Source organism: Herpailurus yagouaroundi, unplaced genomic scaffold (assembly GCF_014898765.1).
Source record: "Herpailurus yagouaroundi ecotype Mexico unplaced genomic scaffold, PumYag 28, whole genome shotgun sequence".
NCBI lineage: Eukaryota > Metazoa > Chordata > Mammalia > Carnivora > Felidae > Herpailurus > Herpailurus yagouaroundi.
Window position 1 is genome coordinate 32,504,646 of NW_024412376.1, and position 72,089 is coordinate 32,576,734.

The 72,089-nt window shown below is 35.6% G+C and overlaps 1 protein-coding gene and 2 long non-coding RNA genes across 5 annotated transcripts in view; 1 reads left to right on the forward strand and 2 right to left on the reverse strand.

Annotated features, from left to right (window-relative positions):
* Positions 1 to 27,882: 27,882 nt before the first annotated feature.
* On the reverse strand, positions 27,883 to 39,411 carry LOC121019257 (uncharacterized). The gene is made up of 2 exons (XR_005785589.1): positions 39,312 to 39,411; positions 27,883 to 28,158 (listed from the first exon to the last, which is right to left on the reverse strand). It is a non-coding gene; the product is annotated as an uncharacterized LOC121019257 (long non-coding RNA).
* Positions 39,412 to 39,715: 304 nt separating this feature from the next.
* LOC121019648 (uncharacterized) lies at positions 39,716 to 42,829 on the forward strand. The gene is made up of 2 exons (XR_005785802.1): positions 39,716 to 39,881; positions 42,688 to 42,829. It is a non-coding gene; the product is annotated as an uncharacterized LOC121019648 (long non-coding RNA).
* A 29,053-nt stretch (positions 42,830 to 71,882) lies between these two features.
* The window catches only part of GRIA2 (glutamate ionotropic receptor AMPA type subunit 2), a 160,988-nt gene continuing 160,781 nt past the window's right edge, over positions 71,883 to 72,089 (reverse strand). For all 3 annotated transcript variants that reach the window (XM_040471615.1, XM_040471613.1, XM_040471606.1), the window contains one exon: positions 71,883 to 72,089. This exon is cut by the window's right edge and continues 2,443 nt beyond it. The gene's annotated coding sequence lies outside the window, so the exon portion shown is untranslated.

Below are 72,089 nucleotides of genomic sequence, written 5' to 3' on the forward strand. Positions count from 1 at the left end.
ATAACATGAGACAGAATGCTAATTACCATTTCATATACCTATAATAAGCTTCATAAATTTTTCCAAAAAGTTTGACTTGAATAGGATAGAATATTACCAACAAGTATTGCAGAGTCCAAAAAAGCCATGCTTATTTTGTCCTCACTTGCCATTTGAAAATGGTATTAGTAACACTAACTTCCCTTTTTGTAATCTGAATCCATCCAAAATTATCAGCTCAATACCAACAACAGTTGTATACTTGCCATTACTTTATTATAGAAATATAAAATGTCATATGTGGAAAACACGCAAGAGACTATTATATTGAACTTCCTCAATTTATTCATGAAGAAGTAGAAAAATGGAGAGCGTAGGATAATATCTGTTTAGTTTGTTTAAAAACTAGCAGCATAAGGTCAAGAACTATGGTGCTATGATTTTTAATTCAATGTTCATATTAATCTTTTCCATTAGACAACCTCTTTGCCTCTAATGTAATTTATCTTTGTGAATATCCTATATTTCTTTATGAAATGTATTAGGGTTCTCCAGAAAAACAGATCCAATATGTGATACACTGTAAGAATTGGTTCATGTGGTTATGGAGTCTGAGAAGTCCTGCCATCTGCCACAAGCTGGTGAAACAGGAAAGCTAGTGGTGTCATTCAGTTTGAGTCCAATGGCCTAAGAACTAGCAGAGTCAATGGTGTATGTCTCAGTCCAAGCCCAAAGGTCTGAGAGTCAGAGAGCTAATGGTAGAAGTCCTGGTCTGAGTCTGAAGGCCCAAGGACTGGGAACATCAGTGTCCAAAGGAATGAAAAGATGAATGTCCCAGCCTAAGCAAAAGGAACAAATTTGCCCTTCTTCCACCTCTTTGTTCTACTCAGTCCTTAATGGATTGGGTGGTGCCCACCCACCCTGATGAGGGGGAGCTTCTTAACTCAGTCTGTGCATTTAATTTCCCTTCCAGAAACACCCGCACAAACACACTAAGAAACAATGTTTTACCAGCTATCTGGGCATCCCTTAGCTCACTCAAGTTGACACATAAAATTAAGCATCACAAGTCTACTTTCTTTCAATTTAGTACTCATACACATCTCTTTAAACAGTACTTAATCTCTAAATTTAAAAAATGACAAAATCATAATTCCATCTAACATGATACAATTATCCTGTGTACAGCACAAATGTACTAATTCTATCCCCAGAAGAGGAGGTAAAGTCTTTGAGTGATTTTACATTTTCCCTGATACTACATAACTTAAATAATATGATTTAAAATTAATAATACTTCAACACTGATATAAAGTCAGTACATCTTACGTTACACAATAAGGGAAGAAGAAAGGAAACAAAACAAAGATAACTACTTGATATATGTATATCATGCACACCAACATATTCATAACAAAATAAAGAGAAAATACTAGTGATAATTACAGTCCTTGATCTTGTAATTTGTCATATGGTCATGGCTGGTATTTATAAATACCTTCTTCTACTACTTATTCAGTATTCCCTCTGACTTCAGAAAACACCCCAGCTGGGCATGGTTCTATACCTGGTGGGATGACCCAAACTTTAATTCCTTAGGGGTCTGTGCCATTACTAATCCTACCTGCATTGAGTTGTAGTTTTCCATTGACCTTGATCACAAGACATGGTAACAATAAGAGATGTCCTAAGGGATGTTCTGTATTACAGACATATTCTTCCTTACCTATACTGTGAAGGAGTAGTTCAATTTACCTCCAATAGTCAGGGTCAGTCACCCCAGACAAAAGTATAATTCCTTTTTTAGGGTGTTTGTTGATTCCAAGGCATGAGGAACCCAAAATGGCTGAGTGGCAATCTTAACTTCCAATTCAATGAAATCATTGTTGTGAGTCCTGGTTAAAGCATTCCTCCCTTTGGAACTAATATCTCTAGGGACTCAGAACATAAAGTCGTGGGAACAGGAAGCAAGAGTTTTGCTAATGGGTCACTAGGGGAAATAGGTCCAGGATTTCTGGACCCATGAAACCTGACCATCAGAAAAAGAATACCATATACTGGATGCTGATTCAGAGAATATACATCATTCTGGAGAATCTTGCCCCAGCTCTGAAAGGTATTGCCATCTACCTGGTGCTATAACCAAGTCTTCAAAAGGCCATTCAATGGCTGTATCAAGCCAACACTGCTTCAGGATGGCAGACAGCATGGTAAGATCAGTGAATTCCATGAGCATGGACCCGTTGCTGTATTTCCTTTGCTGTGAAGAAAGTTCTTTGATCACAGCAATGTTGTGGGGAATATCATGGTGGTGGATAAGGTATTTTGTAAGTCTAGGTATTGTAATTTTGACAGAAGCATTGCATGCAGAAAATGTCAATTTGTATCTGAAGTGCCTATTCCAATAAGGACAAAACACTGCCTCTTCCATAATGGAAGTGGTCCAATGTATTCAACCTATCACCAGGTAGCTGGTTGATCACTCTGGGAAATAGTTGTCATATCAGGGGCACAGTGTTGGTTTCTGTTGGCAGACTAGGCACTTAGCAGCGGCTATAGCCTGGTGAGCTTTGATGTGTATAAGTCTATTTGCTGAACCCAGGAAGAACCTCCATCCCTGTGACTATAGTCACTTTTTCACGAGCCTATTGGGCAATAACAAGGATGGCTGGGGAATGAAGCTGACTGGTATCTACATAATGGGCCATCTTATCTATTTGATTATCAAAATCCTCTTCTGCTGAGATATTTGTGCTTTCTCTGGGGCACAAATATCTTCATGTCTTTTGCCCTCCAATTTCTTTGTTATCAATATTTCAATCATGTTCCTTACAATTCCTTGACCATCCAACCAAAACTTGGCTACAGCCCACAAATCAGTATATAACTGCATGTTTGGCTATTTCTTCTTCCAAGCAAAGTGATCAACCAGATCCAAATTTCCACCCATTGGGAGGATTTCCCTTCACCACTATCTTTCAGGGATGTTCCAGGAAAGGGCTGCCATGCTGTGATGTCCACTTTCAGATGGTGTCTACATAAGGTGTTTATACTTCTATTGCTGTGAAATGAGTTCTTTGATCAGAAGAGTTCTTTTGTTGATTGATTGCAGAAAACTCTATAAAGTAACAAATGCAGGTGAACAAACAGAAAGAAAGTAACAAGACAATGTAGCCCATGGGAACCATGGGCATTTGGTCCTCTTCTTCATGTAACTCATTTGTGCCTTGAGGGCATGCTTGGCCAAATCACATATATATACTACTTTCATCTGATGACACAGTATTCACTCAAATTTATGGCTCAATGGGTCAGATGACATCAATTCATAATGGGCAGCTCAAGTCACATGGTAACTTGGTGGCCCATGGTCAAGTGTTCAATCTCTCCTAAGGCTCAGTAGCAGGCCAAGAGTTGTTTCTCAAAAAGAGAGTATTTCTCTACAGATGATGGCGGGGTCTAGCTCCAAAATGCAAGAGGCTTGTACTGAAGTTTACCTATAGGGTCTTGCCAACATTCTAAACAGCATCCCTACCTGCCACTGAACCTTCAGTACCTTTGGATCTGCTAGATTGTGTAGCCAAAGTGGTAGAGTAGCTTGAACAGCAGCCTAGACCTGCTTCAGAGCCTTCTTGTGCTCTGGTCCCACTCAAAACTATCAGCTTTTAAGTTTGTTCAGCAAATGAGCGAGAGTAATACATCCAAATAAGGAATATCTTGCTTCCAAAATCTAAAGAGACCCACTAGGTTTTGTAACCCTGTTTTGGTTGTAGGAGGGATCAGGTGCAACAACTTATCCTTCACCTTACAAGGGATATACCTTGATATGTCTAACACCCCTGGAGCCCTAGAAATTTCACTGATGTAGAAATCCCCTGAATTGCAGTCAGATTTATGTACTACCCTCCGATATGCAAATATCTTTTAATAAGTTTAAGGTAGTTGTTATTTGAGCTTACTAGGTTTAATCATATATATGTATACACACACACACACACACACACACATACACACATATATATATATACACATATATATATATATATACACATAATATATGAAACCCATTATATTGAGGATACAGAGACTCCTGTGTTGGTAAAGTACTAATGAAGTGAATTCTGATTCTGAAATAAGAAGTGTATTAATGTCATTTGGAAAGGAAAGAAAGTAAAGAGGAGAAAATAAGCACAAAAGAAATTATCAAGTTTTGAACTAACTGTGGCTTTTGCAGAATATCTTAGGTCCTGTTTGTGCTATTCAAGCAAAGGAGAAAAGGAAACAAGAGTCAAGTTAATAGAGTAATAATGCCTTAGACATGAGGAAGTAATATGCATCTACTATTAGTAAAGCGCTTTGAATGTACACCAATTTGGATGTGAAACAGTGAATTTCACTGGGCTCTGAAGCTCATGTTGCCCCAAGCAGCAGTAATTTCACAGGGGGATTTGCACATGGCTGGAGTTTCTCCATCATCTGAACAGGGTGAAATAATGAATTTGTGAGAAGGATTAATATTTGATGTGATCTCATCTGTACACTGATAGGTAAGCCCTTATTCTACCTAATAAGTAGAGCATCACTAGGATTCAACTCAGCTATTGCTGGTGTCCGTATTATTAATACACAGAATATTTGTACTAGAAGGAATCTTACAGATCCTCTTTATGGAAAATCTTAGTACACACATTAGGAGGTGCACACAAGACAACTGGCCAGCACTTTTCCATGTGCAGCAAGCTGACCGATATCCCAGTGGGCCTTGCAAATAATAGAAACTCAACCATTAATGCTTTAGTAATTGATATAAGTTTAGCTAAAGGACCTTAATCATGGTCTAAATTTCTCAGACTCTGTTAATAATAACATATGGTATTTCTGTATTTAAGTATTTTTGCCTGTATAATTCCATACCTATATCCAGATATTTTCATATAATACTTTTATTTTGTAATCACAAATTTACCTAGAGATTATATTTTAACCATCATGGACTCCTAGTGCTTAGCATACTGCTCAAAAATACAACTCAATTAACACTTATAAATATCACAGTAAGCAGAGACATGAACTCTAAATTGTCCTATATGATCTTTTGGAGCTTGAGAAGCATCGCAGAGTTATAGATATTTTCATTAGGTAGCATAGAAGTACATTCTTCTCAAGCAATAGGTTTTCATCTGCATCCATCACCTCAAATTCACGAATATGTTGAAATGGAAAGACATTTTGTCAGTGGTGCTGGCGGAGTGTGTGTTTTAGAATATAAAAATGACACATTCTACTAAAATAACCTGTTGCGAATTCAGAACTTTGACTAGATTTCTCAAGAAGAATTTTTAGTTGGCCCCAAATCAACTTATTATTTCCATCTGGCTCTTAGCAACAATGTATCCTTGGCATAAAATTGGTCTAATCTAATACTAATTTCAAATTAAAAAAAAAAAAGGATGAATCAAATTTGAAGGAGAGTTCAAGTTCTATCATGTCATTACATTTCATTTAAATATTCTATATTATTTTTGACCAGAGATAATATAATGGCAGCCCTCATTTTATTGCCAAGTAAACAGAGGGAATGTTTTTGAAAGCATTGTTATCACAGTCAAGACTAAGTTCGAGCAATCAGTGATGTCAAGAGATAAAAAAATGCTGTCACTAATCCAGAGTGTTTCTTTGGAGTATCCTTTTTCCGTGTGTCTTCTCTATTGGTTGAGCTTGGGAAGTCTCCATTATTACTTCCAAAGAGCTAAATCTAGTATAATTTTATTATTTACAAATTTATAGAAGCCATTTAATTGGTTCCTAAATAAATGTTCTCCAAAGAAACAAAAAATAATAGTAATACATGTATTTAGAATTCTTTCATTTGAAAAACCTTATATTGAATTATACCCTGTAGACCCAAGTGTCTTTCTCTCAGTGCTTTCCCTTCTCATATTTTGTGCATAGTGGATTTGTATTGTTTAAAGCTCTCTATGAAACAACGTGCCATGTTAAGACTTAGCTGTCACTCTAAGGGCTTGTAGGCTCTCAAGATCCTCAGGAGCCTCCCAAGTAAAATCTGTAACCATCCCCCATACACAGAGAGGGCAGGGAGAGACTGAAGAAAGAGGGAGGCCCCTCCACATTGGTGGTGGCAGGTATAATAGGCAAGAAAAGTTACCTATGAGACTTTTCCTATACAACCTCGAGATGAGTAGATCTCTGCACTGGCTGGCCAAATCTTAAAAGTTTTATAGTACCTTAACTGGCTTCAGTCATATATATTATCCAGAGGATCTTAACACAAGATCACCATCTCAAGGCTATGGAAAGAGCAGCCTCTGGGAACGGGGAAGGGAAGCAGAATGCACCTTCCAAGGACAGGCAAGAGGGTGAGGAGCCTCCTAGTGCCCTGAGGTCAAGTACTAAAATGAACCAGAGGTCAGGTACCCTCAAAGTCATCCCCAAAGAGCTTTCTAATATACACTGCTTGTAGTGGTTACTCTTTCTTTCTTTCTTTTTAATTTTTTTTTTTTTATGTTTTATTTATTTTGAGAGAGAGAGCATGGGAGGGACAGAGAGAGAGGGAGACACAGAATCTGAAGACAGGCTCTGAGCTGTAAGCACAAAGCTTGACACCGGGCTCCAACCAGGAACCATGAGATCATGACCTGAGCTGAAGCCTGTTGCCCAACCAACGGTGCCACCCACGCACCCTGTGGTTATTCTTTAAGTGCTGACACAACAAAAGGGTCACTACCTTGCAACTTTAATTTTCTAATTTCCTAACTTTTGTATTGCCTAAGAGATCATAGATAAATGCTGATGGAGAATACAACCATTTGATTGTTAAGAGCTTTGTTGTAGGAAAAACATCATCAGTGTTCTGCAAGCTGCCCTGGATTTCTTTTTAGTGTTAGGTGTCTCTTTAGCTTTAATTATAACATCGTCCTGGGATTTACCACTATGGCTGGTGCTTCCTTGAAGGAAATAGTCAAGATATGCAAACACAATTTGCCAATTGTTCTCTTCAGATCAATTCAGAGGATAAAAAATAAAATTTTCTCGTAGCATTATAGTCAAATTTTGTTCTCGCTATGCCAGCTGCCCTGGATCAATTCATCTTCAAACATCCTACAAAAACAATATGCTTGTGTATTAGCATCTGATAAGAGAACATTTATAAGAGACTAAGGTCCCTTTTTGAGAGGTGCTTGTTAATAAAATTTAGTAACTTAAAATTGGGTTGCCAGAATGTGGAAAAATATATTGACGTAAAATGAATGCTTATGGCCAAACATAAAATCTGGTTATGTTAGCTTAAGGATACCTGTGGCCAAATCTGTCTGAATATTCTCCTCATCTTAATTAAACTTTAGACAGGTTGCTTCTTGGCTTTCCTTTAGAAAACATGCAATTGTAAATTCCTTCTCTGTTCCTTTGAAATATAAACCTTCTCCCAGCCTCTTGTCAATATTTCAAGCCAGTAATGTCATTCTCAAGGGCTGGAAACTATCCCTTGGTAATGTAATCATCAAGAAAGTACCCTTATCTCCTACTTTCTGTGGGAAAATAGGGGTTTAACTTTGATGAACACCAATTAGCAAATACAAATTGCCTAATCACTTTGGCCTACCTCTTCCCTAAAGTCACCCAATACTTTTCCAATAACTCATTCTAGCACTCAACACTCTCTTTTCTTTTTAATGTTTATTTATTTTTGAGACACAGAGAGAGAGAGAAAGAGAGAGAGCAAGCAGGAGAGGGACAAAGAGAGAGGGGAACAGAAGAACTGAAGCAGGCTCCACACTGACAGCAGAGAGACCAAGGTGGGGCTCAAACTCACAAACCATGAGATCTTGACCTGAGTAGAATTTGGTCTGAACCACAGGCGCCCCTCTTGTCTTTTGTTCTAGCAGAACTGAATTCAATCTCTCTCCTACTGTAGTAGTCTTGAATAAAATCCTCCTTGCCTTTTCAACTTACCCAGTGCATTTTTTCTTTGACACATGTATGCCATTATTACTTGAACAATTTCTCAATAATACATTAATTAGAAGATGAGAATTTTTTAGGCCCATAGAACATTGAGGCAAAATAAGTATCCTTGCTAAAGGGCAAAGAAGCACTTAAATTAGTCAACTATACCAATGATTTAAGATATTCTGGGGGCGCTTGGGTGGCGCAGTCGGTTGAGCGTCCGACTTCAGCCAGGTCACGATCTCGCGGTCCGTGAGTTCGAGCCCCGCGTCAGGCTCTGGGCTGATGGCTCAGAGCCTGGAACCTGTTTCCGATTCTGTGTCTCCCTCTCTCTCTGCCCCTCCCCCGTTCATGCTCTGTCTCTCTCTGTCCCAAAAATAAATAAACGTTGAAAAAAAAAATTTAAGATATTCTGTTTAACTTCCTCCTGTATTCATTTATAATGATCATAACAATGATATAAAAATCCATGTCAGGTGTGAATAAAGGGACAGAATCACTCTTATCTTTGCAGAACCATTCTAACTTCCCATATCTCAAAGAAAAGAAACCTGCAAGTATTTATAGGAAACCTCATATGGATAAGGCACAATGGAATAGGGATGGCTCTTCAGAGGGGAAAAGGAAGACAATCTGAAAAAGACCAATGTATGAATCAGACTTATTACAATAACCTGGGAGTGTCCCAGTGCTCTGGGGAGGATGTCTACGTACAAACTGATAAAAGAGAGGACTTCTCAACCTGGAGTACTTTGGGCCCCAGGCCACTAAGATTAAAGTCTTGTAATTTATTGTGATATTGGAAACTTTTCTTTCCCAGGGAAATGCTACTTAAAAGATTCCTCTAGAGTCTTTCTGGTTGCCACCAGGTAAGTTGATTAGCCTCTGAAATGAGGTTTGGGTTCCACTGTCAAAGGCAATATGACACCGCTCCTCTTTGAGGTGGTCAGATGTTTCAGATGAAGAGACTCTTATCACTCCCTGTAGGTCTGATTCCATCACTCCTCCCTATCTTTGAATCAAAAAGGAACTGAGAGAACTTTATCTAAAAGAACCTGGGAGTTCTGACTAAATCCCCTACACTAAATATATGCAACAGAGTGAGAAGGTGAATACCTGAAGATTTGCTTCTTTAGGTAATGTGTCTCCTATGCATCTGTGTCCACTGCAGAAATTAATATTTCTTCTAGATATAACATTTTCATCATTAAGGTCAACTTTTTCCTCTGTGGTTATAGTCAATATTTGATGGCAAAACCAACCAGAATCCACAGCTCTCTATGACTCTTAAGAGGATAGAACCCAGAATGGGAAAGCAGGCCTTAGGAGAGGGATAGTTTAAACGTCCATTACCAGAAGAGGACAACAATTCCTTACTCTGGGGATAGAATGGAACATATTATCTGTAGCTTAAGCTATGTAGGACAATCTGACTGATGTTATGTATGATTTTTACCTTTATTGATTTTTAATGACTTGAATTTTCTTAATTGATGCTCTCTCTTTCCTTAACTTTAGTTGCTATGTATAGATATAATATCCTTCATTGTTGTAGCCCTTGGAATGCTATTGAAAGGTAACATCTTTAAAGTCCATTTTGGTATGGTTTAGGTTTTTTTAATCCGTGCCAGACATTGTAATCTGGTTACCAAAGCTATGACTTTTGGGGGGGGCACCTGGGTGGCTTAGTCAGTGAAGCATCCAACTCTTGATCTCAGGGTTGTGACTTTGAGTTCCACTTTGGGTGTAGAGATTATCTAAAAAAAATAATAAAAGTGTAACTTCTTTTTACTTTCTTTAAGAAATCTATAGTATGATAAGATGCAAGTATTTTGGTGGTGATTCATGTTTTTATTTTTTGGGCTTTGTTTTTATTAATCACGTTTATTACTTTTATACAAACTATGTTTCAAAGAAATTATATCAATTTTCATTCATGATGATATAGTAATTTCATCCTTTTATAAGCCCCTCCATTCTATATGCATGAATGGATGGAATATAATTAGATAAAAACAAAATGACACAGCTGGGTTCAAATACAAGTTGAAAATTTCTTTGGACCAGAATCAGAACAAAGATGTAAAATATTAATATGTTCTGAATCTCTGAAATATTTCTGACTTTGGGGTCTAGAATTTGTCAGGAGAGTCCTAGAACTTACATAGGAAAGTGACTAATTCAAGACTCCCTGCTTAAAACTAGTTTTTGCAGTCTCCAGATTTGTTTGGGGGAGTTATTTTTTGACTATTATAATATTGATGATTTTCCATAGTAAGGAATGATTGTTTTCTCTCAAGTCAAGGAAAACAAAATTATTACAGAATTTTTGCATTTCCTTATCTTCAGAGGTTGCCATTTCCATATATTTTTTTGTTTGTCTTATTAGGGTCTTTTTCTTCCTTGAAAGACCAAATTCTAAGAACTTAACTGGGGTTCATTAAGTTGTACTTTTTCTTGCAGTATTGATTATCCTCTATTTGTAAAAGTTCTATTATTTCATTAGCCTTTTGATACATTTTTCTTTATTTTCTTCTATGATTATATATCTATAAATATCTATTACAGTTAAATGTTTTTACATAGGTTATTTACTCTCTTTGGTCTACTGAAATAACTCTTGGAGCTGTCTAATGAAAATATATTGGGCCCTTTCCATGTAATGTGAAATGTTTTTGGTGGTCTTCAACTATGAAATTGCAAAGAGCATGGACAAATAAATTGCTGACATGTATTTCCTCGTGGTAACAGAAATCTCACAAATTAATTGTCCTAAACCTCATCTAGATCCTGCCAATTTTGTTACCTTTTTTTTTTTACATTTTTAAAGTCCATGACAAATCTCCAATTCATAGAAGCTTTTTATTAGCAAGCTACAATTTTGAATTATATTATGAAATGGTGACTTTGATTATGTCTTTTTATAAAACATCGTATATTATTTTTACTATGTCCTTAAGTTTCTTTCTACTTTGTGTTGGAAGCTATTTGCATTTTGAGCTGGGTTGGAGAGATAGGTTCCCATCTGCTTATCCTACCTTCATAGACTTAGATTTTATTTATCTGTCATGTATTCTGAAAAGCAACCCAAATAATATTCATTGTTATCATGCATTCAGTTGTTGGAGTAATTATTGCTTTATATTGTCTTATAGGCCATCTCACAACCTGAATCCATTATTTTACATGTCATTTAATTATATTCCTATCATTTCCCAATATTTTAAACATATTGTTTGTGGACATTCCATCCTTGCTTCTTTGGGGATGCCTCTCCCTAAGTGTGCCTTCTAAGTAGTGTTTCTATGCAACTTATTGTAAATAATGCCTAGCTCAATATACTTACTCTGTTCATTTTGTCTTGTTTCTCAAGCTTAGCTCTGAAGCAGTTTTTATTCTATGGCATCATTCCCAGGCACACGTTAAGCCTTCAATGTCTTTAGCAGCTGTTATGCTATCTAGAATATTTTTCCCTTCTGTTACTCATGTGGATTTTATTAGTATTTTCTTAATTTATGCTTCCTCTCGTCCACATATAATAAAGGTTTTGCCTATCCATTTAGGCTTTGTTCATATATTCATTTAATCATTTTTAATTTAGTTACTAATCTGATTATTTCTGGTATATTTTTTCCAAGGTTTCCGTCCTGTTGGTTACATGAGAAACTGGCTACACTTCAAATAGCCTATTAAAAAGAATTTGGAACTTCCTCATTCACAGACATTGACTTTAATCCTTGATCAAATACTGAGGCTTTACTTCTCGTGCTGCTAGAGAAACTATGTCGATTGCTTTCTGATATAGATTTGGAACCATTGAGTCTGTGACAGTCCTGGCTCTTGACAGGGATATTTTTGGAAGTGTTCTAATTCTGTCCTATTATGTGTCCTAGTTTCTATGACTTCTTTGAGCCTCCTTCTGTTTTAGTATTGTTCTTTAAAATAATTGGTTCAGCTGAACCAGGACCTCATGGGACATCATCTGGCATACAGCTTATTTTTAATACGAAGAAGTAAAACTGAGATTGATAAGCAAAAACAAATGTTCTTTTAAGCCACTGTTAGAAAGTTCTGTTATACATTATACTTGTAGCAATAGCTGATGACACATTCCTATTCTATATCTATTTGCACATTTTAAACAAATACCATGCATATGAGATTTAAAATATTTAATATGGAATATGTTCACTTGCTTACTTTATAGTTACGAATTTGTTAATTTATCTGACTTAAGTTGGATTAACAGCTCTCTTTTGTGGAGACAATGTATACTTAACCTATTTCACTTTTTCAAAAATAAGATGAAAGATAGAGAAACTAAATTAAAGAAGATATTTAAATAAGTTTTACCACATTCATTTAAAAACTTTATTTCAAACTGAAGTAAGTCATTCCATATTTTTAAATTTATCTTTAATTTTTAATCAATGGCCACTTTTAATCATTTATTCTATAAAATTTTAAATAAATTTATGTGTTTATAAAATAAATGAATGACAGTTTCACAGATTTCTTATTATCTGAATCGTAACAGATTCTGTATCTAAAATTTGATACAAATTTTACGTATTTGTATCAAATTTGCAAAATCTTAAGTAATAACTTTTATTAGATGTGCAATATCACGAATTCTACCTACATATAACAAAAATTGTTATATGATGAAACATGACACAACAACCTATAGAAATCATTCTTCCAAGCCTCCTACTTTTATTGTTGCCTTATGATTCTAATTGCTAATGAAAAACACACTGAATTTTTTTCTCACATGGCAGTATAAATATTATTGAACATACCCAAGACAATAGACAACTAAGCAAGTCAGTGTGCAATTCACAGTTCTAAAAAAAAAAAAAAAAAAAAAAAAATAGAACCAAACTGATTTCTGGTTTTGTACACATACAAAAAGTAGATCTTCACAGAATGTTTCCTTCAACAACCATTGCACCTTGCTGTGCTGTGATGATTGCTTTTGATCACTTTCCATATCATTAAATGACATAGCGCATATTCTCTAAATGTATTGCATTAGCATTTACATCATTCAGAGTTTTTATTCTGTTGCTAAATTCAGTGTTTAGCTGGCTTTTGTTTTTTATAGCAATACTTTCCTGATGAAGGAAGTACAACTCCTTAATCTGGGTAACTACCCAGAATGTTTTCATACTATCGCAACAATACCATCCAAACAGACTCCAACATATAATTTAAATTCCAAACCACTTTTTTGGTCAGCATAATCCTTCATAGCTGCACATCCTTTAGTTGTGTTTTTAGGAAATGAAGCTGAAAAAAGAAATCCTTACTTTGAACCATCATGTTCAAACTGTACACATACAGAAAGACGTGCTATGTATTTCAAAGATAAGATTTTGGTTTTGTTCTTCCTATATATGGTGTCTACATTTCTTATCTTACCTACTGAAATCTAGACGATGGTCCTGGTGCTCTACATCAACCGGTCCTGAGCCACCACAAGATGAGTACATAAATCACAAGTAAGCATTTAGAAACTTTTATAGCCACATAGCATGTGATTAGCATACTCGTCTCACTCAATGAATTCTAGGTTATGGACCAGTTCAGGTATTATACAATTTGCAGGTGAGTCACACATGACAAGAGCTGTATAATCCTTGCTGGCAGTAAGTAGAAACATATTATAATGTGTGATATTTCAGAGTTACTAGTCAGCTGTAATCTGAAAGTATAAAGTAATATAAGAAAAGGTGAACAACACATAGTTATTTTGTGAATTCTGATCAGCAATTTTGATTCTTAATCCAGTGTGTTTTTTTATTAATTTACCACCGTTGCCTAAATTAAGAAAGTAAAATGTATGTTATTATTTTTAATCTGAATTTAATGATGGCAAAATAAGCTTCACTGGAATTTTGTGTCAAGAGAAGACATAATCGTTCTGAGTCTCCTATACGTATTTCTTCCTATGTGCAACTCCCTTTACTCCATTACCCTGCCCATTAACTTCAGTCACCTCAATAATATCAAACTCCAATTTCTATCTTCTCTCCTCAGGACTGCGTTCTTTGGGCTCACATCCATATAGTGCAGCCTCGAAGTTATTCTGAGATAAAAACCAAGGACATCACTTTTTTCCATATTTCCAGATATTAAGCCCTACCTCTTGTCTGAAATCTAAGAACAGTATTTATTATATTTACATATATATTAAAAGTATATTTCATGTATTTTATCCAGGTAAAACTTGGATATGAGAATTTAAAAGGTAGTAATGACATTCCTATAAGTGAAATTGACATCTCTATTTATATAATCATTATAATTGCTTTTTCCTGTTTGATTTAAACCATCTAATTATGATTGTTAGTAATTTTACAAGATTGGTTTTCTGCCATGAAGAACATTGTGTAGAATGTAAAAATGGAAATCCTTACAGATTAGTTTTCTGTTGACTCTAGATCTATACCATGCTGAATCTATCTGAACCAACTAACTCCTCTGCTCTTTAAACTGCATAAAGATCCAATTATATGAATTTATTTTTTATTTCAATTTTATCTGCATTTTATAAAATATATGTGTTATATATATCATTTCAGGATGTTTCCTAACATGAATATTAATTGATATGCATGAGGAATGAATGTACTAACAAATTGCCCCAAACTAAATATTATAGGAGTGGAAATTAACATAAAATGGGAAAAATATAGTAATATTTAAAGACAATCTTACATGAAAATTGCATCGATTCTGAATAAGAAAATGCTGCTCTATACTTGTATTTGCAAAAGGAAATACTAATTTGGTTTGTGTTTAATTTTTACCTGCTCACTTTGCAGTTATATTTAATGTTACTTAAAAAGTGTGGAATTGTTAAAACTTTAATTTGTATAACAAAAGAGAACAAAGGTAATGAGAATGATTTTGCCTCTATCATGGAAAAGAACCTATAATATATGGAGAAGAGTAACATTAGCAAATGTTAGAATTATTGTGTTATTTTAGGGGAGGGAGAAAATAAGGCAAAGTTGGAGTTGCATGGCTGACAATATGCATAGCAATTTATTAGACATGCAATTTCCTAATATGTGACACTGTGATTAGTCTGAATGATTTGATCCTAAGTAATTTATTTGAATCATTTAATTTGAATGCATGATGATTAATGACACTATAGAAATGTTTACCGAAGGTATGTATTACTTTAGGTCTTTCTAACACACTTAGTTTGATAAGATCTTTTAATGAACTTATAATTTATGTCTGCTAAATAAATTTTGAAAGTATTTTTAGGTCCAAATACATTGTAATCATGTGGACATCAATAGATAATCTGTGTCAGACAAGTGGTATATCAAGATATTCTTGAGTTATTGTGCATGTGTGTACAAAATGAAAAAAAAAACAAGGGATTTATTATCTTGGTTTTTGTTCATTAACAATAAATTTGACTGTGAACCTTTGATTGTTTTCCAGGTATTTCCAGGGCTCCAGATATTTTGAAGAAAATAAAATTTTTAACAGAAAGAAGGTAGTATAGAGCACTGTACAACACTGTGAAGGCTCAAAATTTTGTGGAATTCTGAAACTGAGTATAAAGTTTTGGTTAAAACAATATTTGTTGAAAGTCTCCTAAGAAGCAATTAGATATCTATATACTTTTGGACTCTTTGAGATGGAGTAAAGTGTCTCTTCTTATCCATCAGAAAACTAGAGAGAAAGGAAAGCACACTGTCTCTGTAATGCAAGACATCAGACATTTACAAAATATCGTACTAGATTTGGAGGAACTAAGTGAGAGTTTACATAAACCATGTTAACCCAGTCAGTTCCCGGAAGAGAGTCAATCACTTTTTAACCTTAGCTTTTAATCTTTCCCCTGGAGCTTCTGATAATAGTGAATCTTATGGTTGACCAGTGGTACTTATGTGCTCAGAATTCTGAGAGACTTCTTAACATCTTATTCATAAATATGAGCAGAACACCTATGATCACCATTTAGGAAAAACCTCTTTTATGAAAAAGAGTGAGATACACAAATATAAAAAGCAACTTGAGGAAATAGATTAAAAAAAACTATTGTCAATTAACAGAGAGAGGAAGAGAGAGAGAGGTGTTCCATATATGAAACAAGAATAGAATACAATAAAAAAGGCTATGTGTACAACAGAAAGTGCTCTTGGCAATTAAAAATATAAAAACAGAAATAACAAATTCAGATGAATGAGGAAGAAGGTCAATTTGAAAAATCTTCAGAAAATGAAGCAAAAAAATTAATTTTTGGTTGGAAAATAGGAAAAATGCAATTAGAAGATGAATTAGTGGAAGAACAAATTCTGAATAATTGTTTTGCAGAAACTAAAAATTATTAACACAACAAATTAAGGAAAAAATCAAATTTGGAAGACAAGAGTATCCATATTGAAAAAAATCCACTGATTGTCTAGCACAATAGATAAAAAACATACATTTATTGGGGCACCTGGGTGGCTCAGTTGGTTAAATCCCCAACTCTTGATTTTGTCTCAGGTCATGAACTCAGATCAAGCCCCACATTGGACTCTGTAATGGGCATTGAGCCTGCTTAGTATTTTCTCTCTCTCCCCCCCCTGCTCCTCCCCTGCATGTGCGTACATGCCTGCTCTCTCGCTAAAACAAAGACAAAAATAAAAACAAAAACAAAAAGCACATTTATTAAGGCATACTGTCATACAATAACAAAACACTAGACACAAAGAAACTACACTATACATCTTCAGAGAAGAGACAGAGGAGAGAGAAAGAGACAGAACATTTCACCATAGAATATGATTAAGAAGTAAGCTTTCAGTATTATTGCATGGTTGCTTTCTGTTACACAGAACAATCTTATTATTAAGATTTGAATTAAAATCCAATAGACCTTTGGGATGCCTGGGTGGCTCAGTCAGTTAAGCATCTGACTTTGGCTCAGGTCATGATCTCACAGTTTGTGGGTTCGAGCCCCACATCAGGCTCTGTGCTGACAGCTCAGAGACTGGAGCCTACTTCAGATTCTGTGTCTACCTCTGTCTCTGCCCGTCCCCTGCTAGCACTCTGTTTTTCTCTCTCAAAAATAAGTAAGTGTTAAAATTTTTTTTTAACAATCCAATAGAACTTTTCCATTTTTGTCTTCTACTAAGACTTGTTCCCATCTGTCACCTTGTTAGAATTTCACAATCTATTCTCATTCCTGTAGAATAAGGATACATGACACTAATTGATATTAATGAGCATATTAGTCTATAACAGAGCTAGTAGAAGAGATAAACAGAAGAATAAGAAGGAGAGAAGCAATTCAGATGCATAGTGATGTATTTCAGTTCAAGCTAGAGGGCATATGTTCTTCAACATTTACATTTGCTCCAATTCTTTTTTTTTTTAATATTTTTAATGTTTATTTATTTCTGAGACAGAGGGAGACAGAGTGCAAGTGGGTGAGGGGCAGAGAGAGAGGGAGACACAGAATCGGAAGCAGGCTCCAGGCTCTGAGCTGTCAGCACAGAGCCCGATGCGGGGCTCGAACCCATGAACCGTGAGATCATGACCTGAACCGAGGTCAGACACTCAACAGACTGAGCCACCCAGGCACCCTTACATTTGCTCCAATTCTTAGAAAGTATCCTCAATGATTTGGAATGAGTTCTAAAGCTACCTGTGTAGGACAAAAATTCTGAAATCTTCATGGAGAAATATGGCACATTATAGGTCACTATAAATATCTATATAAGAAAGGAATAAAGGAAAAAAATAAGAAATGAGTGAGTAGGAAGTGGTAAAGAAAGGAAAGAAGGAAGGAAGGAAGGAAGGAAGGAAGGAAGGAAATTTACTTTTCACAATGAAATTTATTTTCTTTCTTGTTGATTTTCTTTCTGGGCCCCTATCACAGAACAACCAAGTGAAAACAGTTTTTGCTCAAAGATGACATGACCGTCTGTGTAGAAAATCCTAGAGTTGACGAGAAGAAACACAGAAAACCTCCCTGAAGTAACAGCAAGTACAGTAGATATATTGAAGAGATATCTGTGCTACCATGTTTATTGTGGCATTATTCATGATAGCCAAGGTATGGAAACAGCCTAAGTGTCTGTCATTGGATGAATGGATCAAGAAAATACATACACATATATACAATGGAATATATTATGAATATATATTCAGCCTTAAAAAAAAAAAAAGGAAATCCTGTCATTAGCGACAACGTGGGTAAATCTGGAAGGCATTATGTGAACTGAAATAAGCCAAACAGAAAGACAAATACCTTATGGTAACACTTATATGCGGAATCTAAAATAAAGTTGAACTCAGAAACAGGAGAAAAATGGTTGCCAGGACCCGGAGAGCGCGGATATAGCAAAAGGATGGCGAAAGGGTACAAATTTTCAGTTATGAGTAAAATCTGAGGATCCAATGTAGAACATGATACTTTAGCTGATAACATTGTATTGTATGATTTAAATGTGCGAAGAGAGTAGAACTTAAATGTTCTCACAAAAGAGAGAGAGTTAAATGGGTGAATGTTAAGAACAATAAAACTATTCTTTATGATACTATAGTGGTGAATACAATACATTAAATATTTGTCAAACCCAATGAGCTTAAAGCACAAAGAGTAAATCTTAGTGTGCTAAGGGTTGTAAATATTTTGTCCCATTCCATAGGCTGCTTTTTCATCTGTTGATAATTTCCTTTGCTGTGCAGGTTTTTAGTTTGATGCGTATGTAAATTTTTAATAAAATAATTTAGGAGATTTGGGAATTTGGGATGGAATATAGAAAGTGGCCAAAAGAATCCGAATGTGTTACAAATATCTGAAATAACCTCACTGAAGCAAGTAGGAGAATAAAGTGCCGGCCTAACATCTGGAAGTGAGTGTAGTCTGTAACCATAAGGACAGAAACAAACAAGCAAAAACCTGTACACAGCACCATACTCTATTGATAAAGCTGTTTCCTGTGGGGTGGCAAATGAACAATCCCAAAACCAATACGCGTGCATACTGACATTGAATGCAAACTGATGACAGATGGTGAGAGCCAGGATTCTCACTGTTGGAGAAGAAGGTTACCCTTAAGGAAGGGGAGGAAGCTCGAATAATCTACGTGGTAATAGATTAGAGTTGGAGACATCAGTAGGAAATCATGTTTAACATATACATATATAAACATAAATAATAGCTAAAATATATATATTACATATATATAAACATATATAAACACATATACACAAACATATATGTAAATAGTTATACATATAATGTATATACAGCTTAGTATACACACATATACTTCCAACCTTTGTTAGTTAAATGAGACCATAAGAATAAACACCTCAGTAACAACAAGGACACCCAGAACTCTGATCTTGCTTTGTTGTTTTTTTTTTTTTTAAGTGTACTAATTTATTTTGAGAGGAGAAGAAGGGGCAGAGAGAGAGAGAGAGAGAGAGAGAAAGAGAGAATTGGAAGCCGGTTCCATGCTGTCAGCACAGAGTCCGATGTGGGGCTCGATCTCACAAACCATGAAATCACGACCTGAGCCGAGATCAAGAGTTGGTCACTTAACTGACTGAGCCACCCAGGCAACCCTTGGTTTTTAATATTACTCTCCAATTTAAGGAATCAGAGCTCTTCAGAGAAATGATTGATTCTAGGACTGGGGCACAAGTTAAGCCTGTAGCATAAGGTAGTTCCACAAAGTAATAAACTACTAAAAAAACACACACACTCCCATGCATGTGCACACACAAACACAATGATAGGAGCATATCAAAAGAACATGGGAGCCAACTGAAAACCCCCAATAGTCAAAGGTGGGCCAATTTGAGCAAAAAACAAAGTAGTATTTGATTAAAACCCAGAGTATAAAATAAATATCCATGAGTCCCTATTAATGTACTAAACGAATAAAATAAATGGAGAAGATTCCAGCAATAATAAACAAATGGGGGACAATTGTGTGTAAAAGATATTCAAATAACTTAAGTAAATATTCTGCCATTAAGAAGTACAATGTAACCCCCACTTCCTGAGTGGAGACTGCACATAGTAACTTTCTTCCAAAGAGTGCATTATGGGAAAGGAAGGAAAAAAGAGAGGAACTTCACAGAAGACAAGACTGACAATCAAGACCTCAAGCCAGATCAGAGTGAACATCAAGAGTAATATCCTATTGACAGTATTAACCCTTGACATGTTTTGATGAGAAGGCCCTTCACCTCTGTGTGGCCTTCTTCCCAAAAACACACTATCCCACTCTAATCATGAGGAAAAAAGGAGAAAAAATTGCATTTGAATGAAATTCTACAAAATATTTCATTGGTAATCTTTAAAACTGTCAAGGTCATCTCATCAAGGAACATGAGAAGTAGTCACAATCAAGACTAGCCTAAGGACACATGGCAAGTAAATGCATGTGGTGTCCTGAATGGGACCCTGGAATAGAAAAAGGACATTAGGGAAAACTAAGGAAATCTGAATAAAGTATGTACTTTAATTAATAATAATCATATTTCAGTATCCATTAATTAAGTATGACAAATGTGTGGTACTAACAGATGTAAATAAGAGGGAAAACTAGATGTGGGTATAAAAGAATTATATCTGAGTTCACTATACTATCTTCACAATAATTTTGTACATCTAAAACTAAACAGTTGATTTATAAATGAATGAAATAGAAACTACACATAAAATAGAGATCACATTTAAAAATGTAGCTTCAGGGGCGCCTGGGTGGCGCAGTCGGTTAAGCGTCCGACTTCAGCCAGGTCACGATCTCGCGGTCCGGGAGTTCGAGCCCCGCATCAGGCTCTGGGCTGATGGCTCAGAGCCTGGAGCCTGTTTCCGATTCTGTGTCTCCCTCTCTCTCTGCCCCTCCGCCGTTCATGCTCTGTCTCTCTCTGTCCCAAAAATAAATAAACGTTGAAAAAAAAAATTTTTTTTTTAAAAAATAAAAATGTAGCTTCAAGAAACAACACATAAACTGAAAAATTATCTGGCTAGAATGAATCATAAAAAGCATGAAATCACAAATATATCAAGAAGGTAAAAGAGGCCAGTGACACTGATATTTACAAACAATAAGAGAACCCTATAAATAACTTCATGTCACTACTATAGGTAAAATGGAAAAAAGTACAAAGACAAGCAAAGCAATGCCATTTAGAATGCAGATGCATATTGAAGATGTGTTCATATTGCTTAGAAATGAAGACATAAGGTTTGGAGCAATAAACATGCCCAGCAGGGACATTAATTACTATCGCAAAAGTTAGGATAACATGATCTTGAGAAGAGGAATTGAATCACGAGGAAGAAGTATCATACGTTACATGAAAAGACGTCAGTGATCTGTTTCTTGACATGGGTAATGATTTTGATGGTGTTTTCTTCATTATTAGTTATCATTCTATACATATGTGTTTTTGCAGTCTAATATATATATATGAAATATCTGATCAGAAAAAAAAGAAACATCATTCTATCTATACAGTGTAATATGGATGTGAGTGGTGCATCCAGGAAGGCCACACATAATTTGGGAGGGTTTTACCTGATCCAGAGAGACTATCAGGTTGTGAGCCAGGGCAAGGCTTATGCTTAACCCACATAGGCCACACATGCACACCTCCCCGCAAGAGGGAGGCCGCTATCTTGGAATTCGATGCGCTTGGCCGCCTTAGAACTGGGCAACACAATGACCCAATCCAGGAGATAGATATTGGTGTGTTCAGTGAGAACAGATAGCTAAATCTGTATTTGAAAAACATGATTAACATTATATCATGTTATGTAATGGGGTTTAATAAAGTAGTAGGGTAGTTTATTGATATACGGAAAAAATTAAAAAAAAAATTGCCTTACCCCAACCCTGGTTCTCTTTCTGAGTACTTTTACTTACCAACTTCTGCCACCCACCACATATTTTGCTGAAGTAACGTTATACTTTAACTTCAATACCATGTGTTCCTTTGTATTATATTCATTCCAAGTATCTGCATGGAACATTTTATTAAGCCCTTAAGTCACTTATCATGATCCATTTATATTTATTGTTCACCAATATTTACTCTATGCTTCATCTGTCCCATCTTAAACCGTCTTCCAACTTATTTATTATAATTCTTACCTGAGTATTTTCTTCTATAAATAATGAAGTTCCTGTAAACACAAATGCACACATAAAAAGCGAGTTTAGGTGGAAAAAATTTATGAAGTATAAATGATTACTCCCATGTTTCTGATTTGGACATCAGCATGAATATAGGAAATGCAGGGGGGGAGATCATGTTCAGAAAAAACAGTGGAATTAGTTTGGGACATTAATTCAGTGATTCTCAACTGAGGGTGATATTTTCCCCCTAGGGAAACACTTGACAATGTCTAGAAACATTTTTGGCTGTAACAACTGAGAGGCATTCTACTGGCATTTAGTATGTAGAGGACAGATACACCGCTGAACATCCTACAATGCGTAGGACAACCTCCTATCTTCAAAAAATTGTGAAAATACGAACAGTGCCAAGATTTAGAAATACTGGTTTATTTTAGGGTAACTGGAGAATTCCAGGATGAGATCTGGTCCCCCTACCTGAAGCTTAGGAGAGAGACTTGGTAAGAAACCTTATCTGTTCAATTGCTAGAAAAGGTCCTGCAGTAACTGAGCCCTTCCCTCCTTTCATGTAATACTTTGTACATGTTTATTGGCAATTCTGCACCCTAGTATAGAGTGTGGAATCACTCAATTGATGAATAGGTTTTGAAGAAATGGTCTGCTCTCCAAATATATTTCCCTTTAGGTTTGTTTTGAAATAGCAACAAATGACAGTTCTTCAAAGAGCTTTGAAAAGGACTACATAAATTCGTAAAAATTGATAGTGCAATACAAGGCATAATTATTGAGCCTTTATGTGAATGATTTTTGCAAGTGTATGATTATTTTGGTCCTGGCACCAAAAAAATCCATTCTTCCTGAGAGAAATCATTATCATTTTCACCATGTTCTATTTTCTATTCAATCAGAAATGGGGAAATACTTGTAAATGCTTTAAAGGAATATTCCTGTCAACGTGCAATCACAATTTTCTTTGTACATGATGTTCATTCATGGTAAAATAATTTGATTTGAGTCTTCAAGAGCTAGCCAAAAAGAGAATGCTTAGATGCAACACATTCACTTCACACAATGCTCCTGTTGGAAGTCAGGCTTTTTATGTAGATTTCTGCAGGTTCTCCCTAGTGAAAATCTACTTTGTTATTCCCATCAGGTCTTCTCTGCTCAGAGAGTTTCCGCATGTGGGTGATTGTTTTTCTCGCACGGACAACAATAAACAGCTCTTCCAAGACTTCGTTTTCCTCATTACTTTTCTCAGCCCACTGTGTGAAAATACACATGTTTGTTGCCTTTCAGAAGCGCAAACACTTCTGGAAAAAAATCCAGGAGACAGATGTGCACCATCTTGATGCTGCCTCATCCCAGGTCTCAAACTCCTCTATAGATAAGGGTCTTTATTAGGGGGAAAAAAAAAAAAAAAAAAACCACAAAACACAAGAAAAGATAGAAATCGGAGCCATTTCTTATGAAAGTTAGTTTCAGAAAATTCCCTTGGAGGGGCTCCCGGGTGGCTCAATCGGTTTAAGTGTCCAAATCTTGGTTTCGGCTCAGGTCATGATCTCCCAGTTCATGAGTTCGAGCCCTGTATCGGGCCCTGTGCTGACACCTTAGAGCTTGGAGCCTGCTTCAGATTCTGTGTCTCCCTCTCTCTTGCCACCCCCCCCCCCACTCTCTCTCTCTCTCTCTCAAAAATAAATAAACATTAAAATTTTTTTTAAAATATGTCAAATTCAGATTTATTTTTGGCATTATCCAAAATAATAACAGGTATGAGTTTACTCAGTAATCTGGCAATGGACCTTCCCATTCCTGACTCCCCCCTCCCCCCCAGATGCAGATAAAACTTCCCTATCAGCCTCAGGAATACGGAAGGTCAAATTCTCATCAGCCACTGTGAGCCCAGAGACCACAGATCCTCCCAGGAACACTGACACAGGCCATTTTCACCTGGGGTAGGGGAGGTCCATGAAAATCAGAATACCAAGCTCTCTACATACTCTATGCAAATCTCATTTTTGCTGCTGATCACCAAGCTCCCAAAAAGGGAGTAAGACCAGTCAGTGCCTTTTCCTCTGTCAGGACCCTGACCAGAGGCTCTTAAATCTCCCAGCCCTGGTTGGCTGCCCCAGAAACTACTCAACTAATTAGAGATGGGCGGACTGTGGTGGCAGGACTGGAATTAGATGAGAGAGCAACAAATTCACTTTCAAGCAAACACCTTTCAAAACTCTTTCTCAAAGTATTAAAATGATCATTTATACCTTCAGCATGAGAAAAAAAATAAAGGGTGATTTTATTATTGCTGTTGCAACACTGGTAATATTATAGGAAAAAGTTACGTTACGTGAGAAATATTCAGGATTTGGCTTAACATGGCTAATATTTCTTCTTTAGATTATTGTAAGTTAGAGAAAGATAAATATATGATTTCACTCATATGTGGAATCTAAGAAACAAAACAGATGAACATAAGGGAAGGGAAGGAAAAATAAGATAAAAACAGAAGGGGAGGCAAACCATAAAAGACTCTTAAATACAGGGAACAAACTGAGGGTTGTTGGAAGGGAGGTGGTGGGGGGAGATGGGCTACATGGCTGATGGGCATTAAGGAAGACACTTGCCGAGATGAGCACTCAGTGTTATATGTAAGTGATGAATCACTAAATTCTATTCCTGAAACCATTATTACACCATATGTTAACTAACTTGGATTTAAATAAAAATTGAAATTAATTAATTAATTAAATGAAAAATAAACACAAATTAAAAATTATTGTTATATAATTTATGAATTCAAATGAAATTTTTATGCGTCATAGGAAGATCGGTGTTATGCCTCATAAGCAGGATAGAATTAAAACTTGCTAATTGGGGGCGCCTGGGTGGCGCAGTCGGTTAAGCGTCCGACTTCAGCCAGGTCACGATCTCGCAGTCCGTGAGTTCGAGCCCCGCGTCAGGCTCTGGGCTGATGGCTCAGAGCCTGGAGCCTGTTTCCGATTCTGTGTCTCCCTCTCTCTCTGCCCCTCCCCCGTTCATGCTCTGTCTCTCTCTGTCCCAAAAATAAATAAACGTTGAAAAAAAAAAAAACTTGCTAATTGTCCAATGCCCTTACTAAAATAATAATCATTCATTTCACTATCAATAAAACAAAATAACGAAAAAAATCCTTTGAGTCAGTACATTTACCAGAGACAGTAACAGTCCTACAGCATTCCAAATCCAAAGAGATGGCCTTATAGCAGATATCAGCATTTGCCTCTTATTATTAGTTTTATGTATGCCATTATGTATGGCATAATGGTTTGGAAACAGAGATGACCCTCCAGTTGTTCAAACTGTACAAAAGAGTCAGTGATATCTTCATAAAACAGAAAACCTGAAAATGAATCTAGGACAAACCTAAAAATACCCAATTTTCAGTATTGAGGCAATATTACAATATTAACATTTGTTGAAGATCAAAGAAATAATAAGTAAAAGAAGTAAAAGAAATAATAACACATTCAAGACCCCACTGTGTTTATACTTCAATAATAAAAACTAATCTTTGATTTATAAAAAATGCTGTACTGGAGTTGAATGAACAAAGAAGTGATCATTTTTAACAAATTATTTTCTCAAAATATAGATGAGGGCCAGGATATTCTGATTCATATTTCTTATGCTTTGCTTGAAAAATCAAAATCTTTGTAAACATTTAAGACTTGAGGGGGCTCCTGAGTGGCCTCAGTCACTTGAGCATCGGACTGTGGCCGAGATTATGATCTCAAGTTCATGAACTGGAGCCCCGCATCTGGCTTGCTGCTGCCAGCACAAAGTAGGCTTTGGATCCTTTGTCCCCTTCTCTCTCTGCCCCTCCCCCACTTACATGAGCTAGCATGCAGTGTGCTCTCTCTCTCAAAAATAAACACTTACTTGGTATTTAACCCCTGTAAGTGTACTATAGGGCTTCAATGCTTCAGTTTACACATACATATGACATATCAGGGAATTTATAGAAAATCATAAATAAATAATACACTAAGTTATAATCCCCATCCAAAAATATTCTCAACACCCATGCCATTTTTCCTAATTCATATTTGTAAGTCAGTTATATAAAGCAATGTTTCTCAAACCCTAATGTGCGTATGATGACCGAGGACCTTGTTAAAACACAGATTCTTATCCGAACAAGCTCCCAGGAGTGTTTACGTTACTGGTTCATGAACCATTCTTTTCAAAATAGAGGACCTTTTGATCCCACTAAATGTGTCTGAATTCAATGTTCAAGAAGGTAAAACTGGTAGTTTAAAAATATGAAATATGTAACTAGCAGTCTTTATGTATAAGCACTGTATTTATTTGAGTTTGGAAAGAAATATTCTGGAGCAAATAATAGTCGATCTAAGTCATTTTAACCTCTTCTGCATTGCAGCTTATGAACAGAAAAGTAGGACATTAATTTTAAAAACGGAGTGGAGAATAATTAAAGGAAATGTCAACTGCTGAGTTGATTATTTTCCTAAAATTTTAAATAGAGTGCTTTTTGCCAAAAACACTCACAATAAAATGTAATGTCAACTGCAAATTAGGGGCAATTGCAGTACAGAAAACTCTTAGGCAGTACTTGTCAAATCCCTGATTTTCACGTTAGACTGGCATATGAAAAGGAGAACACTGCATGATTTTTCTTTTTCTTTATCCTTGGTATTGTGTCTTTTTCCTACTTGCGCTGTAGAATTGAAGTCCGCACAAATCCTTTCTCCAAATGTTGAGTAATAAACACCAGCCTCTTCATTTCCTAACAGCACTCTGTGCTTAAGGGGTATGACTCTTGTTTCTTCTAATGGAGTCACAGTTTTGATCCCACACAATTCTTTGAAAAGCATGTAAAGAGAAAGCTGCACTTTCCTTTTATCTGCCAGGTTGGGCCAGGATATTCTATTATGCACTGGCATTTGAGTGGGAAACCTAAATGATAAATACACCCTGGAGGTGTGGTATTTCAAATTCCTCTTGGTTTAGAAATGCCCTGGGGGAACTAAGGGTATTATTTACTGAGCATTTCTAAAATGGTTCCCTGGGATGCATTGTTGTTGGTACTTTGTCTTACCCACCTAGTGGAATTGTGATTTGTTTTATAGTAAAAATATATTAAAATGACCTTTCAATCCCTGTAGCTAAAAAGAAAGCCACTTTTGAGGCCAGGAACCACCATTTAATTACTTACATGATTTGTCACCTTCTGTTTATTTTTGTCTCCTCCCTGGGGGCAAAAGTCTTACAAGTATCTTATAAGTATTCTTGCTTTCTTGGCTATTTAAGTTCTTGGATTGTCTTTGATTTTTATTTTAATGTATATAAATATGTTAGAGACTTCCAATATCTTTCATTTTGTTCTTTCTCCACACCCTATATGTTTATTCTGTTATTTGTAGAATTTTTTCAGAGTTTTTCAACATACAAATAAATACACTAACTAAAATGAGAAGAAAAGGAAGGCAAGACATTTTTTGTGTGTGAGAGAATAGTTTAAGTCATTTAAAAGGCTGTATTGACAAGTCTATATCTTAATGTATAACTATCTTGATATAGATGATAGATAGATATTTGTAATCTGGGCAAAAAACAGCAGAAGCAACCTTTCCTATCCCATTGTGAAAGTGACAAAAAAAAACTAATGCAAAGAAATCTCTAACTAAAATAAGAGATACCAAATCTACCTGTAGCCGGGCGCAAAGACGCAAGGACACCTGGCCCCGGGGAGTCACAAATAGATCCGGTTTGGCCATTCGCTGCTGCTGCTGACAAAATCCAAAGGCAGAGAAATAAATGGTGGGAAACAAGGAAGGAATTTATTTCAGTGATGCCCACACTGGGAAGACAGCATGGGCCGTCAAAGACTCTCCAGAGTGCGGAAAGTACTTCCAGATTTACATAAGGAAAATGTGGGGCAAAGATGGGTGGGTAGTGCAGGTCGAATGGACCACTCTCTTGGAGTCAATCGTGGGTGATGTCTTGCCGGCTCAGGGCAGTCCTTATGCTTGAGGGGGTAGCTTCCGTTCCCATGGTTTGTCCTCAGGGTCTTCCACCTGAGCCAGGAGACAAGCTGGAAAGAAGAACCCAACTAGAAAGTTTGAGGTCAAAATGGAGACAACTGAAGCCCTCGTATACCTAACACGACAAAAAACTGTGTAGAGTCCCTATGATATGGCAAGCTGCCATAGACACTGCCAAGACAGAAATATGTGTAAGGTATCTAAAACTCTATGGTTTGTTTAGGTACCGAGTAATTTAGTAAATTTCCCACAGTAAATTGTCACTGAAGATATTTATTTCTCTCCCTGTGTGAAATAATTTCTTTATCCTGCTGTAAGAAATAATAACAGAAATGCTACAAAACCCATATAAGGAGTGTTAAAAAGAAAACCACAGGCTCAAAATGGTGTTACGGCCCCAAAGTAAATCAAGACTAAACACCTAACCTAACTGCAGTTTCTCCCCAAGGAATATAACCTTTCACCAGTCAACTTGGGAATTTCTTGATCAGCATCAGAAATGTACTGATACACCTCTTCTGTTCCCCTTAGGAGTGTGACCTTGCCCAAAACAGTGGACTCTTTACTAATAATTTCCTTTTTTCCATTCTTTCTCTATTTGTAAAGATCTTTCCTATTCTGTAGCCCTTTGGAGCTCCCCTATGCTTGTTAAATTGGATGCTGCCCAATTCATGAATCAATTAGTAAAACTAATTAGATCTTTAAAATTACTTGGTTGAATTTTTCTTATTTAACTGTAGGATTAACAGGATTGGTCCATCTGTATAAATGAGACCAAAATGTTCCAATCTGCTATAGAATATTTGTGCTCTACACTAAGCATGTGAATTTCTGGAGTTTTTTGAGCTTGCAAATTCTGAAAGATAACTAACTTAGTGGTTTTCAAAGGATGGTCCCTAAAACAGCAGCCAAATAGTATCATCTAGGAAACTTTTTTTTTTTTAATGTTTTTATTTATTTTTGAGACAGAGAGAGACAAAGCATGAGCAGGGAAGGGGCAGAGAGAGAGGGAGACACAGAATCTGAAGCAGGCTCCAGGCTCTGAGCTGTCAGCACAGAGCCTGATGCGGGGCTCGAACTCACAGACTGTGAGATCGTGACCTGAGCTGAAGTCGGACGCTCAACTGACTGAGCCACCCAGGCGCCCCTAGAAAACTGTCTTAAATGCACATCTTTAGGCTTCAACTCAGATACACTGAACCAAACTCTCTGGGGTTGGGGCCCAGAAACTACTATTTTAAGAAGCCTCCTAGTGATTCTTATAAACATTAAGTTTCCTCTGACCTAACTCCCTTTTTATCAAAGGAGAATATTAAAATCAAGGGGAGTCAACCAGGTCATAGAGCTAAAAAGTTGCAGAACATAAAGTGTAGCACATAGTAGGTACCCAGTTATACAATCTGACCCGTAGCATAATTAAAGCCATAATATAATTAAATGTAAAAAATAGAATCATTTTATGTCTGAATTATTTTTGCATTTTGTGTAATACTGCATTTTCCTAGTACCAACACCAAATCAAATATTGAACCTAATCCTTAAGATCACTTTGTATAATTACTTAAACTGCTGATCTGATGATGGCAAGATGTCGTAAACGCAAGATGAGGTTTCAGTCCCGAGAGGATGTGTCAGTTATTAGAGAAGTGTGTTTTTGCCTTGGTCTAATCCTAATTTGAGCCTGAATTAGGGAGACTTTTGGTTTGATTGTTGAGAAGGGATTATAGAAGATATTGAGCAGAGAAACAGAAATGGCAGAAGGATCATTCTTCAGAGAAGTAATGAAAGGAGTATCTCTTTTTTGTAATGTTCATTTATGTATTTTGAAAGAGGGGTGGGGATGGGCAAAGAGAGAGAGAGAGAGAGAGAGAGAGAGAGAGAGAGAATCCCACGCAGGCTCCACGTCGTCAGCACAGAGCCAGATGCAGGGTTGGATCTCACAAATCATGAGATCATGACCTTGACTGAAATCAAGAGTCAGTCACTTAATCGACTGAGCCACCCACATCCCCCAGGAGTATATTTTAATGTATCTTTGAGTGTATACATCAGAGAAAAGATCAGTGATCAGTAAAAAGATAAGATTCTGGTTGCCTTTAAACAAATGAAATATAAATATTCCTGTGTCTTCAACTTGTCATTCTCTATTAATTACTTTCTTTGTCTATAAAAAAACCCAGATGAACACTATTTTTAAAATAAATTTAAGGGGCGCCTGGGTGGCGCAGTCAGTTAAGCGTCCGACTTCAGCCAGGTCACGATCTCGCGGTCCGTGAGTTCGAGCCCTGCGTTGGGCTCTGGGCTGATGGCTCGGAGCCTGGAGCCTGTTTCCGATTCTGTGTCTCCCTCTCTCTCTGCCCCTCCCCCGTTCATGCTCTGTCTCTCTCTGTCCCAAAAATAAATAAACGTTGAAAAAAAAATTTTTAAATAAATTTAATTTCCATAAATCTTCATTAATCTACCATGCTAACTTCATTCTTTCCTTCACTCAAATTCTTTTATAACTACGAAATTAATTCAGGTTAAAAGTTGAAAACTAGAAACCAGAACAAATCAAAGATGAAGCATAAGTCTTTGAAATGTCTCTAGCTGATATGTTTTCATATTAGTGTTTTCATAGAGCATGTATTCATTTGTTAGCCAAAGTGGTATGATGTGACAGTTGCTCTGAAGCTATTTAAAAAATAAACTAATTTTGTAATTTTCCATTTTAGTAAATAGTCTTTTGAAGGCATAATTACAATGGATATTTAATATTGCATTATATAGACATGGCATAATTTGCCAGTCACGCGTATTTAGACATTTGGGTCATTCCCAGGTCTTCATCATTATGCTAGATTCTGTGATGACAAACATCCCTGTAGTATATAAATAACAAATTCAAGCAGTTTATCTCTGATAATATTCTCAGCATAAAATCTAAAAAGTAAAAATTAACTAAAATCATTTAGAATTTTGTTATCCATGGCAAATTGTCCTTCATAGCTCCCTAGAAGTATATGATATTTACATCCAACCTTTAGTGTATAGAACTGTTCCTTTTTTTATCTTTAAAATTTTTAGAGATCAAATAGTAATATTGTTGTTTCTGTTCCATTAATTATGTTATTACTGTCATATTTTAATATTTTAATAATTATTAGCCATTTTTATTTCCCATTCAAGCATTTTGCCCATTTTTAATGATGTGTTCACATAGTTTTTGTTGATAAGCAAAAAGCTCTTTAAGTGTTAAACTTTTTCATTTCTGTTGTAAATGCTTATGGTCAATATTTTGGAATGAACAACTTAAGAGTGATGGAAAATTTTATTTGTGTTATTTTCTTCTCAAATTTTAAAAATCTATTTTTCTCTCCCACTATTACAAAAACTGCTCTTGCTAAGGGCATCCTTATCAAAATACATGTCACTCCTACATTCACCACCAGCAGCAAATGGTGTTGCCCCTGGCTTACACCTTAAAACTTTTCTGTTTTTTTTTTTTTTAATTTTTATTATTTATTTATTTTTGTTTATTTATAATTTTTTAATATTTTACTTTATTTTTGAGAGAGAAGGGGGAGGGGCAAGGGAGAGTGAGACACAGAATGGGAAGCAGGCTTCAGGATCTGAGCTGACAGCTCAGAGCCTGATGTGGGGCTCGAACTCACGAACCCTAAGATCTTGACCTGGGTGGAAGTCAGATGCTTAACCGACTGAGCCACCCAGGTGCCCTTTTTTAAATTTATTTTTGAGAGAGAGAGACAGAGACAGGCAGACAGGGCACGAGTGGGTGAAGGGCAGAGAGAGGGAGACACAGAATCCTAAGCAGGCTCCAGGCTCTGAGCTGTCAGCACAGAGCCTGAACGCAGGGCTCAAACCCATAAACCACGTGATCATAACCTGTGCTGAAGTGGGACATTTAACCGACTGAGCCTCTCAGGCACCTTCAAACTTTTCTGTTTTGATTTCCCTGGTTCTACTTCAGTGTTTTGGACTAAGTCCTTCATTTCTTCTTGGGCTTCTCTTTCCTTGCACTCTCCTGAAAAGAAAGGTTCCTCTGAGTTCTTCCCTTGCTTCTGTTTTTGGTCATACTCACACAAAGAGAGAGATTCCCAAGAGGCAGGAGGGTATTGGACTCAGATTCAGATGAATTTAGTTTTGTCTTAAATCTCCAGCTCTAGCAGCATTTTATTTTGCAGATAATTCATTTTCCAAAATAATAATCATAATAACAATAACAACAACAATAATAATAACAATAATTGAAACCATCAGACTCTCAGCATTTAAGTACACAAATTGACCTATGTTCTTACAAATATTTTGCCTTCCTCTCCTGTTAGAAAAGTCCAACTGCTTGCCTTGGTTAAGATATCTCCTAGACTGCTGAAAACAAACAACAAACACAGCACAAAACAACACTATCAATAAAACTCCATCAAGAAACAAACAATAGCAACAAAAATTGAAACAGACTCATAAATACAGAGGACAGGGGCGCTTGGGTAGCTCAGTCGGTTGAGCATCTAACTTGGGCTCAGGTCATGATCCCACCTTTCATGGCTTGGAGCCCTGCGTTGGGCTCTGTGTGCTGACAGCTTAGAGCCTGGAGCTTGCTTCGGATTGGGTGTCTCTCTCTCTCTCTCTGCCCCTACCCTGCTTATGCTCTGTCTCTGTCTCTCTCTTTCAAAAATAAACATTAAATAAATTAAATAAATAAATAAACAAATAAATAAATACATACATAAGGAGAACCAACTGGTGGTTGCCAAAGGGGCTGCGTGGGGGGATAAGCAAAATGGGTCAAGGGGATTCAGAGGTACAAACTTCCGGTTATAGAATAAATAAGTCACCTGGGTGAAAAGTACAGCATAGGGGATATAGCCAATAATATTGTAATAGCCTTCCTTGTGTGGTTACAAACTGTAACCACACGTAGGGTGGTGAGCATTTTGTAATGTACGTCAAATCACTGTGCTGTACACCTGAAACGAATTTAATATTATGTGTCACTTATATTTCAATTAAATTATTTTAAAACAATAATAATTAATTAACATATGGTTGCTTCAACTCTCTCCTGAAAACACAGAAATTCTGACTTTTTCCACAGGAGCAAATTCTCTCTTCTATCTCCCTCTCTCTTCAAAATGACAGCCATAGGGGCGCCTGGGTGGCTCAGTCGGTTAAGCATCCGACTTCAGCTCAGGTCACGATCTCGCAGTCCTTGAGTTTGAGCCCCGTGTCGGGCTCTGGGCTTATGGCTCAGAGCCTGGAACCTGCTTCAGATTCTGTGTCTCCCTCTCTCTCTGCTCCTCCCCCGTTCATGCTCTGTCTCTCTCTGTCTCAAAAATAAATAAACATTAAAAAAAATTTAAAAAAAACAAAAACAAAAACAAAATGACAGCCACAAAACATATATGCTCAGGAGCCAGAGTACATGAATTCAAATTTTCATATACGCTGGGTCCAAGGCCAAAATTATGTGATATCAGGGCACAAGTCAGAGCAGTAGATCGATGAGGAGGTAGAAGGTTATTATTTATTTTTGAGATGATTATATGTAACATATTTCAAAGCTGATGGAAAGGGAAATATTTTTTTTAATATAAATTATATTCTAGGCTCCAGTGTCACTCTCTGAACAATGGTGAAAACTTTAAAAATACCTCTCAGAGTTATGGTAAAAATTATATATAAGGTTTATGTTAGTTGCCTGAAAATAATAAGGATTTAATTTTTAAGACATTATATATACATTCCTCCTCATCATTTAAAAAATTGCATCAACATTAATTTTATCAATGCAATTATTCCCCTGATTCCCATTCGCTCCTCAACCCTCCTGGAAATTGGAAACAGGCAGAAGAGATTACTGGGCATTTTCCAATACACCCCTGAGCTTGACTTTCTATTGACAAGACAATTAACATAATCTATTGGGACAGAAGTTAATTTGTAGATTTTTGTCTGTTCAAATTTCCAATTATTGCTGTCTGGTGAAACTAATAATTCCAGAAATTAGATTTACAGCTCTACCAGAGAGTAATCAGTTTTGTATCTAATCAAGGACCCCTAACATTTCTTTGATGTGCACATATATCTACTTCTCAAATGCTCTCTGGCCCATTCATAACATCTTTCTTATGATGAGTTGAATAACTTTTTGACAAGAATTCATTTTATTTTACTCATTTTAATGAGTCATGATTTTACCCTTTGAAAAGATACATACTTGAATTCACTGCAATCTAGTACTTAATTCCAATATTCACAATTATACTGCAAAATAAGACTATTTGTCTCTGTTCATCCGTTGAGAAATATGAAGCTCACACATGTTGAATAAATTGCCTGATGTTACACAGCTGCTGAGGGTTGGACCTCGAAATAGAAGACAACTTTTGCTCTATGTCATGCTTTCCATATTAAGCAAAATGGCTACATGCTTATGTTCTACCAAGTCTGAGATAAGTTAAAATAGTGAATCTTTCCAGCATTATTAAATTTATTGAAACATTTTTGGAAAAATATATAATTTAAATTGTATGCCACAAAACATTTTTGTAGTGCATCCAAAATTATACAATTTTTATGGTTGTTCATGAAATACACTTGTTTCAAGCCAAATTCCCTGACTTCAGGATATTCTCTGCCATTGGGATACATTAGTGAAACAAGATTTAGAAGCACTATTGATCTATGGCCTCTCCCAATGCATCGGACAAATAACATATCATTCCTATGCCCAATGAAACATAGTTTGGTGGCCCAGATTATTTAAATTCCAAACCATAAGTTAGGATTCATATCAGAATTGCAATACACAGACCTGGCAGACTGACTAGATTATTGCAAAATTTATGGTTCAATTGAGCCTTATCATGTAGTTAAGTAGCCTTTGCCAAATAACTAAAAACATATAAAACATATAAATATAGAGGAGCATGATAAAAGAGTGAACGGTATCTACACCGATGAACACAAAATGTTGATATTCATTAAGATTTTTAAAATACATAATATTACATGTATTTTTTTGTCTCCCTATGAAAATGTAAATGATAACCTGTTTACATATATTTGCACTTTTAGTATTAATCCAAGTATATATGCTTTGTGTCATATTTAAATATTGGAATGTCTTTCTTGGTGGAACTTTAATTAAATATTTGCTAAAAATCCAATGATTAAATAACTTTATTTGAATGACTATAATCTTCCAAGAAAGTTTAATGATTATTTTGTCTATGTGAAACACCAAGCAAATAAGCATGCAAACAAAAAATGTGTGAACATTATATTCTAAATAGACGTCCTTTTTATTATATCACTATTGATTTTCCTATAAAATTCACTCAAAGAATTTTTATCTTTTCATTCAGAACAATTATTCTATTCATGCTAAAATTTCTCATATGTGCAGCAAAATTAATGCATCCAAGGAAGATGAAATAAAGGGTACTAAATGTACTTTTCTATGTGAACCAAGTGGAGTACTTGACACAAAATAAATTAAAACAAAATAAATTAAACACAAAGTAAAAACCAAAGTTTTTAGGCATTGGACAGCAGGCAGCATGACACTGTGATGCCTGAGAGAACTGGAATTTACAAAGTGAGCTCTACAATTGCACCCGTTTAATACCTGCAGGTATTAATATGTGCGTAAATATAGATACATTTTTCTCATTTTTAACCTCTTTAAAAGATAAATGACTGTTTAGACAAAAAAAAATTAAATAGCGATGAATTTTGAGTTTCGTAACATACGTGGAAGTATAATGTATGACACCAGCAGCCAAGAGGATGAAGTAGAGGAAGGAACTATATCATTGTAAGGATTATGCAATATACATAAAGCAGAAAAATATTATTGAAAAATGGAGTGTGAATAGGGCGCCTGGGTGGCTATGTCCATTAAAGTCCGACTTCAGCTCAGGTCATGATCTCCCAGTCAGTGAGCTCGAGTCCCTCATTGGGCTCTGTGCTGACAGCTCAGAGCCTGGAGCCTGCTTCAGATTCTGTGTCTCCCTCTGTCTCTGTTCCTCCCCTGCTTGCACTCTGTCTCCGTCTCTCTCTCTCTCTCAAAAATAAAGAATAAAAGAAAAAGTTTTAAAAAAATTGGGGTGTGACTACCAAAAGGAGAGAAATATAGACAAAGACAGAGATGGAGGAGAGAAAAATCAAACAGTGGAGAACAGAATAAATAATTGAAACCTCAATTAATGCAAATGATGGCAGGGAAAGAAAAAAAATTGAGTAAAAAACAGATGGGACAAATAGAAAGTAAATAGCAAAATGATAGTTTTAAACTCAACCATATCAGTAATTATAATAAGTAAAGTTGGCTTAAACATTCAATAAAAACCTACCCGTGTCATAGGTAATTTTTTAAAAGACCTAACTATATGCTATCTACAAGAAAGTCATTCTAATTTTGCAGATGGGGTAAAAGTAAATGGATGGGGATAAAAAATCCATTATAGACTACTAGAATTTCCTAAAGTGGGACTTGTTCCTTGGGATTCCTACTGTGTGTCCAGCCACTATACAGCCTCGTGGCAACGGGGGCTGGAGCAAATGTTGATATTCTGGTGACTGCTACAGCAGTGAGGAAAACTGTCCTTTTTCTCTGACCCAAGAGTCTCCTGTCTTCTGCCAGCAACCATGAAACCGTGGTCGGCTAGACTGCCAGATTGCAAGAAGTGTACAGACAGGATAACAAGTAAGAAAACGTTTCAAACTCTTCACAGTCTGTGACAAAGTCCACTTCCAATTGTCACATGACTGGCAATTATGGACTGATTTTGATGTGAGACCTTGGTTTCTCCATCGGCAGGCCTTTTCACAGGCTGCTTGAGTGTTGTCACAACATGCAGCTGTCTTCCCTCAGAGAGGATAATCCAAGAGAGATGGAAAACCAAGTGGAAACTAACTTTTTTATTATCTAGTCTCAGCCATCAAATAGCATAATTCTACAGCATTCCTGTTCATTAAAAGCTAGTTAGTAAATTCAACCTGCACTGAAATAGAGCGGAATTAAGCATCCTTTTTTTGAAGGGAAGAGTGACAAAAAAAATTTCCGGACATATTTAAAAACCACTGGGTAGTATCATTCTATTTATAGGAAGTTATAGAAAAGGTAAATCTATAGTGACAGAAAACTGATCAGTTGTTGGCAGTGACCAGGGGTGGGACATAAAGACTGGCTGCTAAAACACACAAGGGAACTTTGTGAAGAGATGGAAATGTTCTACATTCTTATGCTCATTATGCAACGAATAAAACCGTGCACTTAAAACTGATGGGTTCTACTGTATGCAAGTTATACATTTATAAGTGTGATAAAAACTAGAAAAAAAACTGTTCATATTCATGAAATATTGGTTATTATTACACAGGGGTGTAGTGTTTTGACTTCTGAGAAAGATGACATCATTAGGGAGCATGGTTAGTATAGGTGGTTAATTCAATGACATGAGAGGAACTAGTAATTTGCAATAGAAAGTTGGGTCTCTCACGGTTTTCTAACCCAACTACTCTAAATTAGAAGACTAAAATAAGAGCCAGTAGTAATCACGTTTGTTTTTCTTCACCACCTCTTCTGTGAGATAATGAAGTACAATGAACCCAGCATCAATGGCAACATGTTTAGCAGTAATGGAAAACTTCGTATGAAAATGTCAGGCAGCGTTCTTGGAATTGGGTGATGAGAGTTATCGGCAAGCAATACCATCGCCACCTGGCACCAGTTAGAGTGCTGTTATCAACAGACAATGGGAGCAGGGGAAATATCCTCCTAGTAATTCAGAGCAAGAACATGAGGCATATCCTGAAGAGGCCAGGAGATCTGGTCCTCGGAGCACAAAAGAGACTTCCTTAGCCTCCCAGGACTATTCGGAGATTTTTTTTGGGGGGGGGTCTGGATTTTTCAGAAAAGTTTTCAAGGTAAATTCAGAGAAATGGAACATTATTTTAATCTGACCGATATGAATTTGGAAATATGAAATATAGTTAGACTAAAGCTTCAAGAGGGAGAGGGCACTGCAAAAAAGGTGAGCAGACACTCTTTGGAAGAAACATTCAGTATCTATTACAGTAAGGGATACCTGAGTTTCTTAAATGATCTCTTCTCACCATAAAATGGCCTGGGTTTCTGCTATCTTTTGTAACAGAATAATCCAATGCATCAAAGTTCAAAGTGAACACTATTGTCTAGCACTGACAAGGAACTAGAGTATATCTTTAAACAAACCCTTGATATGGTTATCACAAATCAAATAAAAATCATTTACTTTAAAGGAATTTGATTCAAATAACCCAAGAGGTTTCAAATTATTAAATTTATAAAAATCACCACAGTGCTCATTAAAGTGAAACTTCCTGGGCTTACAGATAGTCTATTCTATTTGGGGTGAGACCCAGGAGTATGAATTTTAAACAAACACCTTGAGCAATTCTAAAGCAAAGGGACCTCAAAACACACGTTTTGAGAAATACTGAAGAGACTAGTATTAATACTTAATAGACCATAATCTCAGCATTCTGAAACAATGCATGCATTTACATTACATTATAGAATAAAAAAGCTATGCGATCAAAAATTTAACCCTGCATGGGTTTTGATTTATTTTTCTTAGCACATTTGAAAAAGAATCTACTGGTACTAGGAATATTTCTATTAATATTTTTCAACCCCATGGACTCATTTTATACAAACATGTTCTTTTCATTATCTTCTTGGATCACTGCCATATAATTATTTATCTTTTCTGATACAAAGATTTTTCTCTTCTAAAAATTACTCTTGTTCTATAGCATTATCTAGAACATCTTGTTTAGAATTCTTTCTAGAAAGCAATTAACTGAAACTCTTTTGTCTGTATCTGATACAAAATTACAAGAAGTCTAACTTTCATACAGGTTTAATTACTACTAAATCAATATTATGTATTTAAATCTAATTATAGTATGAGAATTAGGATTCTGATGAAGAAACGATCTCATGGATAATTAGAAATTTAGTTAGCCTGTATTAAAACTAGCAGATTCTTAGTCTTGACTATCTTGATAAAGTACAGGATATTAAAAACTGACTTAAAGACAATAAATTGTCATAACAATAGTCATTATAATTATATGCTAGGTGTAGATAGACAAGGTATTTTTTCTTTTCTAACAGGTTTACAATTTGCAGTCATGACTTTCACCTTACCGCCAGCTAGGACTTAGCCCAGAGAGAAAACCGATCTCTTTTCTTGAAGTTTTCCTCAGAAGATTAAATCTTATGACTGCCGTTGTCATACAGCACCAATATTATATTATAAACCTAAATACAGAAGCCGTCCCCCGCCCCCCAAACTCCTATCTGTGGGGAATATGTTCCAAGACCAGTAGGGGATGCCTGGGTCCACGGCTAGTCCCGAACCCTATATATATACTATGTTTTCTCCTATACATACATACATACATATGGTAAAGTTTGATTTAAAAATTAGGCAGTTAGAAATTAATAACAACAATGAATAATAAAACAGAGCAGTTATAGCATACTGTGATGAAAGGTATATGAATGTGGTGATCTCTCTCTCACACATTCAAAATATATTGCACGTGGGATGATAAAACGCCTAGGTGATGAGAGGAAGTAGGCACTGTGACATAGTTAGGCTATCATTGACCTTCTGACAATACGTCAGAAGGAGAACCATCTGCTTTTCCACTGCAATGGACCGTGAGTAATGGAAACCGGGGAAAGTGAAACCTCAAAAAAGGGAGGACTACGGTATTTGCCATTACTTTTCACTTCCTTCTTTGCGAGCTTCTGGGGAAACAGAACAGATGTTTCACTCTATTTACATAATGAGTCTTCATGTATTTGAAACAGACTATTATTACCATTTTACTGTGTAATGTTAACAATTGTACCCATAATGCACAGGAAAACGCAATCTTACAGTGCTGAAATTTAACAACAAATAAGATGTGGTGGTGTGCTTTGAATGCAAATAATGTTTTCGAGTATCTCTTTTAAGTAGTCGATTACTGACAGTTGTGTAAGACTTGAATCTGAAAAATGCGACCGTGAAGGTACAAATTCTGTTTTCCTTCACACATCCAACTGTTTTTTTTTTTATATATATATGATTACTTACTGCTCCGTGCACCATCTCCTGAAAATTTTCAGTCCATTGTTTAGATTAGATCAAGACCTTTTTTCTTAAGCATTTTAAATGCGTCTATGGAGAATAATCTCACTCCACTGTTACATAGCTCTATGTTATACACACATTGTATGCTGTCCTTGCCGGCATCAGCTTTAATTTTAATTTTTTTCTTTTATATCTTTCTGCCTAGAAGTAAGTAAGCTCCTTGAGGAAAAGGATACTTGTCTTAGCCAGCAAATCACTGCCAGGATGTAGTAAGTTTTCAATTAATTGTTCTCAACCTAATTTTCAAGCCATTTCCCTTTTTGCCATCAATTCACATTCTTCTTGTTTTCTTGAATATTTTTTTAGCATAAGAATTTGTTTTCCTACTCTGCAAGAGTGCTGATTCTTAATTTGGTTTTTGCCTCTCACTTCTTGTTCTTTTGTAGTTTTAAAAACCCTCTTTTACACTGTTTTCATTTCTGTATTACCTTGAAAACCATTGTCGTTTGCATTCTTTCCTAACAGTCCATAAATAGAAACAATACCTCATCATTTTCAATATCATTGAATATTAAAGATACAATTGTTATTATTGAAATTACTATCATCCTTTCACTTCAGGCAAGTGAGAAAACTAAGTAATGAAGAGACTGAAACCAACCACATAAATTTCTTTTTTTTTTTTTTTTTTGTTTGAATTTTAGTTCAGTTCAATTTTGGTACATCTATCTGATTTTTATTAGTATTATGTATCTCTTTTTAAGAAGTTACAATGGCACTTTGGTTATTCAATGAAGTACTTACATACTGTGCAACAGCCTCTTGTTTCAACCCATTTGTTTCCTCAATTTCATAATCCTTTGAAGAGTCATTGTGACAGTGGAAAGCTAAGTGCCCTATGCTACTGCAACAGCGTTCAACAGAATGTAAACTGAAATGTAGCCCCATCAGACATGATTCTAACCCTCAACCACTACAACTTTACCTTTTCTTCTACCCTCTACCTGACTGGTTTTCTTAATATTTTTTCTTTCGAGAAAATATTCTCCTCTCCAGTAGGATGAGATCATCATAGTAAATCCAGATATACGGTAACCCTCCCAACTCACACTGCTCTTGGAACAGCACTATGATTGTCCCCATAGTAGCTTATCCACAGTGATTCATATAAGAATCGCAGTTTCTAAGAATTTTCATGGATTTGTTTCCTTTGGATACAGTTCTTGTGACAACACAAGATATAGATCACAAGATAAATAGATACTTGTGTGTGCATACAAACAGGGATGTAGATATACTTAATCAGGCTGACTCCGCTTAAGATTATTGCTCTAAATATCCATTTATTTTACAAATGCTTTTGATTCCCCGGGCCTGGGTGGCTCAGTCGGTTAAGCTTCTGACTCCTGACTTCTGCTCAGGTCATGATCTCACGGTTTGTGGCATTGAGTCCCATGTTGGGCTCTACACTGATGGTGTGGAGCCTGCTTGGGATTCTCTCTCCCTCCCTCTCTCTCTCTCTTTCTCTCTCTCCCTTCCTCTCTCCTGCTCATGCTCTCTCTCTCTCTCTCTCTCTCAAAAATAAACGTTAAAAAAAAAACAAATATTTTTGGTTGCCTTCTATACAGCAAGCCCTATGATCTGCATTCAGGATAAAATGATACAGTCGCTTATTGTTTCACAATGGTGGGAGTAAGGTTTATCAAATAGCCACAGAAATAAATATATATCTGAAAAGTATTAAGGTATGCTAAGTAGAAAAATTAGGGAGGTGCTTGCGAGAGAATTAAGTTTGAGGGAAACAAATTGAGAGGCTTCTTGGAAGAAGTAACAATTAAGCTGACACCTAAGGAATAAAATGCAGTTAAGTAGTAGATGAGAGGATACTTCAATCCTTGAGGCAAGAAAGAACATGGCTCATTACAGTTAAGCGTCTGACTCTTGATTTTGGCTCAGATCATGATCCCAGGGTCATGGGATCAAATCCTGTGTTGGGCTCTGTGCTGACATGTAACTGCTTGGGATTTTCTCTTTCTCCCCCTCTGCCACCCTCCCCTGCTCATGCTCTCTCTTAAAATAAAATAAAAAAAATAATAATAAGCATTAAAAAGAGAAGTAAAAAAAAATAAAGTGAATGGAGGGAGTGGAAGTAAAGAAATAACCCTTTATAGATGTATGAAATAGGAGACACATAGACTTGACAATTGGCACTTGTTTGCTGGAGATAATTTTAATTTTGGTGTTAGATATTATTTCTGATTATCTTTAGTTTGGAAGAGATTTATAATGAGCTAAAGTCAAAATAGACTAAGAGTATTCATACCAACAAGGGGAGCAAAGGGAAAATCATGCACAGATAGAAGGCATTGCATAGTGATCATTTACAGAAAGCAATTTACTTAGATATTTTTGTTGTCTAATATTCGTCTTGTCTCTCAGATTCTTCGGGAAATGAACACTGAAAGCAGATATTGAAGACTCCCTGATGAGACTCACATTTGGAATTAAAATGATCAGTCTGCTGCAGATGCAGATATCCATAAACATTTGACATTTTAAAAAAGTAAATACAATTACATTATTTTGTTGGTAATGATTTTTAAAATATAGATGTTTGGGGTGCCATAAATTACTTTTATGGGTTATTTTCTCACAAATATGTTGAAGTTACAGCTAGTTAAAATTTTTCTATTACTTTCCATTCCACTTATTTACAAGATTTCATTTGCTTTCACTGCCAACTCTATTGAAAAAATAGTCTAAATTCATTACTTAACATCGTGAAAACAAGTTGCCTCCCTATTACTACTGAAAACCATCATCAAAGATCATTATTTCCTACCCACCAAATGCAACAGTTTTTTCTATGTTCATAAACTACTTCATCTCTTTATTTTTCTCTACATTTCTTATGTATACTAAACTTTCTATCTTCTCTTATTCTATTTTTTTCCTGTACACATTTTTTCAACTTCAGCATTTACCAAAATAGCTTTCTCACTGAGTACTGCTTCATCCATTCTATAACTTTTCCTCTTTATTTTATGGCTTCCTTATTTACATCCACAAATAGATTTGCCAACTTGCTGCCCATGCAACAAAATGTGTTCATATCAGGATTCAGTATTTTCCTTCAGTTCCTTATTCTTATTTCCACTAACACCATACTGTCCTCCCAGTATCATAGGCTCCTTCACCATAAAACCCATTTTTAAATAAGCTTCCATAACAGAAAAATTATTTATAAACTATATGAGTCTTTTCTCTCTATTTAAAAATGCTTATTTGTTTTTGAGAGAGAGAGAAAAAAGAGAGAGAGAGAGAGAGAGAGAGAGACTGTGAGCAGGGGAGGGGCAGAGAGAAAAGGAGACACAGAATCTGAAATAGGCTCCAGGCTCTGAGCTGTCAGCACAGAGCCCAACACAGGGCTCAAACCCACAGACCTTGAGATCATGACCTGACCCAAAATCAGCTGCTTAACCGACTGAGCCACCCAGGCGCCCCGAGAGTCTTTTCTTTATTGCCATTCACACCACCTAAATGGATTTCCTAATTGATTGTCCTTGCCCATAATTTTCTCTTCTTAATTTCATCATTTACATGGCTCTCATATTTTTTTCCTCAATTATTGGTGGCTTGAGAGCACCCCCTTCACCAAAAACTTGCTTACAAACACATCCTAAATTTTTCGTATGAATTTCAAGGCAATTGCAATTCCAACTGTAAACTACTTTTCCAACTTCATCTACCAATAGTCTTTTCACACATTGTGTTTTTCTTCACCAGGGCTCCTGCCATTTTGAGAATGCACTACACATTTTTATGGTTTCTCCTTTAGGTTGGGTGCTGTATAAATACAGCCCAAGACCAAGATTCTTGAGAAAAAGATTTATGAGAGTCCTCTTGGAAAGGAAGTGTTACATTGAGCGTTTTATGCCACCAAGTTCATATGCTCGAATCTGATCCCTAATATATTGGTGTCAGGAGGTGGGGCCTTTGGGAGGTGGTTAGTGCACTTATAGAAGAACTCCCGGAGGGCTTTCTTGCTCTTTCCCCTTTCTACCATATGAGGACACAGTGAAAAGACAGCCATCTATAAACCAAGAAATGGGCTCTCAGCAGACACTGAATCATCCTCCAGAGGCTTGATTTTCGACTTCCCAGCCTCCAGAACGTGAGAAATAAATTTGTATTGTTTATAAGCTCCGCAGTCCATGGTATTTTTGGTATAGCAGCCTGAAGGAACTAAGACAGTGACTAAGAGAAATAATAAAAATGCAGTGCTCCTTTTTTGTTTTTAAGGGCATATTCTCTTTATCAGCATTTAATACTTTTCTTCTATAGCCTTTTACAATGAGTTACTTATATGGAGCAAAATCCTTGAGAACAAAGACAGGTTTTTTTGTTCATTATTTTTATCCTCACTCAACCACAGCTCCTAGTAAAAACCTCTACAGCATAGGCAAAAATTTTAAAATAGTTCTTAAAATGTACTGTCAGTAAAAGTGAATATTTTACAGGAAATCTTAAGAGTAGTAATCTCATTTTCTGGAAAAAAAAGGCCATTATATATTTTATATTTTAATGATATATTTATGGTTATGGATTTAAGGTCTTCTTTTGTATTTCATGTCAGACTTTTCAAAAAATTCATCATTATTTCTGTCACTGAAATGCTATTTGGTATTGTTCCAAGATTAATTATATCAGCCATTCTTTTTTTTTCTATAGCAAAACTGAAAGCTATTAGACATAAAGTTTATATAACTAAAAGGAGCCTCAGGAGGTCACCTTAGCTCAAGACTTTAAGTGGAACAAAACACTGATCTCAAATTATTCCCAAAGGTAGCTGTACACTTTTGGGGCCTAACACAGACTAGGTTCCCACTGACTTGCTTTTATAATTGAAAGCAAGCATCTATTTTTGTATATCGTATTCAATTAGCTTAATTTTTAAATCTAGATTAACTTTCTTTTCCCCTTGATTTTAGGGGGGAAAAGCCATTTAAAGTGAATTATTTAACTTATTTCACTGAATTTTTTATTTTGAAATGATTGGAGATTCCCAAGCTAGTCATAAAAAATAAAAATCTTTAACCACTTCTCCTTAGTAGTAATGTCTTCAAAATTAGAGTAGAATACCACAACCAAAATATGACTTTGACACAGTCAACATGCAGAAATTTTCCATCACTGCTATGGTCCTTTATGTGCCTACTCCCTACCTGCCTCCTCCTCCCCCATAACGCTGTGCAACAGCTAATAAGAATACTATACACATGGAATCCTATAATATGTAAACTCTGGATTGGCTTTTTTTCACTCAGTATAATTCCCTTGAGGTTCATTCAGGCTTTTGCAGGTAACCATATCTGTTCTTTTTCAATGCTGAATAATACACCATGGTATGGCTATATCACAATTGGTTGAATTCCTCACTCCCTGCAGGACATTTAGGTTGTTTACAGCTTTGGGTTATTACAAATAGAGTTACATGAAATAAACATTCATGTGCAGGTTTTTGGTGATCACGAATCTTCATTTCTTTGGGATAAAAGCCCAAAAGCGCAATTTCTGGGTCCCGTGATAGTTGCATATTTAGTTTTTTAAGACACTGCCAAACTATCTTCCATTGTGGTTATTTTACATAGCCACCAGCAATGTATGAGTGATCAAGCTTTCCTTCATCCTTTGCAGGACTTGGTATTGATGCTTTATTTTGGCCACTATGATAGATGTTAGTAGTATTTCATTATTGTTTCAATTTGCATTTCCCTAATGGCCAATGATACTGAGTATGCTGAGTAGTTTTTATGTGCTTATCTGCCATCTGTATATCTTTTTCATTTTTAAATTTTTTTAAATGTCTTATTTATTTTTGAGACAGAGAGAGACAGAGCGTGAACAGGGGAGGGGCAGAGAGAGAGAGGGGGGGACACAGAATCCAAAGCAGGCTCCGGGCTCTGAGCTGTCAACACAGAGGTCGATGTGCGGCTCCAACCGAACCGCGAGATCATGACCTGAGCCGAAGTCTGGTGCCCAACAACTGAACCACCTGGGCGCCCGTATATCTTCTTCATTTAATGTCCCTTCATATATTTTTTCTATTTCTAATTGGACTGTTTATCCTTTTACTATTGAGCTTTCAGTGCTCTTTCTATCTTCTTGATGCTAGTCCTTTGTCAAATATGTGATTTACATATATTTCAACCATTGGTAGCTTGCCTTTTCATTTTCTTTGCACAGTTTTAAACTTGGATGAAGTTCGAGTTTCCATTTTTTAAAATTTTATGAACGATGTTTTTGTGTGAAGTTTAAGAATTCTTAACTATAAAAAAAAGGAGTCTTGCCAAATCCTGTATCCTAAAGTTTTTCTATTTTTTTCTAAAAGTTTTATAGTTTCACATTTAATTACAAAATTCATTTTTAGTTAATTTTCGTATAAACTGTGAAGCTTAGGTAACAATTATTTCTCTCTCTCTCTCTCTTTTTTTTTTTTTAACTTTCTGGCTTATGAGTAGCTGATTGCTCAATACTATTTGTTGAAAAATTCTCCTTTCTCTGGTTAATTGTTTTTTCATCTTATTGAAATCAGTTGAGGATATTTTTGTTGGTCTATTTCTAGATAATCTTTTCCATTCTACTGATGGATGTGTCTATCTTTCCACCAACAACATAGAGTCATGATTCCTGTTACTATTATAAAAATTATTGAAATTGAGTAATTGGTTCCTCTAACTTTACTTATCTTTTGCAAAATTGTTTTTTCTATTCTAGGTGCTTTGCATTTCTATATAAAATTTAATACGATCTTGTTTATTCTATAGAAAATCTCTCTGGGATTTGAATAAGAACTATATTATCCGTGTATCAGATTGTGGAAAATTGACGTCTTTGCTATGTTGACTCTTCTAACCCATGAACATGGTTTGATTTCTTCATTTGTTTAGATATTTTAATTTTTTTTTCTTTTGGGGTGCCAGCATGGCTCAGTCAATTAAGCATCCGACTTCGGCTGGGGTTATGATCTTGTGGTCTGTAGGTTGAACCCTGCGTGGGGCTATGTGCTGACAGCTCAGAGCCTGGAGTCTGCTTCGGATTCTGTGTCTCCCTCTCTCTCTGCCCCTCCCCTACCTGCACTCCATGTCTCTCTCTCTTTCAAAAATAAACATTAAAAACACTATATTTTTCCTTCTACAGTGTACAGTTTTAGCATATAATTTCTGTACATATTTTAGATTTATATTTAAGTATTTAATTTTTTGACCAATTATAAATTATACTTTTACTTTCAGTTTCCACATGTTCATTTTTTGAATACAGAAATGCAATTGAATTTTGTGTGTTGACTTCTATCTTGCATCTTTGCTGAACTCATTTGTAAATTATGAGCGATTTGGGGGGAAGTTTGTTTTCTTTTTGTACATTCCTTGAAATTTTCTACATAATCAACCATGCCATCTGCAAATATGGACTGTTTTACTTTTTTCTTTTCTAATATATATACCTTATGTTTCCCTTTCTTGCTTTATTGGTTGAAATTCCAAAACTGTTGAAAAAGAAGGATGACAGTGAACATCTTTGTCTTGTTCCTAGAGGAAAAGCATTCACTCTTTCAGCATTAAGTATAATATTAGTTGTAGGGTTTTTTAAGACATTCTTTATGAAGTTGAGGAAGATCCATTTTTTTACCAACCAGTTTACCAGAACCCCAGTGACTTTTTTCCAGAAATTAAACGAATCATTGAATTCTCTGGGCCTATATTTAAGAAGAAAAATAATGTAATTTTGATTTCTTTATGAACCTAAATTTAGATGTGTTAATCAGCAATGGGAAGTAAAAGGATGAAACTGAAGAAATAGATGCCCATCAAATATAAGATTTACACCTATGTATGATTTATGTTATATTGTATCCATTATATCTAAAACTTCAATAAAACATATTGAAATCTATGGTATCAAATGTATGGGTCAAAGGAAACTATAATAAACAGTTAAAATATTGAATATGGGAAATCAGTTTTAAAAAAACCTAAAGACTCTTCCTTGCAAAATTAGATATATTTGTATCATAATCACTACTGCAAATGCATATGGATTAAATATATGTAGGTAAGGAGTGTCTTCCTTTTACTTTAAAAGTGGTAAAAATTCCCCTTGTTTCCTTGTTTCTGGTAATACATTTCATTTCCGACAGGGAGATCTTTTTTTGTGCCTTTAATGTGAAGTAAAAATATAATCAATATAATCAACCATATTACTCTTTTGTGACAATAAATTTTTTTTTCTTTGAACCAGCTACACAGATTCTACAGAGGTAGAAAAGAGTGGTAGCATAAATTATGTTTCAAGTTATCAAAGACTGAAATTAGCAAAAGTCAGTCATAATGAAAATATTAGGAAATTAGGGCACCAGTGTGACTAGGTCGGTTGAGCATCCGACCCTTGATTTCATCCGACTCTCACTGTCGTAAGATTAAGCTCTGATTTGGGCTCTGGGCTGACAGCACAGCGCCTGCTTGGGATTTTCTCTCTCCTTCTCTCACAGTCCCTTCCCCGCTCACACTTTATCTCTCTCTCAAAATAAATAAATAAACTTTAGAAATATATTAGGAAAGGAGATGCCTAATAAATATTTGTGAAATAAATAAACAATGATTATAATCTGAAGCATTATATTAGAGCAAAGCAACCTGATTCTCACAGGAATTAAGAAGTTTCCACATCCACAAGATGGTACATTGGTGAAAGTGGAGCAAAACTGATAATAGAAGCAAAAGAAATGTTTTGTTCTATGTACATTCACAGTTATCAGTGTACCGAGTGCCATGAGTGTGCCCCAATAACACTTAACGGACATGTCAGCAGGAAAAGGAAAATGACTGGTCCCGTATTAACAATCCCTTGCTTTAGTTTCCTGTTAACCATGGCTGCAGCCGTCTGAGCCAGCTATTCAGGAGTAGCGAGATTCCCAACGTGCATCTGTAGGTAGCGGAAGAATGCCAATAAAGAATAGGAAAGGACTAAACATGCCAGTGGAAGCCAACTAACCATGGTGAATTGGCCACCTCTATGTGAGCTGAGGGAAGATACTAACTGTGCCTTCTTGGAATACCAGTCTTCTCACTCAGTTGACTTTATAATTCTTTCTCTGCTGTTTCTAGTTACCTTGTTTTCTTAACTCTGGTTGTATCCAAAATCTATTTTTGTCATAATTCATTATGCTATTTCTCTCACTTTTTAAATTTTATTTTGCTTCTAGTCCTGTCTCCTTAGTTGCTAATATCTGGGAATATCATGAGAGGGTATTTATCATGTTATTTAGGTTTCTTGAATAGTTAGAGGGTTGGTGATCAGTAGTTTTACCATGTTTTCATAAAAACCTAATACAAGTCTGCTTTATAGTTGATGTTCCTTCTGACAAAGATGGAGAGATAAGGATTAGATGATTAGATTTACTTTCAGGCTTTAAAAGATAAAACAAAATATTGGATAAAATATAGGAAATCATAAGACAGTTGACATCAAGGAACAAAAGAAAGTTATTCCTGAAAAAGAGGAAATAAACAAGATAAAAACTTGAGCTTACTGACTGTAGAAAGTTTCCATGGTGCAAAGTGAAGGATTCTAGCAAAGTCCAAACTGTCTGAGTTAACCATATAGAACAGGAGGTCCAGGGAAGCCAAGGTGGCTAAGTTCACAGAAGAGAGTGCTGGAGAGGAGAACAGTACACAGAGAGAAAACTCCCAATGTCTGCAGAAGAACCCTCTTATGTGTTCATTTGGGTACCAATCAGCACATGTGTGTAAACAAACTACCCAAAGCCAGAAAGAATTACCCAAAAGAATTAGGGGGGAAAATAAGACCTAGAGATCACACAGGGCCAAGAATAGTGCCTGTTCCCAATAGCCAAAGTGAAATACTTCATAATTCATGTGGTATCAGTCAGAGTTCTAAAGAAGGTCTTGCTTCAGTAAGGTGGAAAAAAAATTGACTCCAAACTTAATGATGCTTTGGAATTGCCTAACAAAGTCTAAAACCAAGACCCAAAAGTATCAAACTGATTCCAAGTTCCAAGTAACTTAACTGTGCTGCAAAATACAGATCAGTGTATTTACCAAAAAACAAAAACAAAAACAAAAACAAAAACAAAACAAAACAAAAAAAAACAACAAAACCAGAACACAACAAACAAAAAAAATAAAACAAAGAAAAATAGAAAAAAACAAAAACGAAGAACTCTGAATCCAATAGGGTAAAATTTACAGTGTCAAGTATTTGATAAAACATTACCAGGCATGCATGCAAGGAAGCAATAAAACGCAATCCATAATGAGGAAAATATAAGGAATGAGGAAATGGCACATCATAGAATAAGCAAAAACATTAAAAAATGCTATTATAGATGTATTGCACATGCCGAAGAAGTTACAAGGAAGACTAAACATGTTAACTAAAGAGTTGGAATAGATTTTTTTATTAAAAAATTTTTTTTTTAATTTTTATTTTTGAGAGAGAGTGAGTGGGGGAGGGGTAGAGACAGAGGGAAACACAGAATCTGAAATGGACTCCAGGCTCTGAGCTGTCAGCACAAAGCCCAACATGGGGCTGGAACTCACGAACCACGAGATCATGACCTGAGCCAAAGTCAGACACTTAACCAACTGAACCACTCAAATGCCCCCCCTTTTTAAAAAAATTTTTCTTTTTAAGAGACATGGAATAGATTTATTTTATTTATTTTATTTTTTTTAATGTTTTTTGTATTTATTTTTGAAGGAGAGAGAGACAGAGCATGAGCCTGGGAGGAGCAGAGAGAGAGGGAGACATAGAATTTGAAGAAGGCTCCAGGTTCTGAGCTGCCAGCACAGAGCCCGATGCAGGGCTTGAACTCACCAGCCGTGAGATCATGACCTGAGCTGAGGTCGGACGCTCAACCGACTGAGCCACCCAGGCGCCCCGGAATAGATTTTTAAAGAGAACATAAACTGAACGTCTCTAGGTGAAATCTATGTCTGAGATGAAAACTATACTGGATGGGATTAACCCCAGATTAGATATTGCAGAAGAAAATATCAGTGAATTGAAGATATAGCAAAAGACAGCATTCAAATGAAACATAGGGAGAAAATTATCTGAAAAAAAAAATCTGTGTACTTTAGTAAAACTTCAAGTGGCTAAAATGTGGTTAATTGCATTTCCAAAGTAAAAGAGAGTGACAGAAAATATATGGCTTACAATTAATGACCACTTTTTTTTCAAAATTTGGTGAAAACTATAAATTTGCAGATCTAAAAAGCTCAATGAGCACAAACACAAAGATGTGAAGTACAGTATACTAAAGCAAATCATAATGAATTGCTTAAAGTCAATGATAAAAATAGAAAAAGTTTTAAAGTAGTGAGGGAAAGACACATTATATGTAGAGGGACAAAGATAAAGGGCACAGATTTCTGGTCAGAAACAATGTAAGTTACAGGATAGATTGGAATATTATCTTCAGTCTATCAAACATATATAAAACCTAGAATTTTAAAGTCATAAAAAAATATATTTCTAAAAGGAAGGTGGGAGTGCCTGGGTGGCTCAGTGGGTTAAGCGTCCGACTTCGGCTCAGGTCACGAGCTCACGATTTGTGAGTTCCAGCCCGGAGTTGGGCTCTGTGCTGACAACTCAGAACCTGGAGCCTGCTTCGGTTTCTGTGGCTCCCTCTCCCTCTGCCCTTCTCCCACTTGTGCTCTGTCTCTCTCTGTCTATCAAAAATAAATAAAATATTTTTAAAAATAAAATAAAATAAAATAAAATAAAAGGAAGGTGAAATAAAGATGCTTCCAACATAGAAAAGCTGAAAAAACTCATTGCCAGCAGACCTTTACTACAAGAAACATTAAAAGAAGCACTGTAAAAAGAAGAAAAATATTGCAAGATAGAAGTCTGTACCTATTTTAAAAGGCAAAAAGTAGAGGAAATGATCACCAATAGGTAAATATGATGACTTTTTTCTTAGTATCAAAATATCTTTAGATGTATTAATCATGTAAAGCAAAAATAACAGTATCATGTAGTACTTGTAACATATATAGAACTAAGATGTATTACAATAAATAACGCCAGGACTAGAAAAAGAAAAATAAATATACTAGTATAAATAAAGTTCTTATTCCATACATGAAAAACCATACTATCACCTGAAGGGTAGACTATGATAAATTAAAAATTTGTACTATAAATGTTTATTTTTGAGAGAGAGAGGGGGAGAGAGAGAGAGAGAGCGTGCACATGCATATGTGGGGAAGGGGCAAAGAGAATCCCAAGTAGGCTCCATGCTATCAGCACAGAGCCCTGAGGCAAGACTAGATCCCAGAAACCATGAGATCGCTACCTGAGAAGAAATCAAGAGTGAGTCACTTACCCAACTGAGTCACCCAGACACCCTTAAAAATGTGTACTATAAACCCTAAAACAATCACTAAAGGAACACAACAAAGAATTTTATCTCAGAAGTTTAAAAGGAAAACCCTCTTTATAATTTCTATATTAAGACTGTAGACTTAAATCCACCATATCAATAAATCTATTAAATGCCTGATTATCTCAATTGAAAGGTAGAAATAATCAGATTGGGTAAAAAATCAAGACCCAGAGCATCTAGGTAGCTCAGTCGGTTAAGTGTCCGACTTAGGCTCAGGTCATGATCTCATGGTTCATGAGTTCAAGCCCTGCACTGGGCTCTGTGCTAACACCTCAGAGCCAAGAGCCTGCTTTGGATTCTGTCTCCCTCTGTCTTTGCCCCTCCTCTGCTTGTTGTCTCTCTCTCAAAAATAAATAAACAGTATTTTTTTTTTAATCAAGACCCAACTAGACACTGCCTGAAGCTAATCTACTTAAAATATAATTGCGAAAATAAATAAATAATAAATATGGAAAAGACATACATGTTTAAATTGGTCAAAGAAAATAAGAGTGGCTCTATTAACGTCAGATACAATAGATTTCCAAGAAAAATATTACCAAGAACAAAAAGGTAACAAGAAACATACTAACTAGGGCGCCTAACTCTTGATTTTGGCTCAGGTCGTGATCTCACAGTTTGTGAGATTGAGCCCTATGTCAGGATCTGCGCTGACAGCGTGGAATCGGCTTGGGATTCTCTCTCTCTCTCTCTCTCTCTCTCTCTCTCTCTCTTTTTTCTCTCTGCCACTCCTTAGCTCATGCTTTCTGTCTCTCTCTCAAGATAAACATTTTTTAAAAAGAAGCATACTAAACAAAAATACTTGTATACTCAATAACAGAAATGTAAAAGGCATGATGCAACAACTAGAAAAATCCATAATTATAGAGATTTGAGCAGCTCCCTCTTAATAACTGATAGAACAATTAAATAAACAATCAATACAAACATGGATGAACTATACTGTCAACCAATTTGGCCTTGTTGACATTTATAGATCACTCATTAACTGCTGAATAAACTTTCTTTGTGAGTGGACCCCGAACATTTGCCATGACAGGCCTAATCCTGAGCCATAAAACAAATCTCAATCCATTTAAAAAGTATTCAAGCCATACCAAATTTAGATCACAAAGAAATTAAATTTGAAATCTGTAATGAAAAGGCATCTGAAATAGCTCCCAAATATTTGGAAATGAACACACTTCTAAATGACCAGAGCGCCAAAAAATAATCCCCAACAAACAAACATACAAACAATGAACAAAAGAAACCTAAAGAATTAAAAGGGGAATTAGAAATTATTTTAAGTGAATAAAAATCAAAATGAAACATGTCAAAATTTGTGAGATGGGGTTAAAGTGGGACTTAGAAGGAAATTTGTAGCACAGAATACCTCTATTACAATTGAGGAAATATCTAAAATTAATGATTTTAGATTCCCACTGAAGAAACCAAAAAGGAGAGCAAGAGAAGCCAAAGGTAGCAGAAGAAAAGAAATAAAGGTCAGAACAATAGTCAAATAAATAAATAAAAAAAAAAACACATAAGGAATAATATCAAATATTAGTAAAATTAAAAACTGGAGGGTTTTTTTTTTGAGAAAATCAATAGAATTGATAAACCTTCAGGAAGATTGATGGGGAATAAAAGAGAGGAGACAAACTATTAACCTACCAACATCAGGAAGCAGAAAGATATTAACCCTCTAGATTTTACAGGTATTAAATGTTTAATAAAAAAAAGACCTTTATGTTAATAAGTTCAACACCTTAGATGAAATAGATACATTCCTTGAAAGAGTCAAATGATCAAAATCTACTTATTAAGTAATAGTTAACCTGAACAGTTCTTTATATGTTAAACAAATTAAATCTATAGTTAAAAAACTTCCCACCAAGGAAATTCCAAGTAGTGATGTCTTCACAGGTGAATTCTACCAAGCATTTCAGAAAGAATTATTATCAATTATATAGCAAGTCCTTTAAAAAATTTGAGGAGGTGAGAATATTACCCAAGTCACTAAGGTCAACAATATTCTGATACAAAAATAATAAAGAGATATTTCAAAAACTAAAAATTACAGAAGCAATATTCCTTATGAACACAGATCCAAACAATTTTGACAAAATGTTGACAAAAGAAATCAAATTATATATAAAGACAGAAGCATTTTTTAAATAAAAATAATAAAATTCCATTAAAAATGATAATATACCATGAGGAAGCATAGAAAGCAGGACTTATTCCAATAATGTAGGCACAATTTAACATCAAAATGAATTGGTATAATTCATCTCATGGACAAAATATATATGTATGTATATATATATTATATAAATATGTATATATTTATATATTATTTATATATGTATCTATTACATAAATATGTATATATTTATATATTATTTATATAAGTATATATTATACAAATATGTATATATATTTATATAAATATATATATTTAGATCCATATATATGTATATATATATATATATATATATCAACAGATGAAGAAAAAATTGACAGAAACTAGCATCCAATCCAGGAAGAAAAAAAAAATCTGTCAGCTAAGTAGCAATAGAAGGGAACTTCCTCAAACTCAGATACGTCTGACTCCAAAACCTGTTTTTGAATGCTTTGTCAGGATTACATTTATACATTAATCAGGAAACACAAAAACAATCTAAAGCACATCACTCTGTTTTCAAAATACCTAAGAATCTGTTAGCATTCTCTCCAATGTATACATTCTATACAGGAGTAGCACAAAACTCTCCCAAGGAAATACGTAGGATGGTGTACTCCTATTACAGCTTTCCAGTTCTTTTTCTTTTTTCTCTTTTTACTTAAGGTTTATTGAGTTTCTCTTATGTACCAATGTTAGCTGACTTGTAGGAAGACCAGAACTTCTGCTATACTGTTGTGAATTGTCTTCAGTGACTAGACACAGGACAGACCTATCTCAAGTAGAACATGCCATCGAAAGAATAAATAGCCCATTCACCTTGGCGTTTCTTAAACACTATTGCACAGAAACTCACTGTAACATCAGCATCTGTATACTTAATATTATGGACTCCACAACAAAAGCTGAGAAAATTCAAGAAGCATTCACAGAATACTGTTTTATCCTATGATAAATGTCCACTTGAGAAAAGCTGTTTCATGTAAGGGAGTATTAGGGAATTTTGAATTGGAGAGTATTTTTTTCTAAAATCCATAATTTGAATTTTTAATAAACAAGGCCATATTATATATAGAAATGGAATCACATTAAGAGCTATCTGGAGGGCAAGGACCCATATTTGACACCACTTCTTATGTGTAATACCAATAATAAGGTAGGTGTTTAATATTTATCCTCTAACTCCAAGCCAGTGATTTGTCCATAGCACCAGACTATGTTCATTTTTGGTCAAATGAATCTATAATTCTTATGAATAAGATACCAGTCAAAATATATTACTGATTAATGATAATCACACATTGTTGTGTTTTCTCATTCCTGATAGATGTTTAATTTATAATGTGAAGCAATAATGACATAGATTTATGAACACATAGATTACAGCATCTATCCAACAAGTGCTAAGTAATAATGTCAGTCCTGAAGGCTAAATTTATTTTTTCACTTTTCTGGAGAAATGGTATTGAGACACCTGGGCTTCTTCCACCTGACGTAGCATGACCCACTGGAAACTGAATAGAAGGAAAAAATGACAATGACGTTAATTGAACATTTACTCTGTGCCTAACGTAGTAGCGGGTTTATGTATTTATTAATCCTACGCTTGTTGAGTAATTACTATCTGTAAGACACCATCTTTTGTGCTGGAAACACGATGGTGAATAGCACAAATCAGTCCCCTTACTGATACATTTCTGTGAAGGAGAGAGGGGCAGTAAAAAAGAAAGTAAATAAATAAGGTATCTGTAGTCAGTGATAAGTATTAGCAGAAAGTAAAACAGGGTAATTTAATAGTGACTGGAGGGGTCTGAATTCGATGTTAGGAAAGACTAAAACATAAATGACAAGTGTAAGCTTGAAAAGAGATCTGGGGGAGAAGATTTTCAAGAGTTTTTCAAAGGGGACAGCACGGGCAGAGGCCCCGAGGTGAGCACACAGCTTGGCCTCCTCAAGAGAAGGCAAGGGACCAATATAACCAAATGAGAGGGAGGGAGGGAGGGGAAAAGTCAGGGAAATGCAGGAACTTGTAGGCCATTAAAGGAAGTTTGACATTGGGGCGCCTGGGTGGCGCAGTTGGTTGAGCGTCCGACTTCAGCCAGGTCAGGATCTCGCGGTCCGTGAGTTCGAGCCCCGCGTCGGGCTCTGGGCTGATGGCTCAGAGCCTGGAGCCTGTTTCCGATTCTGTGTCTCCCTCTCTCCCTGCCCCTCCCCCGTTCATGCTCTGTCTCTCTCTGTCCCAAAAATAAATCAAAAACGTTGGAAAAAAAAAAAAAGGAAGTTTGACATTATTCTAAGATGAAAATTCTTTGGAGAGACTTAAGCAGGGGATAAATATGATATTTTATTTGTATTTTTAAGAGATCTCTCTGGCCAGTCTGGAGATCATATATATAATGCTAAGACTGAGGAAGCAAGAGTGAAAGCAGAATGACTACTTGGGAGGTTGATTCAGTACTTCAGGAAAGAAATAATGGTTGTTGGCCTAACGTGGTAACACTGAGGAAAGAGAGTCAGTTGGGTGGATTTGGAGCATAATTTGAAGGTAGAGCTGACAGTCCTTTCTAATTTCTTGGATTTAGGAATGGAAGATTATGGTAGAAGGGAAGTCTAGAAAAATACTGCAGTTTTTTAGTTGAATTTATATTGGTGCCATATGATGTCTCATTAATGTCTCATTGTAAGATTGCCAAACAAGGGGCGCCTGGGTGACGCAGTCGGTTAAGCGTCCGACTTCAGCCAGGTCACGATCCTGTGGGCCGTGAGTTCGAGCCCTGCGTCAGGCTCTGGGCTGATGGCTCAGAGCCTGGAGCCTGTTTCCGATTCTGTGTCTCCCTCTCTCTCTGCCCCTCCCCCGTTCATGCTCTGTCTCTCTCTGTCCCAAAAATAAATAAACGTTGAAAAAAAAATTAAAAAAAAAAAAAAAGATTGCCAAACAAACATTAAAAATCCAAGGCACACATGATGGAAGTTCAGGAAGAGGAAGAACTTGCCTACACAGCCAGGGAATGGTGGGACCGCGAGGCAAATCCAAAGAGCAGTATGCTTATTTCTACAACATCATCACCCTTGGTAACAGTGCACCCTTAAATGTTTCCTGCCTGCTTTGCCTGGACTAGAAAATAAAGAGCTACAAAAAGCAGTGATTCCTTCTGCCAAGCACAGACTCTACTTGAGAATTTTAACTTGTGGGGGACTTGCAGCAGACTGTTACATTTGGCATTAATTTTTTTAACTGCTGCCAAAATCTACCTTCCGACTTCCTCATGTGTGCTATTAGAACTCTCATACAAGGCCTAATCCCTCAGCTGTATAAAACCATTAAAATATTTGAAGATAGAATTGTTTCCCCACAAGAGAAGATCTTCAGTCACTACACAGTGTTTGGAAAATGGACTTAAGATGATTTTGAGTTGGTTGCTAGTTTTGTTTTTAAGAGAATGCTTTTAGGAGAAAATATGTTATGCTTTTAAGAGACTTACTTCATTTTTTTTATTGGTAGCATGGAATTACAATTTTCTACACGCATGTTTGACTGAAAAGTCAATATTTCCTTCTATTACTGGGGACTTCAGGTCATACAAGTAATATTTGATATCTTCCATAGGTCAATTCTCTACCATTAATGGTAGTTTTATTGCATTTAAAGAAAGGGAAAAGAAAGAAAAGGAGCTATGTTTAAAAACAAATAACAATAAAAAACATTTTTTTATAAGTGATGCTCCCTTTGCTTAGCTTTGCAAGAAAAAAGAAGTCTCTCTGCTCTTGGGATAATAGTTCTCCTAAAGCACCAATAATCATTAGCTAGAAAAAAAAAAACATATTCTTCATAATATATGTCCTACATAATATGTTTACCCAAAGAAAAGAGATTCAGAATATATGATACTGCCTGGAGTGGGGTAATTTCTTCTTGCATAAGTTAATTATTATGTAGGCTAAAACAGCTTCATAAAGATGTCTTCAGACACTGTCTCAGAAGAAGTTTTCAGGCTGAAGTTGATTTGCCCTTTCATTATCCCTATTAATTTAAGGAAAATTATAGCACAAAGGAACATTATAATGATTTATGATTCTTTGTGATAAATGTTGGGTAGAAAAATCGGTAAGTGAATGAGATAAGCCCATAGCTATTATTGTGAAACATAATTTGTTTTCATGAAATATAAATAATGTTCTAAAATAGAAGCAAGGAAATCAAACTTATAAAGAAATGCCAATTAAAGATGCAGACAATGAGTTTATAAAATGATATTTGGAGAAGTGTTATCAATAATATCATAAATTTAGAAATAGCCTTCATGCCTAAAGATAATAGGAAAATAGCTATATAAATTTATCCATTCATAAGTCCTTACAATAATGTTTTCACAGGCTTATGAGTCAACGAAATGCTCCTATGATAAACTGAAAATGGTACAAGGGTAACAGGTTGCTCCCACCCTAGGCTAAGCTCTGCGTTGTATACACTAAAGCATTGTATCAGGTACTCCTCACCACTCTAATAAATAGCTACTATTTCTGTCTCCATTTTCCCGATGTGTTAGGAATGGCTAGATGAAATGAGTTTCCAACTAACACGTAATAGGTGTTGGAGCATCTATTTGATTCGAACCTGGTGTGTCAGCTTTCCAAACTCATGCTCTTAATCATGACTTGCCCCCTTTTCCTTAGGATTGTCACAATGTCTCGGCTTAACTATCTTTAGGATGACTGAATTTCATTTTTATTGCTTATTGCTCTTCCATGAATACGCAGCCAAGAAAACACTCAGAGCGAGTGTGAGTCCACCCAGGAACTTAACAAGGCACACCCTGTAATTCTGATGGGCTTCAAAATGTATCATCCTGGTATCTCATTAACATACTACGGAATTAGGATTTCGCAAAGCTCTTCTGTTTTAGTGACTGTGATGCCCTCACAGTAAGTAGAGTTTTCTTGAACCTTTTAGCTGTGAATTTCTATACTGTATCTTTATACACTTGGTTTTTGGTTTTGGTACTCACTGAATAATGAAAGCATGATATCCAATATGCATTGATTTTACATGTTGTTTGTATAGGCATCTAAGGGGTATTAATTTTGTCTCTTTCTCTGTGCTATCAGCTTCCATTTATCTGTTTCATCCTCAGTGTCATCTGCTGTAAGAAACCCATAAGCTCGATTCTTTTGGATGCTCCATTGATATGACTACTTATAGGACACTAGACTTCCCAATGTCATTCCATCTTCACTGGCTGCTCCGTCCTCAGTTTTCTGCACTGATCATCGTTAAATTCTTACTTCTAAATATCGGAGTGTCCAAGACTCAACACTTGGACCTCTTCAGGGTTATTTCATCCATACCTATGGCTTTAAATGAATCTTTAATTTGATGACCCTCAAATGTTATATCTCAACATAGGTATATCCAAATGCCCATATGAAAAGTTTCATGCGCAGGTCTAAATAGGTATTTCAAATGAAACAAGCCAACAAACATAAAACAAAAACCCCCCTTCTCCTGCCCCTTTTCATTGCCAGCCTTAGTAAATAGCACCAGCACCACCATTCATCTCTGAGGGCTAAGTTTATGCCCTCACCTATAATCCATCATCACATCTTGAGGCTTTATCTTCAAAGTGTATCTCTAGCCACTCACATCTCACACCACCACCACAAAGTGTCATGGTTCACTTCGACTCTCAGTACAGCTTCTAAACGAGCGGCCTACTTTTGTTCAAACTCCTCTGAGCCTACTGTCAGACTTACCAGTTTCAGTCACCAGCTCAATTGCCAGCTCTATGACCATATGAGAGTCACTTAATTTCCTCATCTAAGTTTCCTCATTTATTAAATAAAGAAAATATAAACACCTCACAGATTTCATGTACGACATAAGTAATTCAAGATAAAATGCTTTTGAAAGTGTTGTCATCACATCATTAGCAGTTAGTTATTATTTTAAGCCAATTTTAATAGTCAGTTTTAATACTTAAATTTGATTATGTCACCTTTTTGTTCCAAAGTCTCCATTGGCATCCATCACAATTGGTTATCATCCAAAGTCCTTACCATGACCCCCAAGCTCTAAAAGATCTGGACCAGTGTTACACCTGACTCCATTTCTAATTTCTGCCTCCCAGGTTATGGTGCCTCTTGTTTTCCCTGTGTTCCCTGAATTTTCTAAACTATTTCAGCCTCACATCATTTTTCCAGGTGCCTCTGCTTGTCCCTCTTCGCCCAGGTCCTTGCAAAACCTTCTCATTTTGTTAATGTTTTTGCTCAGATTTTACCCACATTTCAGGGATGATATGCCTTCCCTATCAAAAATAACCCCCCCAACAGTCTCCATCTTTCTACCTTGCTTTATTTTGCTTCATCTCACTCATCACAACCTGATATACATTTATCTGTCCATTTATTCATTCCCAGTTCTTCTTAAAAGCAAGTACACTCCATGAAAATAAAGACTTACTTTAGCAAGATTGTTGTTCACTTCCATATTTCCAGTACCTGGAACAGTTTCTTGTACTAATAGGTGCCATTAGCTTATTAATAAATACCAGTGAATGAACAATTGCCTAAAATGCATAATAATTATCTTTTCACATGTCTGTTTCCTTCAGTAGGCATCAACCTATTTTCATTGCTTGAGCCATAAAAAGCACTTAGTGAATGAATGTAGTCAGAAAGACTATTCCCATGGAAAATGTAATTGGGGAAGGTGTGATGTCAATGCAACTCCTTATACCTGTGACCAAATATTTAATTTACAGAAAATCTAAACTACTTCTTTTCTTTTTAAAATGTTTTTAAAAAGTTTATTTATTTTGAAAGAGCAAGAGAGTGGGGGAGGGACAGAAAGAGAGTGTGAGGGGGAGAGAGAGAGAGAGAGAGAGAGAGAGAGAGAGAGAGAATCCCAAGCAGGCTCCACGCTGTCAGCACAGAGCCTGATGCAAGGTTCTATGTCACGAACCTTGAGATCATGACCTGAACCAAACTCAAGAGCCAGAAGCTTAACTGACTGAGCTACCCATGTGCCCCTAAACTACGTCTTTTCTTTCCTGGTTATCATTTCTGATAATATTTTGTTCCTTTTCGTTGATTAAGTACAGGTTAGTTCTGGAAATATGGATAATGGGTTGCATAATAACAGCTGACATCATCTCTGACACCAAAAAAATGGACCCAATTATTAAAAGCCAGTAAACATGTTTTGAGCAATTATTAATTCAAATTTAGTTGCCTCAATTCAGCTTTTGAGATTCTCCTTGACTTTGAACATGGATATGTCTTTTTCATGGATTATTATGGCCTAAATTCTGTGTTCTAATGGCAAAGACAATTATTATCTGAGGAAAGAGACAGAGGGCAAGAGACTGAGGATGGCAGTGGTGTTGGAGTACCTGGTGGAAGGCTTGAGGAACAGACTGGAAGATCACAATGCACTCTAACAGTCAAACCTTCTTAATGTGCTTATGCTTTTAAAATTTTCTTAAAAAATTTTTTTAAATGTTTATTTACTTTTGAGAGAGAGAGAGAGAGACAGAGCATGAGCGGGAGGGGGGGGGGGGTGCAGAGAGAGGGAGACACAGAATCTGAAGCTGGCTCCAGGCTCTGAGCTGTCAGCACAGAGCCCCACCCAGGGCTGGAACTTATGGACCGTGAGATCATGACCTAAGCCAAAGTCGGAGGTGTGACCAACTGAGCCACCCAGTGTCCCTAAATATTTTTTATCATGAGATCTTTCCAGAAGCTCCTCCAGGAGTTCATATTGCCAGAAATATATTTCATTTGAAATTCTCTTTGCTGAAGTCAGCTTGAGAGAGAGAGTAGAAATCATCTCTGTTCAAAAACTTAACTGAGGTATTTTTACTCCCAAAAGGAAAGGTGCAGAGAATCATTTGATCATTGTGGGAATAAAGAGGAAAAATTCATCGAGAGTTCATGCATGGATTTATTGAGATTCATTTCAGTCAGATCTATTGCACAAGTATCTAGTCTAGGGTAAACAAAACATGGCTTTGGAGAAGTGCACGCCAAAGTCATTTTCTGCTCTGAACAGGTCAGTGAGGTCAGGGCTCTAACCACACGAATGAGCCCTGGCTGGGCAAGAGAGCAGCAGGATACCCACAGAGATCAGGGGCTGGTGGTGAACACCTGAACCCGGTAGTCCTGGTTCTGACACTTCCTAGCTTCCGGAACATGGGGGCATTTCTTAACTTCTTCATTAGTCATGCCCGTAAGCATGGATGCTATCTAACAGGATTGCTCTAAGGAGCAAATGGATGTCACTCGGCTCAAGCAAGCACCACGTTCTGGAGAGGGGGGGGCAGTATGGCGCTTGCTGTTGGGTAACTCCTAAGCGAAATACTTCAGGAGCTACAAAGCGGTGGAGGGTAGAAAGAGTGTGCTGATGCTCGTAAGCGAGAGGGAGATCATTCTAGTCTATCTGCCTTAGTGTGTTATAATCCAGGCTTATCTGTCATTTTCCTTCTTGCAAGATTTGCACCAATTCCTCTGCCTGAAATGCTCTTCATGCAACATACTCTCTCCTTTGCCCAGAACTCCCACTTGTCCTGTAAGTCTCAGCTCAGATGTCATTTTTCCTTAGGAGGCCTGCCAGAGCCCACTCAAACTACATTAGGCCCGTCTTGTCCCCATGGTACATTCTTCTTCATAACACAGCTGGTCTGGTGACTACTTGCGCAAAATCTCTCTTATTGGTCACACAAAAAGGGCAAGGACTCCTCTAAAGGGCAAGGACTCTGTTAACCATCAGAGTATAATACAAATGCCTCTCACATGAGTGGATGCTCAATACATGTTTGTTGGGTGAGTTATCAAGTAATTGTAATCCACATCTCTGAATAGTTAGGAATATAAAAAGGAGACAGCAGAGGGATGAAACATATGTAGGGGGCAAGTAAAGAAATTTAAAGAACATCTTGAACAGTTGGCTTTTTCATAGAAGACGGGTGAAACATAACTGCTAAAAGTGCCATGTATTATCGTATGGTATAGAGCCTGTCATATAACACATGTTCAATACTCATTGAGTAAATAAATGTATAATTAAACAAATGCATATATAGTTAACATGAGCCCTCTGGGACTCGGATATAAGACATTCTAGATGTGATTATAACACAAGGAACAACACTTAACTGTTAATATGAAATGGATTATAATTTCAGGAATGAAAACATAAAAGATTGTTGGGGGATCTTTTTTTTTCTGTTGCATTTACAGTTATTCAAAATGCCTTGGTTCGTATTTATATCTGTTCATAGATATGAATTGTGAGGGGGGAAAGAGTGACTTGAAAAGAGTTTCTCCTACATTTACAAAAACGGTGAAAATATTACGTTTTTTTTTTTTTTTCTATGTGTAAAGAGATTCACATTTACCTAAGTAACCTAAGGGCCAAATGTAACCAAAAAGTGAGTTACTGGAGAAAGGAACAATTTTCATTGGAAAGATAAAGTCAGTTTTGAATCTGTTCAGACCAAAATGCCTATGGGAATTTCTAGCTCTAGTGGAGGCTGGGGCAAGTTATAGAATCTCTTTTTACCCTATATAATAGTATCAGACTCATATTATTCTTGTATTAAAAGCATAGTTGTACGTAAAATGTTTAAAACAGTGACCGGCAACTGATATTCAAAGGATATCAGTCATTACTTTAACAACAGTAGTGATATTAGTACTAAAGAGTCTACTAGAAAGTGGAATACATAGGCCTAGAACTGAGGAAAGAGATCAGGGTTATCCACACACATTTGGGAAAACTCAGTACAGAGGTAATGATCAAATCTATAATGAAAAAAAAAAGGGTTTCCTAGAGAGAGAGAGAGAATCATTTGAGAAGAGTTGAGATAGAAGGGAAAACGTTGTAGATAGTAAGGGCTTATTCAGCGAAGGAGCTAAGAAGAAATTGAAACAGTGCGGTCCTTTGTAAAAAGAAGCCATTATAAAGACTGCTAATCAAAATACATTTCTATTGAGTTAGAAGATAGTCTCAGGACTGGTCATAAAATATGACTTAAAATAAAACATTGTATAAAAACAATGCATGTAAAAAAGTTTCTTTGGAGAAGGGGATGATTTATGTTGAACTCTGCCTCCATTTTCTTAGCAATTCTGCTCTGACTCCAAGTTCAGCAGACCAAAAGCTAATGTGATGTACCCTCTCTGGATGACAGTTTAGGAATTCTGTATTACTACTGGAGTGTATCTGTCAGGGATCTCTAGCCTGACTTATTATAGTACTTTTTCTGACTACGCAAACCATTATCCCATGGGGACTGCACTATGTACCCTTTTCTCCACATCATTATATATCCAGTGATGTTTGAGTACTCAATATGCATCTAAGCTCTGGATATTTGTCCGGCTGTTTGGTGAGTCTAACCCTTGATTATTTTTTTTTCTATTAATTCATTTAAAAAAATTTTTTTAGAATACATTTTTGGTCACTTCGCATCATATTGTGACCTGGATGTTCCCATGTGAGGCGCTAATTCTGAAACCATCATGCTCTGATACAAAACCTGTTTCTACCTCTTACCAGCTACATGACTTTGAATTATCTGACCTCTCTGTCTTTGTGCCTCAGATTCCTTATTTGTAAAACGAGGGTTATGACGTAGTATGCACTGCGTTGTATGATGCCTTGCACATAATATGTGTGTTGTGAGTATAAACTATCATTATTTTGAAGAGGTATTAAGTACTCAAGGAGGAATAAGACATATTTATTTCCTGCCTTCAGGAAGGTCACACATAATAATGGAAGTAAATCTTTAAACAAATCACTGAAAATATAGCATCATTGCTGTACCAGAGCGATGCTTACTAGGTACAGCATTTGAACACACAGAGTACTTTTGTGGAAAAGTACTTTTCCAGCTTTTGTGGAAGCTCCACGCTCGGTGTTTCAAGAAAGGACATTTTTCACATGCTACTTGAGAGGTTACTAGGCTTATGCCAAATTATGTATTTTCGTAGAATCGTATTAGTAAGAAAGGAGAACTAAAAAGGCAGTCATTACATGGATGCTTGTGAATGAGAGGTGGCCGATTGAATAGGGTACACTATGGAAAATGAAGATGAAACAGAAAAAGTGAAAATAGTAAATCATGGTTGTGTTCAGGCACAAAAATAAATGTTATGCCTTAAAATGTTTTCTTGTTTTGGCATTGTATTGGGAAAGGCAGCATGTTAACAGGCACAATGTGATAATGTGTGAATAATGAATGTAAACCTGAGAATCAAACAGGAAAATGGTTTGAAATTTACACACTGCCATAAAGTAATACTAAATTTTTGTATACAGAAGTTTCGTATAAACTACAAACCCAGATATTAGTATTTTATAATCGAAGAGCTAAAAAAATCACTATAAACATATTTAAATAAACATTAAAATGTATATTGGACATTATATGCTCAAATCTATGATTTTAACCACTGTAAATTTTTACTCGCAAAATGTTTTCACACTTTCTGGAAGCAAGGTAATATGTAATAATGGCAAGTTTTGTTTGCATTTATAATTCCACCTTTTCCAAAAATGATCTTAGGTTAGGACAGCCAATAAGCAAAGATGGGCATGTATATTTCTTTACCAATTGTTAGACTAGATGATTATGTTTTTCTTATAAATATTTAAGACATCAGGAAAAATAAATGTAAGTGTTTACTTTAAATAACATGTATAATAACATTTCAAGTTGTATTTTAATTGTCATTCTGGACCTCCGGCCAGTTTTATGCCATCTATCCCAATCAGAGTATGAAAAGTTTCTGGATATAAATTCAACACAAAAGTGCATCCTAATTCAAAAGTTACACCATTAATTATGGGGGAAAAATGTCTTTCTTCTCAGAGCACTCCAACTCTTCTGGTACATACGTGTTAGAGAACTAAAGAGATCCCATCTGGCAAAAGAAGTGGGGGCGGGGGGAGGAGGTAGGGGTGGAATCAGGAATCCACCCTGGCTATAATCCTGACTTATCCTTTCCCAGCTATATACAGTTGAGCAATGACTTAAACTTTTTATGCCTGGAAGATAATTGTGACACTGAAAATTATATTGGTAACCAATTATCCTTTGATGTTGGAAACAGTTATTCAGATAGCTGGGATATACACTTTTTCCTACCTCCAGAAAACCATTTCCAGATACTGAGGCACAATTTTATTGCCCATATATTGTTGTTGTTGTATTGTGTTTTGATGAAAATGCTAAAGGTGACACCGTGTAAATGTGACTCCAACTTCTTTCCTGTGTGGAGATGATTTGACAGCTAATTATGAAGTACAAATCTTGGAAACTCACTTTTGAAGAATTAAATACTTTCTGATGCCTTTCATATAAAAATATTTTAAGGTCTAATTTTGTGCTTGAGTTTAGTTACCTTTGATTCTTATATGTCTTACCTAAATAGTTGCTTAATTTTTTAAAACCCCTTTAAAAGCTTTATAATAATTTACTCGAATTCATTTAACATTTTTTGAGTCAAAAAACTCAGAAGGAATGTCAACAATGTTACAAATAATTAGCAGAATAAGTGCTACAGAGGATGTCGAATCTTTTTAATACACACGTGAACATACATACGCACAGAAACATAAACAACATTAAATAAAAATGAACAGAGACATGTTTATCTCTTTAACACAAATAGCTGACAAGATAATGCACATAAAACAGACTTGAAAGGCTTTAAGATACAGACTAAATATAGTTATAAATCTGGAATGCATTTTAATTTAAAATGAATCCCAAATAAAGATGACAGCTTCACACTGCTTACCCATATTAACCCTCACTGAGAACTAAGGCACATATTTGCAAGAAGACTATGTAAAGACAGATATGTGGTCTATGATTTCAGAATCACGTACAATTAACTGTTACATATGATTGTAACTCATGACTTAGACTTCAGTATAATTGTCCTCTGATCAGCTGAGATAACAAGCCAAATCAAACTTAATTTGGGGAGGGAGGGAAACACTACAGATATCCATTTTCGTACGTATTTTAAGAACCTTGTAAATCATTTTTATGAGTCTGTTTCCTTTTAAATCTGTAAATATTTACACAAAAGTGTTTTTAGATATGGTTCAAATATATCAATAGTGTATAATTATAATAAGCACAGGATTTTTTTTTCTAGTGCAAATTTCTTGACCGTAGAATTTTGGGGGTAAAATGTGATTTTTACATAAAAAAGCTCTAAATTACATTATAATGAATCAAAAAAAGAAGGAAATGGAAAATATGCCCAGGTTAACCTATAATTGATTTTAGTTTTGATTCTTACCAAATGGACTTTCTTACCTATAAATATTGGCCATATAATGGATGATAATTAAAATAGCACGGCTATGATGTATACATTCTTAAATGTAAAATATACTTTTCTTTGGTTTAGGAAACACAACAAAAGTACAAATTCCTTCAAAATGCTTTCCATATGAAATAAAATATCCTCATTTAATTTAGGTGTGATTTAATGTGAATGTTTAAATAAAATTTTATATATAAAAAAGAGTGACTTTCATTTAAAAAAATTCCATGAATGAATTCTCAATTGGCAGGCTCATAGTTAAGAAATCACCAGCTTGTTTTAAAAATATTTTTTCTTTAATTTTTGTTGTAGTTTGAATGTAAGATACTGTTTAGCTGCTGACCAAAATATGTTGAGTGATATTTGAATTAAATTCTTATCCAAATAAATAGATTCTAGACACGTAAGCTATGCAGATGGCAACAATTTAAAATTACCAAACTGTGCAGTTTGTTAATGGATTTAATTTGACTCTTTGAAAATACAGATAGAGATACTGATTAGATGCCAAATAAATTTACAGACAAGCACAATTTACACAATCTCAGATTTTTTTGAGAGAGAGAAAAATATGTGTCCATATTTACAGAAGTTGTTGATGAATGTTATCAAATATGTGCTCTTAATTAAAGTTTGAATGCCTTGAATTAAAAATTGTTGGGACAGAAATATATAACTCTTAAATGTCACAGAGTTATCCATATACTCACAATAGCATTTCTAAGTGAGTGGGATTAAAGAATTTCATGCTTTAAAGAAAATATAATACTTAATCCTCAGAATAGAGGTTTCAATTTTAGCCCTTACCTTAAGTTTATATTTATTCAAGATACATTCAATAAATGTTTTTTTAGATAGAATAAATGAGCAACTGAATGGATGAAAAGGCACAACACTGCTTTTCTAATATTTTGAGATGAGGAACCAAATTTGAAACTAAATGTCAAAAACTGTTTCTGCATTAAGAGGCACTCCAATGCACACAACATTTTTTAAAGATGACACAATTTTCATTATGTTTTAAATAATCCTATTAAGTTTCCTTGTATCATTGCCATGAGATAGTCCTAGTATCCATATACTCCAGTTGAGAAGACAGAGACAAAGGGAGGCGTGAAACAAGGAGAGATAAAGCTAGAATCCTGGTTTTGACTCCCTCCCAAGTGCTTAATCCACTCCCCCACATTCCAATTTACAATAAAATGAAATTGGCACATTAACCTGAAAGGAAAAAAAAAAGAAAGAAAAATGACCAAATTCATTCAGTGAATTCAGGCATATCCAATGAAGTAACAGTGAGTTTATGCTTATCTGAAAAGGAATTTGGTTCTGAAATAGCAAAGTTGACTTATACCTAGTGGGGAAAAAAGGCAATTAAAGAATAGTCTGGAAGCGCTTGAGAGTGGAATTAAAATACAGAATTGGCTTGTGCTCATTGTGAAGTGACTTTAAAAAGAGATTCTGATGAGCAAACATATTAAAAATAGAGCTCTCACTCTTCCTGCTCCATCGAAGAGCCTCCCACTTCCTACAGAAATTCTATAAATTGTGCAGCTCTTTAAGTACATGGAGGAATAGAACACATTCGCAATTATTGGGTAGAATATGTGAGTCATGCAGAAATAGAGCTTAGCAGGAAATTTTTATTTCATTGGACAAATTCTTAGTTATTTATTACAGTTATTAAGAAGACTCTGAAACTGTCAGACCTGTCTTTGATAAAATGAACTGTGTTCCAAGTGCCCTCCAAACAAAATCTCTCATGAAAGACCAGAAATAGATGGGATACCATGGAGAAAAAGCAAAAGGCAAGATGAATGAAACTAAACAACGAGATACCATTTGAAGTATAATATATGAAAAATGGCAGTTGTACTTAAGGGCAGGAAGAGAATGTAAAATGGTAAAGCAAGAAGGAAATGAATATAGACAGGATATAAAATGCATACACAAATTCTTATGATCCAGATTTACTCCAGGCACTTCCCCGCTCGCACTGGATATGAGGTCATTTGTGTTCATTTCTGTGCTTGAATATCATATTTATATAAATATGTTTGAACCTTCACGTACTTAGAGTGCCATTCACTATGAGCTGTTGTTATTTTAAAACATAGAAATACAGAAGGTATTATTTATTGATAGAACCTATTCTAATTTCTAGTGTCATAATCTAGCAAAGCAATACATTAAGAGAATGAACCCCTTTTTTTAAACAAAATTTGATACAATTTTCACAAACCTTCTAAAATATCCCCTGATTTCCATTAAGAACATCATGATGATTCATTTATACTTACCCATCTTTCATGTTGGTGATTAAAAAAAAACAAATCAGTTTTAAAATTATTCTACTTTTAAATATATATTTGCCTCATTCTTCTATTTCCTTTAATAAGCTTATTTTGAGTTCATGTAAAATTTGTGAAACCTAACAAACTCCAGAGTTCATGGATAAACCACAAATTACCAACTAAAATTGATAATACAGAGAATTTATGCAACTAATTCAATCAAAACACCTACTTATTTCATTCAAATTAGAGGTAAATGGAATATTTGTCTGAATTACACTTCATTTTACAAAACAGACCAGAGGCTCCCAAAATGCAATAGATAATAAAATTCTACCCAGATGCAAACAGGTTTACCCAGAGATACACTTCAAGGTACAAGCGATTCTTGACTTACTTGTTTAAATTTACTAGATCCCTAACTCTTGAATGTGATGAGATAGGGGACAGAAAGAAGGGGAGAAAACACATTGTATTCTATTCTAATTAGTTTCAATAAGTGTTCTTCTTTAATGGTATTGTCAAAGTGTTGTACTGAAATGATCCTGTAGGGTTATTACATTGTTAACGCTTCTCTGCATTTGCTTAACTTACTACCATGACCACTAAAATATTTAGGGTATCTGCAGAGTGGAAAGTAAAGACGACTGTATTTTTAAGCAGATGCATTTGCATACTCATCCATTAAACATTAAAGACATTAAAACCCACAAAGTTTCTAAAAGGCATTTTAATGTGCAATTTTGAGGAACTAAAATGTCTTAATAATTTTATAATTTACCTACAAGGGACTGCCTAAATACTAAAATGATCACCTTTGTAAAAAGACCTAATCAGAACTGTGAGAGTTTTAGTTTCTCATTCGTATTCTCCGAAAAACAGTAAATGAGCAAGCACACTTTCTGCAGCCTGGAAGCCTGGAAATGTGTTACCTTGTGGAATATTTAAAGCAAGTTACCAATTCTGGCTCTTTCATATGACTATAAAAGCAACCGAGCTCACAACACACCGTGCAATGGCGGATGATAGCAACGTATGGCATTATACCTACCATAAAATGAGAAATGTAATTGATTCACTCATATTTCTACATATGCCCAAAGCATTTAATGACTGTAGATTTGGAATACTGACAATGTTAATCATTTTAGTTAAAAAAAACAGGTTATTTCTACTCGGTTCCATTTGTACTTAGTTGACGTGTGAACTGAGCAAAGGTGTCCTTGTTCAATAGAAATAGCCAAGTTTGGGAATACACTTAGATATATATATATATATTTTTTTTTTGATTTCTCAGTATTATTAGTTTGAAGAACTATGAGGTTAAATAAATAAATAAATAAATAAATAAAGATCTTTGCCTTTTGTAAGAACATGTTTTATGTATGATTGAAGTTTTTACAACACTCCGAAAAAGCCATCCGATGTTAGATTTAAAAATAAAATCAAAAGCATTTTCTGACATAGTACACATGAAAAATTGGAAATTCCAATATCTTCAATAGAAGTTGTAGAAAGTGTATGTCTCCTTGGAGTCTGACACCCACTTAACACAGCAGAA